Raw genomic sequence first — 72,089 nt, 5'->3', positions numbered from 1 at the left:
TTTCAACGTGCGAGAGAGAAACAAAAAACAATAAAATAAAATAAAATAAAATAAAATAAAATATTAACCACGCTAAATTCCTGCAGCAGCAACAATTCGTCAAAGCTCTCCCAGTCACACAGAAAAGCCCCCGAACTCCGCTCTCTCAAGCGGACATTGTGATGGAACAAAGTTCGCCCAGCAAAGTGTTCGGATCGATGAAAACAAAAGCGAGAAGTGAAAATTTACGCAGTCGACGGAGAGAGTAAAAAGAAAAGATGAAGATCCGGCTGAGTTTAAGTTGGAGGAAAAAGAAGAAAGAAAAAGGGGAAGGACGAAGTTTAGGTCGAGTTGCTTCACTTGCTGTCCCAGCCAGCAGCACATAAAGAGCGAGAGTAGGAAGGGAGCGGGGGGGAGACGGGTGTGCTTACAAATGACGTGCTTTGTACGAGAATCCCCCTTCCTTCTGGTGCAAGAGATGAATATATACACGGTATTAATGTTTACGGCGATATAAATCACTACAACGGGATGTAAAGAGCAAGAAAGTCTCTTAAGTTACACACAAGAAACTTAGAAATTCGTCAATTAAAATGTCTGCTTCCGCGTGAAGTTTGAACTTGTTAGCGGCTCGCGTTTTAATCGAGAGAGGGAGAAAAAAAAAGAAGAAAGAAAAACAGGACAGAGAGGAAAATGGGTGGAGAAGTGGAATGAACGATTTGATTGTGACAGTCACTCCCGCTCTCTGAGGAAACCCCGGACCTGTGAGGAAATCGTTGCGCACTCGGTGGATTTTCGGGAGAACACCTCCGCTCGACCCTCCACGGAAGGATCTCCCTGTGTTTACACCGTGGCTCTGACCGGGGCCCCTTTCGGGAGAACACCTCCGCTCCTCTTCGCCTGTTATCCTTTTTTTTATGTGTAATGCCGTCTGAATGCTTCAGATGGTTAAAGTACGAACCATGCTCTCTCTCTCAATAATATATATATATATATATATATATATATATATATATATATATATATATATATATATATATATATATATATATATATATATATATATACACACACACATATACACATATATTCCCGTCTGTACAATAAGAATGTACAGACGGGAAAGCGACGTCGAATAGATTAAAACAAAAGCTGACCTTTGACCTAAAGTGCAGGCCTCATTTTACTTTGCATTTGTCTCCTAAGTCGACAAAAAAAAAAGCCACCGTATTTGTAATAAAACGTGAAAATAACGGGGTGGAAAAGTGATTTATGGTAAAACAACAACAATAAAGGGGGTGAGGCGTGATTATGACTTTATGTTTTTTGCGTTTAGATGTCTTTGTGCTCGGCGCTCAGAGGCAGCGTCGTCCAGGTCGTGTCTCGGCTGAAGGTCACGGAGTTTCCTTCCTCTCCCCGTCGATGTGTCCTCCTGACTCCGCGAGGCCTCCGGTGAAACGTTCAGCACCACCAACACGACTGTCCCGTCTTTGTTTGTCTTACAGAAGAAGAAGAAAGAAAGAAAGAAAGAAAGAAAAGGCACGGCTCGTCACGGAAGCGAGGCGCCTCGAGTGGACTTTTACTGCTGAGCTCCGGACGGAGAGAAAAACGCGACTAGGCGGTTTGGAGGTTTGCACCGAGGACAGACTGGCTTAGAGAGACCCCACTTCACTCCCACTAAGGTAACTGGACGACTCTCTCTGTTCGGTTATGACGTAAAGCTCAAATGTTGAATTGGGTTTTGCGTAAGGCGCTTAAATTGCAGGTTGAGCGCGCGTGAGCCGGAAGAGGTGATGCTGGATTCCCCTCTGTGTGTTTTTGTGTCACTGGAATTCAAACACCAAGTTGAATCACCTGCAGAGGAACTTGTCTTAAAAGTAGTCTTTATGCTCAAAATCATGCATACAAGTTTTTATTTCACGCTCTGCTAAATTAGTACACCCATAAAGAGCTTCGGCTGTGACGTTGTCCTTGTTTAGCGTCTTCTCGTTTTCTTTTTAGTGTGTTAATTTGATCACTAACGTTGGAGCAGAAGCACATTGTTGTTGTTGTCGCTTTACAAGTCATCCGGTTTCTATCCGACTTGAATACTGGGTCACGTCAGGAAATTCAGCCTGTGCAGTTTCAGCATTGCACACTTTTCTGTACGTTTATAAAACGCTTCTTTGTTTTGAACCGCGTCTTTTGCGTAACTTTGGATTTCCTGGTTTCTAGTTTCTATGATTTACTGAGAAAATGAGGCAGCGTCCCTTCTAAATGTCTCCATATGGTGGGAAAAAATAAATATATATCCACAGCATGTAAGCATATCATTCCGCGTATTGTGTAAGTCAGCTGTGTGAGATTGTTCATAAAACTGGGCTGAGGCTCCGCTGCTGGGACAGGCAGCGGTTTGCATAAAATGTTCCAGGAGCGGCTCTTGGCTCTACCGAGGCCACGGGTGGGCCCCCGTTGTTTAAAGCCCCACCCCCACCCCGGGCCTCACAGTTTGTAATCAATGTAAGATGATTCAGAACATTCAATGAGGCGTTCACTTTAGATTAAAACGTTTGGATGTTCAGCAGGTTTGCATTCAGAAATACAAAAAAAAAAAGAAGAAAAAAATCTAGTATATCACACTTAAACTGGCCACACTTAAAAAAACATTGTGAAAGTTGCAGGTTTAAATGATTTATTAGCAACTTTTATAGCTTGTATCTCACTAAATAACATTTAATTAGTGGTGTAGAGTATATATTAAGAGCATTTTTTTTTATTTGAATACCTAAAGTGAAGACACAATAAATAATTATCTTGTGTTGCTAAATTGCACTCACAAAAAGGCACACAAAAAAAACAAAACACCCAGAATGTTCTCCATTGGGTGTGACATAATTTACATATCTGAGCTCCGATTTCTGAGAGAAACCAAATGCAACAAACTGACTGTGTTTCATTTCATATAGAGCTGAAATGAAACAGTGTTTTTATAGACGGACTAAAAGTTGCATAATGCAGTTGTAAAGAATAATCCAGTTCAACTTTGGCAAGTCTAAGTGTTTTATATTTACCCCTACAGATGACAAAGTAGTGTCTATATTATAAAACAAATAAATAAAAAACATTAACTTTTTCTACCAATTGGAAGCTTCATATATATATATATATATATATATATATATATATATATATATATATATATATATATATATATATATATATATATATATATGTTTTTTTTTTTTGTTTTTTTTTTTACCACCCCTGGTAGACTGATGCCCTGGGCAGTGAGCCGGAGTCTATTCCAAAATCCAGCTGTGGTTTTCACGAGCGCACACAGAGCAGATTGACGCATAGAGTACCTGTTGAAATGTTCAGCTGATAGTTATGAGAAAATGTAATATCCATCTGGCTCCAAGTTTTATTTTTCTTTTTAAGACTCATCATTACCATCACAGTGGATCCATCTCATTTCAACGTTCCCACAAACTCCCCACAGCCGACCTATTGACTTTTTTGACGTCGCTCTCTGACCCCCAAAAAAGTTTCAGCGTGGCGTTCCCTGAAACCGAGTGGCCCCGTGATGGGAGCGTCGCTCAGCTGGGCTTCAGGAGAACGACGCCAAAACAATCCGGTTGAAACGAGGCTCTGACAGATCCGGTCGGAGACGAGAGTCGGGCCAACCGAGTCACCAGATCCTCACGGGTTCTCGTCACTCGAGGAAAACGACGACTGACTGCTGTGCCTTTGGGAGCTGTTTGTCTGTTTTTCCTCTGAAAACAGTCTCTTCATCACGCACAATGTATGTGCTGCATGTCTGCTGCCTTCTGGAAACGGATCTCTCGCCGTGTGTTGTGTGTCGGAGCCAGAGACGTGGCGGGTTCTGCGCGGCGCTTGCGCTTGTGTGACCTGATCCCTGAGTGGTTTCTAAACTGCATGATCAGGATTTAAGTTTATTAGCAAAATGGTGGGGGATTACAGTTTCCTATCACTTTGTTCCATAAACCACATCTTGACCAAATACAAATACAAATACAGCTGTTTTCATTTTACAAACTTGTATTTTTTTTCGGCCTGTTTGTGGTTTTTCTAAAAGAACCGAAGTGTCCTGGTGCGTCCAGCTCTCCCTGAAGTAATAAATCACAGCATGTTCTTAGAAAAAAAAAAAAAAATCCGCTAACAATCGTTTGTCTCGTTTGATACCAGCCACCGGTGATGAAGCTATATTTAGGACGGTGACGTCACTGTAAAAACTGAAACCGAGGGGCTTTGAAGGCATGAGCAAGAAAAAGAGATGGAAGTCTTATCAACTCCCAGTCACACAACGACGACGACGACACAGTAAATTATTCATTATTGTTGTTATAAATAGATATATATCTTTATCCCGCCTGGGTGCTTGTTTAGAAGGATTATCCCCTGGACAGCCGTGACTTTCACATGTGAAGCTGCCATTGGTTTGACCAAATGTCATATGGTTGCTTTACTTTCTAGTTGTATTTAATTTTTTTTGTTGTCGTTGTTGTTTTAAAACAACAATCCGTATAGTTGACTTGTGTTGTGAATTATTGCGCCTTGCTTTTCTTCGTTTCGTAAAACATGCACTTTCATCCATGTTTTATAAGTCTAACCTTTTTTTATTTTTTTGTTTGTTGCTTTAGTGCCACCAACGTTTTACATGGTTTCTCCTGAGCCTCAGAACGTTTCGCTCACCCTGAACAGAGTGCAGTCAACGTAACGTCAGCACAGGACGAGCTTCCATCAGAGGAAAACAATGGTTCCCTCGTCTCTGCTGGTCCAAATTCAGTTGAAAATATTGATCCCAAATGTTGCTCTAACTCTTGTTAATTCACGATTCTTCGAAGCATTGTTGTAGACAGCGGTGGTAGCGGTCTGTGTCACGGCAAATTTGTGGAAGCCTCTGACTGAAGACACTCAGTTTTTCTAAGACAGTCTCATGAAGAGGATGGTCTGTAATTTTCTAGATTTTAAGTCAAATCCGTTTTTGCACCATCGTCTTGAGAAGTTCTACAGTCTTCACTACGAAAGCCTTAACGTTGAGATTAAAATAACTACGTTTTTCTTTTAACAAGCAGAAATATTTGAGAACTTGAGGAAGTTAACGTCTTTGCCAGCATGACACTGTAAGGGAGAACATTGATATCAGAACACCTGATTCAGTGGAATAAGACGTTCAAGCATTCATTCTCTGTTTTTGAGCTCCTAATTATACAGTAAAATCAGATATTTACGTACACTCAACAAACAGACACAAACGTATTCTTTTCCTTGTTGTCTGAAGGAAAAGAATGTTCCAAATTTTTTCCATTTGCTAAATGCCTGAAGCTTGGTGTGAACATTTTTTTCTCTATAGATTTTGTTTTGTGACTTTCGTTGAATTTGGTCAATGAAATCGTCGTATCAGGGATGATGCCGTTTTATCGGTGTGTGTCTTTATCTTGACTAGATTTCGACTGTGACACACACTGACCTGATCCAGACACTTTTCATAAACACACACACACACACACACACACACACACACACACGCACACACACACACACACACACACACACACACACACACACACACACACACACACACACACCATGTGTAAGTGAGGGTCCAAAATATCGGAGTGTCAAACAACACCAATGGAGACTCAAACAAAGACTCTGTGGAGCTCGTGTTAAAAGCTAAAGTTATTTGTGAACATAGAGACGAACAGAATCTGCACGTTTCAGATTTTAACTTCGTTGATGTTAACATAAGAGAGCGTTCCACTTTTTCCAAGTAGTGCTCACAAGAATTGTGACAATCAGCTGTATGAACAGTACAACGCCTTTCTACCTTTTCGCATTTTCTTAAGGTAAAAACCAGAAATTTCTTTGTGCCATATTGGGTTTTTATATGATCAAGATTTAGTCTTATGTGGCGGTGAAGTGGTTCTGGTGATGCTCTGCTCCTCTAATCTGGAACAAACTTCCAGAAAACTGCAAAATATGTTGAAACACTGAGTTCCTTTATGACAAGGCTTAAAGACTCATCTGCACAGAGTTCCCTTTGATGAATAAAAACTGGAACATCTTTAGTTGTTCTCCGTTTTCTGACCTTTCGCCGCTTTCCTTTACTTTGTTTCTGAGATGTAATGCTTCTCGCCGTTTCATGTTTTCATCATGTGAGGCACTTTGAATTTTCTCACTACTGAAATGTGCTACACAAATAAAACAGCCTTACCTTGACTTGACAAGTGATATTCAATGCATGCTTTCAGTCCATCATGTTTTAATAGGTCCACGTTAAAGAATGGGGGGAAAAAAAGCGTCCAAGTGTGTAAAAGAAGACCTTTTTTAACATGTTTTAGTAAGAACACGGGCACTGCTGGAAAGTTTTACAAGTTATCAGGCAAACAGCCGATTTTTTTCCCGATTTTGTTTGAAGTTAAATCAGACCAAACTTCTGTTGTTTTAGGTCAGTTAGAATTGCCAACATTATTTCTATTTCCTAAATGCCACAGGAATGAGAAAATTAATATGTCAGACATTGATTTATGAATGTCTTTACAGTCAGACGTTTACATGTAGAATGATTTCTACGTCTTTAAACGAGGGAAAGTCGATGAGATGTATGTAAACTTCTGACCCTGAAGACATTATTAAACAAAGCTCTGCCATATGTTTTTTCTCTCAGTGACTTTCAGCAAATAGAAACAATGTTGGTTGTTCTAACTAAGTGAAAACAAGAGAAGTTTGGAGTAATTTAAGTCCAGACGGTGAGGAAATAAAGGCGGTTGAGTCGTTTTATTTTATTCTACTTTATTCTTGAAAATTAAGGATAATAAATAACAAAATCCTATGTATGAAAAAGTTTGCACCTTGATAAGGTAGATATGGTTAGTCTTCATGCACGTACACATAAGAGTTTTACTCACCGTGTGAGTAAATTTCAGAGAGTAAATTTCAGAGGATTTAATGTGACATTTGTTCCACCAAGCTCAGGCCAAACTGACAGTTTTTTAAATGATAAAGTGCTAAAGCATAAACTCCACCGTAAGTTGCACACCACCTCAAAAGATGTGTGAAGAAAACGTGAGACCATCCGTAAAAGTTAAAGTCGAAGCAGAACCTGACGCTACAACACGACAATGAGGCAAAAGACACCAGTAAATTCACCACAGACTGTCCGAGTATTAAAGCTGGGCTGCTTTGCTGTACATGCGACAAGTTTGGCAAACTTTCTTCAGACTGATGCCAGAAACTGGTAGATGGTCATAATCATCTTATTTGAGTCAAAAAGGATGAAACTGGGGTTATGATGTTCTGTTTCTTCAGTTTGAATACACATTTTTCTTGAATACACTCTTCAAGTAACGATTTATCCTTTCCAAATAGGAAAACTTCTGCATTGTCTAACGGAGATGGAGATATTCTTTACTCCATCGAGGTGTCAAACTTCCTTTACGTAGTTTTGGTAAAGTTAGTTTGCATCTGCAGGGCATGGCAGCACTTTTGACCTGTGGATATCAGTGGTTCTTCCTTGTACAGCAGCTTGACCAGCAGCTGTTGCAGCGTTGCAGCGTTGCAGCAGATCTGAAGGATCGACAGCAGCTGCATTTCCACTACAAAGTTACACAAGTATTTGTCTATATCCTGCTAATGTCGAAAAAACACAATTTTGCAATTGTGGTGTTTCCATTAAATACAAAATTAAATTATAATCACAATCAAATGTATTTTTTGTAATTTCAATTTGCGCAATCCTACGGCTAATGGAAATGCTACTGGGTTTGTTTATGTCTGAGATCAGCAAACGATTGATTGGTGGTCAAAGGAGAGCCTGAAGAAGAAGGAGGCAGGCCTCAGTTCCCCCTTCTGTGTGTTGAGAGTTGTTGTTTTGCACTAACACTGTAGCGCAGTGATCGATGGAGTTGGACATGACGTAGCTGTGCAAGATTCAGACTCCCTGCTCCACATGATGGCAGCCTTTTGATGGGACACTGAAGTTACATTGCCAGTTTTCGAGGCTTTCTGTGTGGTTGGTGTTGCATTGTTCTTTAACTCTTGGATATGTTGATGTACCCTCTGGTTTCTCTATTGGACCACAGTTACTGTATTGGCGCATGCATCAAACTCAAGGCCCGGGACCCAAAACTGGCCCTGCCAAAGCTTTTGATGTGGCCATCTAGACTCCAGTCACCAAATCACATCCATCCATCCTTCCAGTTTTTCACAATTATGCAAAAAATTCACACAAAATCAACAGATCCCCCCCATTTTTTAATGCAAATGCATTTAAGTAAATGAGTTTAGTGCAAATTTTGTAGAAACATGGTCAAAAACATCGGGTTTAAGTGTCCACTAACTCCCACCTGCAGGTGCTGCCTCAGCCTTACTTGATGTCAAATTATGGCGCGTGATCGATGCGATCAGTAGCAAAAAGTCACATTAAACACCATAAATATAATAAACTAGCATCTCTAAATCAGTGACTTTGATAGCAAAAAAAGAAAAAGAAAGCAGCATGAAAAAGTTACTAACATCATGAGTCAATCCCTCCACATACGTAACCATTGCTGATCTGCATCAAATTACACCCAGATTCTTTTTGGGTTTCCACCTTAACTTGTCTTTCAGTTTTTATACCTTGATTTAAACTGTCCAACCCATTACAGAGTGTTTTAAAATGGTCTTTGTCAGCACTTCTCGATGCTTTTTACTGATACTTCAGAGTTTTTGTTTGACCTTTTGCTGCCGTTTCATTCAGTAGCTGGTTAGTCCTTGTAACCGTGACGACATATAGTTCATGCAGAGTCAAAACTCTTAAGATCAGCTCTGCTGTTTGCTCAGGAGTCTTCAACTGTTAGCAAGATCATAAAGAACCACCGACAATGTGCTTATATGTAGCATGTTATATAAAAATGTTTCATATAATTCTGAATTAAATTAATTTAACTTTGGATCAGATTCTATTACACCAGACCACTGACCTACAAAACATGGGCTGGGCGATATGGATTTAAAGTTTCATCATGATATTTTGTGGTACTGACAATAAGAACTATTTATTAGTTCTTTTTTAGGTAACTGTATTACTGTGACTGCATGGCTGAACATTCATAACCTCACAGACACAAACACTGCCCTTGAAAAACAGATCTGTTTTTAATCAGCGTCTTTAGGACACAGAACACATGAAGGAGTGTGATCCATATTCAGTAACCACACTGAATCATATTTTCAAGCTTATTGGAAATATTTATTGGTGCTTTCATTGGACAAACTGTGGAGAAAATACTAAATGTAACAATCTATGCAGTTTTTTTTAAACATAATTAATTGGAGTTTATTGTGACGGCAATGAATCAAAATTCCTATCATGATGAGAAATTTATCACAATAAATAATAAATGATGCGATAAATGCCCACCCAACAAAGCAGTTCAAAGGGCTTTACATCATAAAAACACAAAAATAAAAATTCATCAACAACTGAAGCGTTACATTTTTCCAGGTTCCATCATTTCACATGCAAATGTTGGTCAGTGTTTCATGTATTGTGGTTCAAAAGCAGCTCTGAACAGGCGGCTTTTTACGATAGATGCAGAGGAAATCATTATTTCGGCTGTTTTACAATTTTCCAAAAGTTTGTTCCAGATTTGTGGTGCAAAGAAGGTGAATGCTGCTAAAGATACTGTTGGAAAAAAACAAGCAAAAAAACAGAAATAATTTTTCTGGTTTTAACAAGCACATGTTGAGAGTGCTGTTAAAACCAGCACTATCATTTGTGAAGTTCGATTTGCTCCTGTTAAATTACAGAGCTTTAGAAAACTGAGTGGAGGATAAGCTCTGCAGTGTTTTCAGGCACATTTTTTCACGGGTCAGAGTTTGACATGTGACATTTCAGATGGTGGCCTGTCACACAAAGTAACACACACCGTTTTCTTTCTTCATTTATCGAGCCGAATGACTTAATCTGATTAATACTTCCCAGATGTTTTCAGACTGTGCCTCTTGTCACATATACAATGAAAGTCCCAAGCAGTTTACTCGTTTTAAATAAGATCATGGAACTGTAACGTTGTTGAACTTTGACCTGTAGCCTAATATCACAACCTGTATATGTTTACCATGCAGTTCTACAGAGCTTTTTTTTTTTTTAGAAACGTCCTGCGGTAAAGAGAACGTAAAAAGCAGGACGTTAAATAAAAATACAAATTCTGTTCATCCGCCTGCCAGTGGAGTGCTACAAGAATTACATTATCATCTATAAAATACATTAAAAAAACAAAATAAATGTACCATTTATATTAATTTGGAGAAACAAATTTACATACAAAGCAGAAATTATTAAATTATCATCATTATGGGACTTTTGCTGTCTTGTTTGTGTTTGCTGTCTTTTCTTTGTTCCCCTTTTCTCATCGTCTGGAAGTCATGATGTCATGTTGTTTATAGTCTTTCTCAGCATTTGAATGAAAAGGAGAAGGTGTGTGTGTGTGTTCGGTGTCTGTGTGCGCTCAGCAACGAGAATGTATCGTCACCACCACTGCTGGTCGTGACTCCCAGCCTCACAATGCTTTCCGCTCCCTTCTGGAGCCCCTTTATTTATTTTTAGCTGAGCAACGTTTTATTCACTTGAGCTGCGGCCCTGCAGACAGAGCGACACACACGTGTGGAGGGGAGTGTGTGTGTGTGTGTGTGTGTGTGAGAGAGAGATGGAGAACATGTACCAAAATGTCTTCATACTCTGGTTTTTGCCTGCTGTTTTCCGTGACTCCGTTTGTTTTGGCTTCGTGTTCGTGAAATGTATTTTCTCAGGTGATTGACAAACCCTGCTAATGCCAATTAAATAAATATAAAAAATGTGATTAAATATATAAACATGGCGGCTTGTAGAGAAAAAGCTGTAGTAAGAAATAAAATAATGACCAAAAAAAAAACCCTAAATCAAAATGTTGGTTCATTTTAAGATGAGATATTTGGTGACATCTCCCTTTAAATCAGTTAAAGGTAAATCTGAGTTTTAAGAGCAAATAAAAGAAATAAAAAAACAAACTGAAATTCTATTTCAGTTTGTTCCCAGTCAGTCAGATACTGACTGGGAAGTATCTGATACTTCCCAGTCAGTATCAGATAATATATAAAATTTATTGTGATAGTTTTTGTTCACTTTGAATTTTTCATTCTGTTACAACCACAAACTACAATACAATGGGATTTCATGCTACAGACCAAGACAAGCAGCCACATTTATTTACTCATTTTTATTTCATAAACCCAACAATGCACAGTAAAACTAATTTGGGTTTCTTTTATTTAGAGGACAACTAGTGCGTGATTGTAAAGAAAATAATGCATTCTCTCTCTTTTTTTTTACATTTTAATTTAAATTTGAATCAGCAGAAAGATGCTGAATGCAAATACACTTCAGACTTTTATATATATAAAAAAGTAATAATAAAAAAAGTGCATGATTTAAAATCCAGTGCAAGTGATTTGGCCCAGAAGTCAAATTAGTTAAGTAAAATTTATTTGTATGAAATATTTCAGCAGATCCAAGTTGTGTTATAAAAACATAACACAGTAACCAATTACGAAAAAAAGCAACAAACATATTTTTCATCAAAATCACCAAGCAAATACATATTGAATATATCGATCAATGTTCCAGTTTTTATTAATCAAAGGCAGCTTTAAACAGCTGGGTTTTAAGCCTTGATGTAAAGGAACTCAGCGTTTCAGCGTTTTTGCAGTTTTCTGGACGTTTGTTCCAGATTTGTGGTGCATAGAAGCTGAAAGCTGCATCTGGTTCAGAATACCTGAGAGGTCTGGATACAACTTTCACTGAATTCGTAAAAGTCTTCTTTGTGATCTGACGTTTAAACCGACGGCTCTGTGAAGAGAGAACAAACTATACTTATGCCACACATCTATAGAGGATCTTAGATATGAGCTTCTTATCTTAAAGGTAGCAATAAACACCATCCTGTTGTCGTCAGCTGAAATGACGAACACGATGGAGATTCTATAGTAAGAAAAAAGTAGAAAATGAAACGGTTAAAATGATAAATAAAACATAAAACTATACTGTTTCACTTCTACTTTATGTTTTGAGACATTTGAGGCCAGATCTTCAGGACTCTGCCTCAATAAACTGACTACATTACCAATTAAATGACCAAATAACCATATCACCTTTTAGAAGAGATTTTAAACAGACGTATATGTCAATCAAATCAAATGAATCTGTGGTTCAGCTACATGTTTACATACTGAGCTATTTGCAGTACAAAGTCCACCTGATGTTTGATAAATCTTCGTCTTCCTCTCTTCCTGTCTCTTACCCCTCTTTGACTCTTCGTTCATCAGTGGCCTGAGAGGAGACGGGAAACCCTGGCCAAATGAAACCTGGACGACGACGACGACGTCTCCTGGCTTCAGCTCCACGTTCCCACGTCTGTTCCTTCTGCTCGCTCTCGTTCTTCAAAAGCTGCTTCGTTCGTCTTCTCTACAACTCGTACGTCTCCATCCACTCGTGATCGTCCCCAGTCTTCCAGTAGAATCAAGGTAAATTCAAGCCTTAAATGTATGTTTTTGTTCCAGTCGCATTTGAATTCAACGACGCCTTAGAACAAATGTTACTGAAGCATTTACTTTATATTTTTAACTCGGTCAGGTAGTTTGGTAAATTTTCATAAGTCATCTATGACTTCTTGTTTCATTGGGAAAAAAAGCAATGTGACGCGACAGAGATGAGCTCAATGCTTAAAATATGAAAAGCTAAACATGTTTTCAGACGGACCCTTATTATTAAATTAAAAAAAAGGAAAATCTTGATATAGGTTAATTAATTTTCCATTTTATCTGTTTTTTGCCATGAACTCACCAAACACATATATGTCTAAATATATGCATCCTTACATCCATACCCACACACACTCAATTTACATACACACATTAACTCTCACCCATATTTCTTTATCTTGTGAAAATGACCTCCTTATATTATATTGTATTACATTTTTACTTAGTTTTAACTCATTTAACTTGTTCCATAATTTTACACCATGAAGTGAAATAAAATAGCTCTTTCTTGTTGTGTGTAAACTACGAATCCTTAAGTTTGAGTAACCCAAGTTATATCTCTTTCAAGAAACACGGTCTGTATGAGCTTAGGTCACAGTTTATTTGATACTTTAAACATAATTTGAGCAATTTTAAATTCCACCAGATCTTCAAATTTGAGACTTCTAGATTTCAAGAATAATGGGTTTCTGTGCTCATAATAACCGACATAATGGATGATTCTAGTGGCTCGTTTCTGTAGGATACTCAGTGGTTGTAATTAATTCCACACACTTCTGAACAATATGTTAAATACGGCAAAATCAGCGAGTTATCAAGAATATGAAGAATATTCAGCCAGGACTGATACGCTTCTACAGTTTGTTCTCTAAATGTTTCGTAAAACTGCCACGACAGCACTTTTTTTTCCCACGTCACACGAGTCAAGTGACCAACAGCCGGTTGTTAGTAATGGCGAAAAGGCAGAAGAAGGCGACAGGAAGTGGTAGGAGGATGACGGTTTGTTTTTGTCTTTTGGGGGATAATGTGCAGCTGGCTCCACTAGAGCTTTCACAGCTTCCCACAGTTCGTAAAAAGTTGTCATTCAAACGTGTTGAATCCATAACTCTTCGGTACAATTTCCCCCAAAACGCCGCCTACGTAGCCGCGCCCGGGCGTGAGCGGCTTGTCGCCCCAGCACCTGAATATAACACCGATAACGGAGGATGAGCGCTCGCGCCATCAACATACCTCATCTGTTTACATCCATCGCTGCCATTATTTTTAATTACTTATCGCGTGAGCTAGCTTGTAAACGCGAGATCTTAACTTGATTTCTTATTTACTGGAAACTTCCGCTGGAGATGGGCACCAGCATAGACGTAATATAAGAATAGACGCCTCATGGACCGCTCTCGCCTATTGTCGCTGACAAGATTTAGGGCGGCCATCTTGGAGCGGTACACCCCTCCACTCAGCGTTATGTGTTTAACAGGCACAATGACGTATCAGCGCATTCAATTGATCATAACACACTTTTTTTTTTTACTGGAAACCATATTCAAACATCTATCAAAACTACATTTATAAACAATTGTATTGTTTAAGAATGTTTTTAATACATAGTTCGGCATATTCAAATATGCTTAGTGACTATAACAATAGAATAGGAATGGAATATTCTGATATTGATGTATGATGAGCATATTACAAAGCACACAGCCGTTCATAATTTATTTAATAAGTTATTTAGTAATATCAATAGGCTACATATTTATATAACTATACAAACACAAATAAATAATGATTAATAATGACACAAATCAATAATTATTAATACTGAATAATATATATTGGATACATGTTTGTATATACATGCATATATATAGATATATGTATATGTTTTTCAGCCGACGAGTTGTAGCTTCAGAGTGATTCAGCAGCTGAGATTGAGTCCAAAATCCGATGCGAGATTCATCCGTGCTGAGCAGTGAATCCGTCTCTCTTTATAGATATCTCCCACTTCTTCCTCACATCGTGTCTTTAAGAAACCTTCAAAAGAAAAACGGAAGATTTGGGATGTATCTTACTAGAGAAAGAATTACACATAAATAATAGCCTTTACCACCTGTATAAACTTTGCTGGTAAATGTTTTAACACATTAGTTTTATAATATATGTTAATTGTTTCATTTCTAATGTAGGCTCTTGTGTCAGATAATCTAAGTCAATGTTAGAGAATAATTAATTTTTTTAGATTTACGGAATCTCAGTTAGCCTTCATAGCGGGGCTGAACCCGTATTACACCAAGCACTGTAGCTAATATTAGCTGGTATCTCACTGGTGGACATAAATACAGTAAAGTAATATTCAAATCACAATATATACACAATAATATCTCCATCTTACTTGTGAAATGTTGTCTGTGGAGCCCTCACATCAATAGTCCATCGATCCAAACAACAATATCCCTCAGTGCTGAGGCATCTTCTGCTGTTTTGATTGAGCAAAGTAGGAGGGTATACCGCTCCAAGATGGCCGCCGTATTTCCTGCGCCGGAGCAGCCAATGCAGGGTCTACTCTTATATTATGTCTATGGGCACCAGCACCCCTCGCCACAACTGCAAACGCCGCAACTGCAAAATTGTGGATCCTTTTTTTCGACATTAGCAGAATATTAACAAAGATTTGCGCACATTTGCAATGGAAACGCAGCTACTGTTTTCAACATGCAAGAGAGTTTTGATATTAATAAGTTAGTAAATGTCTTCAAGAAAATACCTACCTGAATAAATTCAACCATATCTTCAGTCAGTGCAACAGAAAGAAAAAACAAACAAACAAAAAAAACCTCAAACTGACTAACAAGGCTGGATGAGGATCCATGTTTACCTTGACAAGCTCACATTTTGATAGCTGTAGCATCTTGTCTGTCACCAAATGTCCATAGCAAACATTAGACCATATCCAGATGCTAACTGATTAAGACACAAGCCAGGCCTTTTCTGTCCTAACCGTCTCGGTTCCCGGACCCAAATACCAGAAAACCTGTGGTTTGAGCTGAAGAGACGAGAGGAGCCAGAACCAAACACATTCAGCTTCTATGCACCACTAATTTGGAACAAACTTTTAAAAAACTACAGAACTGCTGAAACACTGAGTTTCTTTGAATCGGAGTTTATTCATAATAACTGGAACGTTGATCAGGATATTTAATGTATATTTGCTTGATGGCATTTGACAAAAATGTCATGATTGTTGGTTGTTTCATAATTAGCTTCTGTATTATGTTTTTACAAGCACTTTATTGTTGAAATGTGCTTTACAAAGGGGAGGATCTAGAACTGTAAAATCTATATTTTATCAATCAATCAATTTTTTTTATAAAGCACCCTTCATACTAAAAGCAGCTCAAAGTGGTGTACTGATAAATAAAAACAAATAAAAATAAATGTTACATGAGCTTTTATTATTATTATTTTAAAAAAGACAACTTAGAAAGTTAGATCTAATTAATTTTAATTAATTTTATTTATATTTCTTAAGCAAAAAAAGTAGATATGTTTTCTTCTTTGGGAGGTTGACATTTGTGGAAAATGATATAAGATAACCCACATAGTTTTCTACTTACAAAATTATTCAATGAAAAAAAAACTCTTCTAAAACCCGCAGTTGTTAATATATCTATATTTAAAAACAGTAGCTCGTTCTTCATTTTTAATGAAAGACATTAGGAATCATTGTAAAAGATCCAGCTGAGAGGCAGTGAAGTTGCAGATTTCAAACCTCTTACTGAGACAGTTTGTGAGTAGAAAGCCATTACAAAACCTCTGTCACAGGCACTGATATGTGGCGCACACTTAAAAAGTAGAATTCTTAACGTGGAATTTCCCCTCCCCACTTACTAAAAATGTTTTCAAATTAAAGGTTTGCTTTTTTAAAAAAATATATTTTTTCAGCATCAGATTATGCTTCTCCAGTCAAAGTGGCACTTTATGCGTCTTTGGAGAACACTGAACAAATACACAACACAGGGGACAAATGATAACACAGATTGGTCGTCCTTTACTTTTCTTACTTTTAAAACGATTTCCTTTCAGTCAACGTTTGATGATCAAACCTACCTACGAAAATCCAGCATGGCCGTTTTGTCGTGTGAAAGGCGTCACAGAGCTGAAGAAAATATGAGCTCAGGACTCCGTCGTCACAGACGATGTTCTTTAAAAACGTGAAGGGATGAAAGTTGCTCTGTAATATAACAAAATACTTACTTTTTTAGAAAAGCCTAAATTGTTTTGGTTGTATGTCATCACAGGTGTGTGTGTGTGTGTGTGTGTGTGTGTGTGTGTGTGTGTGTGTGTGTGTGTGTGTGTGTGTGTGTGTGTGTGTGTGTACGTCTAGCCGTTTTATTGCTGATGTCATAGTTAGTGGTGGTGATGACTCAGCTAAATCGTACTCAGAGGTTTTTCTGACAGCTTTGCAGACGTGAGTCAGCTGGTGTCAGGAAGTGGATTTCACTATGATTTTCAAAGTGGAACAAGGTGAAGGTGTTTCAGTTTAGATGAAAGCTGAGATTTCTGGAGCAGATTTTTTTTTTTTATTGAATTTTTTTTATATCTTTTTTTTTTTTTTGTCTGTACACAGAATACAACTGCACAACCCCAAAGGAGTCCCGAGTATGTGACCCGGCTCAGATCGCGGTCCAACACAGGTATGTTAGCAAAGCTGAATAAAAACTGCAGTAAAAGGTTTAAGTAAAGAATGTTGATGTTTCAGTATTGAGCTTAAAGATCTCCACAGATCAGAAAGATCTGTGGAGATCTGTGTCAGAGTAAAAGGGGGTCGGAAATATATAGCACACACCAAAATTGGCTGATTTTCATTTGTAAAAAAAAAAAAAGTTATGAACTGCTATGTTTTTCTCTCACATGCAGTCCCAGCAAAACGCGACGACACAATGTGACTCACTCTTTGTTTTTGGATTTCTCCTCTCCATTCTTCTTCTGAAAGAAAACTAGCAACAGCAACAAAATAAAACATGTTTTAACCAGCTTACAAGTTTTCTTCAGCCTTTTAAACTACTGTAGCAGTTCAGTCTTGACACATTTTACACCACTTTTGTTTTTTTGTTTTATTTTATTTTGACAATCTCAAGGTTTAGTATTTGATACTTTGTAGAACATGTGTGAACAGAACCCGCATTGTTAGCTGCATTTATTGCCCCATTCGACACATTGAAGTATTTATTATTCTGAAAGATCTCGCTGCGTTTACATATTAACAGTAACTCTGTGATCATTTCATGGTGTGTTTTGGGTCTTTAACTCTTGTGAGAAGTGAAATAATTCACCGCTGGAGATGATGTTGACTTGAGCTGTTGGCATTTGAAGGTTTTCTATAATAAAATCTACAAATCTCCATCTTATTGATCCAAAGTTTTGTATGTTGGTGTAATTCAGTGAAGCCCAGAATCATTCATAACGTCAGACTTGAGTTACCGTTTGGATCTTGATTTGAATATTGAAAGTTTAGGTGATTGCAAAGAGGCCTGGAGCTCACCACCAAAAATAAACCATCAAATTATTAGCGGAAACCTGATAATTGATGAATGATACATTCATCAATGTACCATTAATGAATGTTTCATTCATTAATGGTACATTGTTTTATATAATATCCTCTTAAAGTAAAATATAAATAAATTAAAAAAAAGATGCATCTTCGTTTGCCAGTCCCACTTCCTGTCAGAAATCAATGTCTCGGTTGAGTAAATATCATTTTAATGTAAATCTGTCAACAGTATGAATATTTCTGGGTCTGCCTGTCGTTTATCAATAAGGATTTCTTCAGATGAGCAGAAATTTGAACTTGGTAGGAATTTAGGAGAAGCTGAGAACTGAAAACTGAAAGTTTCTCCATCTATTAAAATCGGCATCGCATTAATGAAAATAATGATGTTTTTGTTAGTTAAAAGTACCATTTCTTTCTTTTATATATATATTCTGTTGGCTGTGGTTAGATTTTTTTGTTTTTTTTTACATCAACAAGTGAAATATTTTCTTCATGTTGTCAATTTTTACAGAGAAATGGACGCCCTGTGGTGTGTTTAAGTGTGTGTGTTTCCAGAGATGACATATTGTGTATGTGTGTGTGTCTGTGAAGCTTATGTGATTTCATGGAAGTAGCCTTGTTATGTCTTACAGAGATCCTCATTTATGCGTAAATATTTCCTTTCTTTATTTTTTATACTTTTGCATCACAAAGTTTCATTTAATAAAACTTTTCATTTAATGCGCACGTCCTTACAAACACAGATACGTCCACTGATGCTTCTGTTTTCTGTCTCTTGCTGCCAGTTTTGAGGAGCCAAATTTAGTTTTTTGGTAAAATGCTCAGTTTATATTTAAAGCAGAGGAATAAATCATAAATTTGAGCCATTATTTTTTTGTTGTTTTGTAATGTAGTTCAGTGAAATGTGAATGCAGACTGGTTGTTTTGTTGCGCACACATCCTTCACATACGTCAGAAACCAACAAGTTCTCAAGTAAATTCTCACTCCTGCTCCGACACACTCACTGAGTCACACTCACACTCTTCTCTCCTCACACAAACACACACACACACACACACACACACACACGCACGCACACACACACACACACACACACACACACACACACACACGTTCATTGAAGAGTTAATTATGAACACAATCAGACAGATTCTTGAACATCTTTTCATTTTTCAAAATCTGTTTAATAAAAGCAGATGAACTCAAATAACAAGACTGAGTTCATGGCTTTGCAAAGTCAAAAGAAAAGAAGAGAAATATTAATAACTCCAAATAACACATTTGGAGTGTCATAGTGAGTTATGTTTGGCTCGCTGTTAAGATGTTGAAGTAATCACCTCCACCTTTCATGTTTATCCATTTTTTCAAACATCTAGAGCTGCAACATTGTAAATATTTTACTTTCAAATTCATTTTTTTTCTTTTTTTTATATCTTATTTTGTTTCAATGAGAGTCTGCAACATTTTACGCAAGAAACAAAAATACAACCTTCTAATGATTGTATCAACAGCAATGAAGGGCTTGTATGTTTAACTCTTAGGAATAATTAGAAAACTTTGTCTTCAGCCAAGTAAATTTGTTCAGATTTTTCTTTTAAAATTTCTCAGTGAATACAGAGTTTGAGCTCCTACATGATGAGACTGAATAATGAATCGACCCAAAAGGTCGACTACTGCGACAAGAAAACAGTTATTATCTTATAAAGTCACTAGACTTTCCTCTTGCGACTCGCGTTAAACTCCTGCTCAGAGTTGAGACTCAACCGACTCACTTCTGAAGATCATAAACATGGCAGCTGGAAAAGAAAGCAGACGTTCAGCTGGCAGGATCCCACATGCATCTGAATCTGCAACCTTGACATGCAAAAATACAGAAAATCACAACAAACCGAGTGATAATTGTGCTCAGATTGTAAAGTTTTCAGTTTTTTGTTGCAGCCTGTTAAACGGTGGAGCGTTCTGCAGACAAACTAATTCAGATAAATCAGAATATTACAGGAAAGTCACTTTATTCCAGGAAGATTCTCACTGAGTGAAACGCGTTACATCGACACCCAGACGGATGTTTGAAAGCTTCTATTTCTGTTAATTATCACAAATCTTCTGCTTACAGTTTATGAAAACATGGCGTTTAAAATTAGAATATAACATCAGACAAATAAAAAAAAAAATCTTTAAATACAGAACTGCAGCTTTATTGGGGTCACTGTTTTCTAACGTTCAGACCAAAGAGCTCCATCGAAATATTATTTATTGAACACGATTGTGCGGTGTAAATGAAATCACATTACTTTAATTGCTATTAAAGGTGAAGCTGTTCATACTCCTATGTTGAAATTTCAGAGTCTAAAATTCTTTGCTGATTTATTTATTTTTTTAACTGTATCATCAGCATGTCAGATTTCTCATTGAGACTCTGGACTTATAACATTCTCAACACTCCATGTGAAGTAACTGATCTTCAGCTTAGTGAGTTTTAGGAGGTTTATTTTTACCACTTGTACCATTTTTCTTTTTTTGGTTGTTTTTTCTGAATCCTTTCCGACAACGGCTCTGTGAACTCTGATGAACTTTATTGTGCTATAAATAAAGTTCATCTCGCTGTGGATTCTCCAGTTTATTAAAAAAAAAAAAAATCTCACTATGCGTGCAAACTTTGAAGCAAAGCACTAATACAACGCTGCGGTTTTCAGCTTCTCTAAAGTTTTCCTTAATCGTTTTTCTGAATCATTTCCAAGCACCTGCTTTACCGTCATGAAAACTTATGAAGACAGAACATGTTGTTGGATGATGTCACTTCCTCCTCCTCCTGCTCGTCTTCCTCCTCCTTCTTCTTCTTCTTCTACAAACAGAGGAGTTGATTATTTTTAGTGTAGAAACCAAGTGAAAGTTTGGACGCCTGCTTCTGTAACATAAATGAGGATTTGCAGCTTTAATCTTTTTATGTCATTCGTAATTATGCAGAGGTAAGTATGGGGATCCATATATGTAAAAAGTTTCCGTTTGGGTGAAGTTTTGCTTCTCCCTAACTCTAACCTTTTGCAAAAGCCTAAACAGCTTAGTGGATGTCGTCCCGCTTCCTGTTTCGGAGTTCACGACCTTTGACAGGAGGGCAGGGAAGTGTGGCTCACATGCACCGAGTACGCGCTTCGGGTTTTAGTTTAGAGTATTTCAATCTGATGGCAGAGACTGTAGACGGTGAGTATTTGAAGAAACTCATGAAAAGCAATTATACATTTTGCTGCTCGAAACAAATTTGGTTGAGTGCAGCTGCAGACATGAGGGCCGCTTTCAGGAGAAACTCTAGTAATTACATGTAGTTTTTTTCTTTTTCTTTTTTTTCTTTTACTCTGTTCGGCTCATGAGAGGTCACTGAGGACATCAAGAAACAAGCATCTTTTTCCAATAAAAATAATTTATAAAAAAACATATTGTGCACAGATTTATATTAATTTTCTTCCCTACTGAAAGCTTCAATTCCATCATCTAAGGTTATCAATATTTCTCTTTTACTTTTTAAGGTAATTTTAATTATATTGCACATTTTCAGCAACCGAGCAGTTCAAAGTGTTTTTATTGTTCTTTCTTTTTTGTTTAAGAAGAAAGTCGCCCTAATATTTGAGCTTGTTGAATGTTTTTAAATTGCAGCCAAATTGTTAATGTCACAGAAAAATGTAGGATGTAGCAAGAAACAAATACAAAAAAATAAATAAATAAATAAATAAAGGAAGAAAGAAAGAAAAAAAGAAAGAAAGAAACAAAGACTTGGTCTTTAAGTTCTGTTTTTTCGAGTGTTTCACTCCAAAATGCACAGTGTTGATGTTACGTCCACCAAGGGCACAACATATTTGAGGACATGAGACAAAAGATGAGGGTTCAAAAAAATATTTAATTCATAAATTCTCTTCACTTTTTTTCTTAGTTCAGCTTCTTCTGATTTTCTGTGAAGGAAATAAAGTTCAAGCCCTCAGATCCCGTGTCCCAAAAAAATAAAGAAAACAAATCCCCAAAAGTATTAACAGAAAGTTGGACCTGGTGAGCCGGTTAAACAGAACAAAACGGTACAGCAGGGGGCCAACCCTATACAGGGCTGTCGAAGCCCCTACTAGTACCGGACTAAAACAAAAAGAACCTAATGCAAAAGAAAGATCGAAAACAGGACAACCGGTCCCACCAGGCCAAACACACAACGAAAAAACAAACAAACAAAGGTTAACAGAGATACCACATGGCAGGCTGGAAAACTCAGCTGCGGCCCAAAGCTGCTGGTTTAGCGCACACCGCGCCTGGTGGTGGTGGAGCGAGCGGAAAGGCGGAGCCCAGGCGGGAATGGAGGGGAGGCTCCCTACATGCCGAAAGCCAGCCTATTTATAGGCGGAGCACCACAAATTAACGTAATTAAATGACCAAAAAGAAATTATCCAAACTCCAAAATATATTTACAAAAACTCATTTAATCAAGGTCTATAAGAAAACAAACAAAAAAAAAGAAATAGACAAAAATCATAATGTGCCCGAAGCACATAACAGTTGATAAAAGCTTTGTTCATTTTGCCATCGTCATATTTAGGTTTAAATTCCTATGACGCAGATTTGGGTTTAGAAGTTCATCTTGTCTTTTTCTTGCAGAATCATTCCTCAACGCTAACGACAGACCTGCTGGTAACAAAAATGAGCTGGAGTAACTTCATCTACATACTCTGTAAAATCACTCACAGGTTTGGAGCTTGTTTATGTTCCGCCTCCTAACAACCACAAAACCTTAAAGTATAGATGAAATGTCTTTTAAAAATATTTCTTCTTTTTAAAAGTCTGATAAAATAAAATCTCTAATTCTCTCAGATTGGATGGAGGTCACCTGTGAAAGTTTCCTCAGATTCTCAATCAGATTTAGGTCTGGACTTTGACTGGGCCATCCTGAAACATAGCTATCCTTCGATCTGACTGTCAGCTCCAGTCTTTTATCTCCCCAATGTCTTTCATCTACTTCCATCCATCTTCCCATATCCCCACAGCATGATGCTGCCCCCACCATGTTTCACCATGATGTGTTTAGGTGAGGTGTGGACTGCACTTTGGCACTTTGGCACTTTCTCCTCACTGAGGAAACAGAAGTCACTAAACCAAGCTTTTATTATAAAACCAACAAAGCATTTGGTTAGTTTAGATAAACGTCTTCTTTAGGTAGTTTAGTGATTTATTAACACAAAGGAGTTCAGAGAGCTCAGTAAAGAAATAAATTATTCAGTTAACATAAAAATCTGTTCACAGTTTCCTTTAGAGGTTTTCAAGAAAATTGATTCTGTTCTGGTTCCAATCTGGATCCCCAAATGTTGGACTTGACACGTGTTTGGGATTGTCAAAGTTTCGGATACCGCCGTGGACTAAAGGCAGGTTTTCTTGTTTTGGTTCAGGTTGTGGGATTCTGTACGGTGATATTAATCTTTGTTGGTGGTGTAAAAGATACCTTTGTAGATTGAACAACTTGACATGTTTTCGTCCATTTCTACAACAGTTAGTGAAGCTGTATAACGACTAGAGACGCACCGATCCACTTTTTTCACTCCTGATACCGATACCGATATCTGAGTTAACAGAGCTGAGTTAACTTCAAACATTTCTCTTTTTAAACACAGACATAAATGTACTGAATTATAAATATATCTGGTAACTCTGGACCTGCATAGCTCACTGAAATACAGCAACAGCTTCACAGGTTTGGTCAAACTTGTAAAAACAACTTTAATTTGTTCAGTTTAATTGGGAGTAAAACAGTTGATGTAGAATAAATAATAAAGATCATTTATTATAAACTGGAACTGACAAAAATAATGGCTTGACTGTCTTGTTCAAACGTAAAAATGAACTGCAACAAACCTTCTTTCAAATGGTTCAGAAAGAGCAACTAGGAATTATAAATATAATGTGAAATAAATAAAGCATGATGTCACTCAGAAGTAGACTGAATAGATCTGCTCTTATGGATCCGGCACATTGTCACCCAAACAATCTAGGGTTGTTTTCAATATCGGGTCCGATACAGATATTGATATCGCATCGGTGCATCTCTAATGACGACCGGTGTGAATTTGCAGTTAAAATCAAAGCTAAAAGCAGCCGAGGAAGATCATTTCCTTCTTGTTAGGACATGAATAAAGTTTTATTAAAGGTGTGTGGACGACTCTGTGATGGGAGAAAAGATCTGGATGCATTGAGATCCTTTCAGACCCAGAAGCTCCTAAACAATCAGACTCTTCTTTAAGAGTTTTCTCAGTGGCTCATTTAAAACATTTTGTAGCACAGATGAAGTACTCTGTTTAGCTTTTTTTAAAGACAAAGTCAAAATGTTACTTATCTGTGAACATTTACAATTCTAAAGAGTTTGAATTATTTCCTTTAGTTTTGTGAAAGTCTGTATCTTGGAGGTGGATTTCTGTCTTTGTGTGATATTTATTTATTAAAAACAGAGGAAGATGAGACAGGAAAAGAATATAAAACAATATGATGTGAAAAGAGGCGTTTAAATGTAATATTCCTTCATCTCCTCTTTTAAAAAAGAGGGACAAACCCCTAATGTACATTTAATTTATCTCCCTCTACAATGAGACATGCATGGTGTGTGAGTGTGTGAGTGTGTGTGTTTTGAATTAATACCACAGTCAGCCATTTTGTTGCCACTCCTCTGTTGTTAGCCACGTTAGCGCTGCTGCCAACAACAAACGGGAGGAATAAAAAAAGCTCTTTTTGGGGCGTTACTGTTCAGCTGTTTACCTTTTGTTTTACAAGTTTCATTGTTCTGTTTCTTCATGGACGATCCAGTCGAGAGTTTCAAGAAGCGCTGCAGTGAGGCAGAAAATGGCCGACTGTACAGCTGAAGGCTCAGAGCTCAAATCCTGGATCTGTTAGAGGAAACCTGACAGAAAACCCATCGTCTGAGAAAAACGACTGATTCTAAATCAAATCTGACGATTTTCTCTGATGAACTCGACCCTTATTTACATTTGAAGTTTATTGTTGAGGCTGCAGACAACAGAAATAAACTCAGTTTATGTGACATTGTTGCATCTGATAAATGAAATTATCAATTCAGGATAATTGAAAGAAACTCTTTAAACGTAAAGATGACTTGGAACAAAGGAAAAACACACACACACACACACACACGCACACACGCCTACACACACATGCACACACATATAAAATATTTTTTCTTCTGTTAAAAATGAGCATCATTTTGCCCTACAGATGTTTTATTACCAGAACTGAAGAGAATTAGAGTTTTATAAATATCTAAATTAAACCCACAGCGATATTTGTTGTGAAAAAGTTGTCTAAGGATCAGCAAAAAAAAAAGTTTGTTTTTTAACTGTGAGAGAAAAAAGAATCATAATAAAGAACTACAACAGAAAAACATGTTAACCTAAAATTGTATGAATTATGAAAACCATAAAAGCAGCATGTGGAGTTCAGGACATTCAAACACACACACACACACACACACACACACACACACACACGCACACACACACACACACACACACACACACACACACACAGATCATATGAATGTTCCTCAGAAATGTCACTGCAGTCATTTATTTTATTTGTTACAAAGAAGCAATAATGTATTTGAAGTGATTGTTGCTTTTTGTGTGAATTATATGTTAAAATTGACACATTGTGCTTGTGTGTGTTTTCACTTTATTTGAGTAGCTTTTGAGGAAAAATGTTTGCATTAAATTCTTGAGCGTGCACTCTCTCAATTTCTTAATTTTTGTTGTCTTTGTTTGTCATTGAACAGTGTGTGTGGGTTGGTGTGTGTGGGTGTTTATTTCACTGTAAATCCTGTGAGTTATAGGAACCCCACTGCCAAAAAGAAAACCTCACTGACACAGAGCGTTTTAAAGTTTAACACCAAGTCCCTCTCATTCCTGTTTTAAATATTTTACATCTGATATATATATAATATATTCTTTTGCAAAACAACATTTTACATTATTTTCCAGCGTTTTCTTTAGCATACATTTGTTTGTGTATCATTTTTAGGGAGTAAGGGGCGATGACTTCTAGCGGACGGAAACGACGAAGCGGAAGGCGAACCGGAAGAGAAGGGTCATAGGTCGTTTGGTGTGAGGAAGCCTCGGTATGGAGAGGTAAACATTCATGTCGTCTGAGTCTGACTGAGCTTAAATCCTGTTTCCAAACACATGCAGGTAGAAAAATAAATGACTTCATCTCACAAAAATCTTATTTGTTGGCAAAAACGAAACAAAGGAAAGAGAGAAGAGTGAAGGTGAGCGAGGAAATCCCGTTCAAGGTTCAGCAGATCGTTTCAGCTGTTAATCAAGTCTGCAGCTCACGTGAATGGAGCATGTTTTTGTTTTGTTTTTATTTAACACTTGTGTGGTAAACCCTCACCTCTACGTTATAATTCCTCTCTCTGATGAATCAGTCATACATCTGTCATTCTTGGATCAAAGCTCCTGTTTCCTTACAATAATACAAAAAAAAAATCCTCTTAAAGTGTTGAAATCATTATGTAAATTTAGAAAGTGTTGAGAAACGAACCAAAGAGGGCCAAAAAAAACGAAAAAAATAAAAACAGTTTTAGATTATTTGTTGGTTTATGCTTTAGTAAAGCCCGACTCCCCTGGTCCAGGCAGGTGATGCTCCTCTGACGGTCAGCGCCTTGCAGGACGACCCACAGCGGTCGTCCTGCAAGGACAACCGCAGTGTGCAGGTAAGTGGGACCACTTACCTGCACATTGAGTCACTTTGCAACAACCTCCATTTTCCTGTGTGTGTTTGTGGCAGACCAACATAAAGTGGAGCATAACTGTGGAAGGAAGAGAAATTCTGCAAATAAAACATGAATTTGTATTCAGCCTCCTTTTAACCTGAAATCCCTAAATAAAATAAAATAATGTCCTTTTTTTTGCCAAAAGATTAAAAAAAAATTTTTTGACAAAAACATTTATTTTAGGAAAGTGAGGAAATGCTCTCAGTGGCAGAAAACGAACAGCTCACATCGACCTGAGCGGACCGTTCCTGTTTTGGTGGTGGCAGCGTCATGCTACGGGATCCTTTTTCTTTGACAGAGCTCTGGATGTGACAGTTCAGCAGGACGATTCTTCTAAACTCAGAGCTGCAGCTTCAGCTTTAGTTCTCAGTTTCCAGTTTTATGGGGTTTTTTTTTTTACTTTTGTTTTTCCAGCTTTTTCTGGTTTTCATGCAACAAAATGGTGTAATCAAAGTCCAGATCTAAATCCGACCGAACGTTTGTGGCAAAATGAGGTTCACAGATGCTCCCCGGCTCGTCTCACTGAGCTTTGAGCTTCTTTGCAAGGAAGAATTTTTGAAAAAACTGGTCAATGTCTTATTGCTCAAAGCTGCCCTAAAAGAAAGCATTCACTCAGGGCCGAATATACATGCACGCCACACTTTTCAGATTTGTTTTTTAAAATCTTTTAATCCTTTTTTTGTATAGCTTTACAAGTCGGTCTGGCACGACACCTTAATGTTTATAGATGTAACTTGACAAGATGTGATAAAAGTGAAATATGCTGCTCATGCCACACACACTCTGTCTCTCTCTATGTGTGTGTGTGTGTGTGTGTGTGTGTGTGTGTGTGTGTGTGTGTGAGTGTGACGGTTAGAGTGTTTCATGTTGACCAAATGAATTTAGAGACTTCTCCAGAGTGAGGAGGAGACGCGACAAACTCTGTGCAGAACAACAACAAAAACAAATGATGTCGAAATAAATACATGAGGCGATAACTAAACCTCTACACAAAGGATCCAGCGTATAGAAGGGTTTGTCATTATTAATGACAATATATTAGGTTTTGCATGTTTGTTCTGAATAAAAGTGAGTTTGAGTATGTGTGTGGGTGTGTGTGAGCGTGTGTGTGTGTGTGTGTGTGTGTGTGTGAGAGAGAGAGACATTTGTGTTCTGTTCTGTATTTTAACCAGGAATGACAGAACGCAGCTGAGGACGTGTGTCACTTATTCTTAACTTAAAGTTTATTCTTTGTTTTCACTATGAGGTGTGAGGCAAATAGTTCCTGTTTTAAAGCTGCATGTGTGTGTGTGTGTGTGTGTGTTGTGTGTGTGTGTGTGTGTGTGTGTGGGTGGGTGTGTGTGCGTGTGTGTGTGTGTTGATTTAAAGAAACACTACACACAGGCAAAAATATTTCCCCCTTTTTTCTTAATTTGTAGAAAGCATTTATTGTCCGGTTGAGTGTGAAAACACACTCTGAAAAACTCAAAGCGTATCTAAAGATTCCCATACACACTCTTCATATCTGAGTGTGTGTGTGTTCTTACCAAAATCAGGAACTTTAAATAAATTTTTAAAAAATCCAAAGCAATATTGCATTCCCTTCATGTAAAAATAACACAAATTAAGATTAAGAACTGAAACATTTTTTCTCATTGCAGAATAAAAACCTTGTGGAGTTAAAATGAACATTTCACTTCCAGATGTGACTGAAATGTATTTAACCTGATTATTTATTAATGCCAGACAGAAAACTACGTTTATGCTGGGAATATTTTTTTGTCTGCTGGTTTAAAACAAACAAATTAAGAACAAAAACAAAATCCCAGTGAAGGAATCGCTTCTGTTTCCAACAAATCATCTGATTTTTATGTTTTTATTTTATGTCAGAAAACCGTTGCAGTTTGCATTTTCACAGAGATTTAATCCTGCAGGTAGTAAAGAATAAAAGAAATACCCCAGGTAGAGTCATGCTGTGTGTGTGTGTGTGTGTGTGTGTGTGTGTGTGTGTGTGCGCGCGTGCGTGCGTGCGTGCGTGCGTGCGTGTGTGCGTGCGTGCGTGCGTGCGTGCGTGCGTGCGTGCGTGTGTGTGTGTGTAACAAAAACACCCAGGAGTCAAAGTTCTGTTTCACATATAAAGTTGAATGAAGTAATGTGACATATATGTAAAATATCCTGGTATGATTTGAATGTTTTTTTAAATGTGAATGAATATGAAGCTTTACGTTTCCACAGTAATCGTTCAGCTTCACATCTGATGTTTGCTTTAACGTCCAGCTGCTCTTTGTCGGCTCTGATTATGAGTTTACTCTGTTTCCTGTTCATTTTATTTGAATTTTTTTTGTTTTGTTTTGCTTTAGCTGGACGTATCCAGGGCTTCAAGTAGATGGTTTGTGAAAATACAAATATGAACCATAAACTGTGACAGAATGAGGATGTGGGCTGAACCTGAGCAGGCTCTAAGATGAGTTTGTTCTCCTGAACTTTGTGACAATAAACTTACAGTGAGGAAAATCTGCTGACAGAGGATTTATCTTGAAATTCTCACCAGTTTTTTTCCCCCCTCTGATTTAAGTATTTTTTTGGCATTAGTGATAAGAATAGTGCAGAATTGATACTTCATTGCTTCATATCTTTTTTTTTTTTTGTTCTTGTGTTTGTTTTTTTTAACAAAACTATCAGTAATAAATTTTAAGCAGCGGTTGGTTTCTGACAGTAAAAGTCCTACTGCAGTAGAAACGTCTTCAGGCTAAAAGTCAGAAAAATGGGTTTACTTTAAAACCAGCAACAACTTTTGTTTGATCTCATTTTTGCATTTCATGTTTTGTTTCTAATCAAACATTTACAGCTGACTTTCTTTGATGTGCTCAAAAATGTCACGTCTTTTCCTGAATTTTCTTTTTCTTTTTTTGTCAGTAGAGTATCAGGTGACGGGAAGCGGAAGCTAATCGAGCCGAGGAAGCTAAAAGTAGGAGACGGAGGCGAGGAGAGACGGCTGCTGGGTGGAGGTGGAGGAAGAGCCGGCGCCTTGTCGCTCCGCCCAAAACCAGGAAGTCGAGTCTGAGCGGAGTCCGTCCGTCTGTCCGCCTCCACCTGCTTCTGGTCGCACAAAGCAAGAAGGTAAATGGAGGCGACTCCAGGTCTGAATGTGGAAATCAGCAAAAGAAATCAAGACGGAATCTACATCTTTTCCAAAACAGAATTTGTACACTGCAACATTTAATCTTATTCAGTAACTTTGGTCTAGTTTTTCAGTGCAAATGTGTTAGTTCACTTAAAATAAGACAAAATTATCACAAGTAACTTTTCAGCAAGATATAGGAGCTTGTTTTAAGCAAATATCTCCTTCATACTGATGAAATAAGCTCATTATTTCACTTATGGGAAAAATGTCTTGTTATAAAATAACCTGCTAGTGGAGCTGGTAGTTTAAATCAGTATGAAGGAATTATTGACTGGAAACAGGCTCCTCTATTTTGCTGAAAAGTTACTTTAGTTTCGTTTTATCTCAAGTGGACTAAGATATTTTTTTTCTTGCTTTTTGTCTGGGTCCTCATAAGCTGCGTTTCCCAGTATGTGCTCTTCCTGGGTTTCACACATTCAACATAAACAAGTGAAGATGCAGAACAAACGGAAATGACATCACAAATTCAAAATAAGACCAACTACAAAAACAAAAACAAACAAATGCAAATGCAACGGAGAGGCAACCCCCCCCCCCCCAAAAAAAAACCAAAAAAACAATCAAAACAAATGAACAAGGCTATAATAAAAAACATCCACATTCGCTTCATTATATACATATATGGAAGAAACAAACACAATCAATATAACTGTACGGTACGGTAGAGAGCGTGTGGTGCTGCGGGTTTCTCTAAATGATGTCATGGACTGTCTGAAATATTAAAAGAAAACTTTAATAAAAGTCTGATGAGGCAGCAGGGAGTCCTCCAACACGATCAATCAGATGCATTTTGGGTATTTTGAATGCAGTTACCTTAAAAAACAAAAAAACAAAAAGAAAAGACAAGACGACCGTTTTGATGAAATGCTTTGAACGTCTCTGCATGTTTAAAATCCAGATGATCAGGTTGCAACTTGAAGAGAGCAGAAAAATAATGAGATGAACGGAAGCACAATTTTTATTTTAATTGTTTCAGATTCCAGTTTTGGTCAGTTTGGATTATTTTTTTATTTATTTATTTTTTTTTTTCACAGTTTTTTAAAAAGTCTCCTGCACAACAGAGACGTGTAGATTTGTGTCAATAAGCCTGGATCTGGAGGGGGTGGAGACGGGGGGTGGAGGTATTTCCAAACCTCGTTCAGTCCAACACAATCCAGAGAGACTGTTTAGGATCTGAGGAACGTTTCAAAAATCTTTAAATAGAAGAAAACAAATGTAGGTACAAATGTCACTAATGTAGGTACCTGGTAAGAAAAATAATCAGCTTGTCTTTTCAGAGTTTCAGCATAAAAGTTGCAGGGTGTTTTGTTTTTTTGTTCTGTTTTAATATTTTGAATATGCATTTTGCACAGCAGGACAGACTGTCTGATGGGAAACGCTTCCAAGACTCGTTTCCTGTCAGAACAATGCTGGAAACATCTCAGGAATCCCTCTTTAGTTTTGTTTCTGCTGCCCTTCACATTTACAAACTAGTTTTACAAATTTTTATATATATATATATATATATATATATATATATATATATATATATATATATATATATATATATAGCTATATATATATTGTTCCTGCCGATTCCGATCACCCATGAGGGCCAATCACAGATACCATCACATAATTATTATTTTTTTAATCACAAGGACTACTGGTTACATTATGTGGAAAAAGGAACCATGAATTCACCTTAATTTAGACAAAAACTTGCTTTAAATAACTTTTTCCAAGAAAAAACAAAACAGGCATTGTGCAAATTGTACTGCTATTGATAATACTACCTTTAACAGACTGATAACATATGAAGGCTCTGAAGAGGCTAAATAATGCAAAGAGTCAAAATAAAACCTCTCAACATTGCCAAAAAATTAAAGTATAAAACTTAACATTCAAAGGCAAAAACAGGTTCCATTACAATAAACAATCCAGAGTTACTGAATGAAAACTTCCTGATAGCATGGCGGCTAGCTGATTACTGCTAGTTCTGATTGGCTGTTTCTGACTGAGCGGAGTGATTATGCAGATCAGGGAGGAGATCGATTATTTTTTCAGAGATTATCTGTCTCATGTTAGGACAGCGAAAGTTTTAATACGTATGTAAAATTTATTTTTTTAGGTTAGATGCTGCAGCTTTAAGCAGAGGTTCGGTGTGAGAGTCACTACCAGGTGGAGCAGAAGCGAAGCTCCGTCTGTCAGATATTACTACCTGTAGCGTAGCAGCGGTTCAACAGGAGAGCAGAACCAGCGTCTTACATCGCAGCTCGAAGACTTAAATAATTTTGCGGGTTATTTGTTTAGCTTTCTGACCGTCATGCTAATCCGGGTGAGTGTTTGTAGCTGTGCGCTGCTTTACCTGCTATCTGATCCTCCGTATGTCTTTTTTACTGCAGTGAGCCTCGATGTAGCCAATCTCCGTCAAGTATGGCATTGTTTTTATGTCGTATTAGCTTCGTTGTGTTGATGCATTTTGACGTGCTTCAATTTTCCGCCGCAACACGCAAACTTCCCCATTCACTCAGTGCGTTATAGTTACACATCGCTTAGGATTTGTTGCTGCGCGTTTGCACAGTGAAGGAAAGAGGAGACCAGCTGCACAGGCAGGTTGGAAATGAGATGCAGGTGATGATCGGTTTGTGTGATCGGCAACAAGAGACCGATCATACACTTTTTCACGGAAATCGGCCGATTATGATCGGTGGCCGATCGATCGGCACACCTCTAATATATATATATATATATATATATATATATATATATATATATATATATATATATATATATATATATATATATATATATAAAGAAAGTAATTAAATAAAAAAATACAGCCTGACATGATGAAGTTCATATCGTTGACAAGCTGCAAAAAGAAAAAAAATACACATCAGCTTATTGATTTAATGTACATTTCATAAGGAATATCCAAACCTGTTCATGGATCAATAAATGTTCTGTTTTAATGTTCAGACGGGTTTACAGACGTGTGTGTGAGAGACGTTTCCATAGAGTCAGGAGGATTCATGTTGGTTTGTTTCCAGCTGCTTTAGTAGGAATTTACAGACATGAAGGAGTGTAACATGTGACAGTGTGAGAAGGGTGTCCAGCGCGTGTGTGCGTGTGTGCGTGTGTGTGTGTGTGTGTGTGTGTGTGTGTGAGAGAGAGGAACAGTTACTGTACGTCTGAAGATCAGCATAGAGGCATATTAGGAGTGTTTTCTCCTCAGTGTGTTTATCACTCTGTGTTTCTTCCAGAACGAGCAACATGGCCTCCGTCTTCCTGGTGCTGAGCTGCCACACACTCAGGCTGGACTGGACACACACACACAGACAGAACAGGTGTGTATCCGCTGCTTTTGACGGTCTGGTCACGTTAAACACAACAAACAGGAACTCCTGGCTGAGTGTGTGAATTTTAAACACCTTACAGTGAAACAAGAGAAGTAAGAGAGTTGGCTTTTACTGGAGTCCTGATTTCAGACAGGAACACAGAAGTCGGTGATATGTTAACATTAATAAATACAGTTAAATGTCTTCTTTGTGGTTTTACTCGTGAATTTCTGTAATGTTTTTAATTGTTAAAATCTAAGAACTAGAAGCGCACAAACATTCAGAACTGAACCTCATTTCAGAAATATATTAGACGATCAGAGGTAAACATGAACCGACAGCCGTTTATTTTTTTACCTCTAACAAAAAAGAAATCAAAACTAAAACAAAGACTGAGCTCTGCTGCGGCTGTGTGTGTGTGTGTGTGTGTGTGTGTGTGTGTGTGTGTGTGTGTGTGTGTGTGTGTGTGTGTGTGTGTGTGTGTGTGTGTGTGTGTGTGTGTATCGCAGTTCTCTGTCGTTGAATTGATCGGACGTAAAATCAGAACACGTGATATTTGAGTTTCCAGCAGTTCGTTGTGTTTTTCCCTCTGGTTGTTCAGACCGCATCCAGCTGTCCAGGGTTCAGAAAGTAAAGTTCAGACTCCTGTCCGCTCCCGGTGGAACCGCCTGTGTGTCGTGTTGTTGTAGATTTAATCCGAATGTATCGAGGTGTGTGATGCGTGTTAAATCTCGAGTTTGTCGTGCGCATATCACGCAGCGGGAGCTCCGTGCCGCTGCGTGTGCGCTTCCCGGAGAGTTTTTGAAACTTCTGTCCAGGTTAGAAAAGAAAAAAAAAGAAAATCTTGTCATGCGGGTTTTAACGGGAGCTCTGCTCGTGTTTAAACGTCTCGGATCAGATCTATAATTTATCTGTAATATATGTCTGCAGGATTGTAAACGAGAGAAACGGGCGACGAGGGAAGGAGGGCGGGAGGGTTTCTGTCGACTTTTCACGAGACAAATTCAACTTTTAAAATCTGTCGGTCATCGTGTGCTTTACCGCGCAGCGACAGCGTAAAAGTGCAAAAGAAATGGCGCACGACAGACACACCGTCTGCGCTGAAAAAGGAGGCTTCGTGGTTGCGCTGTCCGTCCGCGAAGCGCGTTTCAGCACCACGGAGCTGGACAGCAACACACGGAGCCGGAGAGGCAGCGATGAAAATATCAAGTTTGAATCTTTAATGCAAATCTGTTTGCAAAAAATGCCTCGTTTATTTGTGGCAATTTTTTAAAAGAAGAAGAAAAAGAATCGGCTGAAAAATGTTTTATCTGCGTGTAGAAACGATAGAATAAGGAGCGTTAGAGTGGAGAACTGATCTAATTTAATCTAAACTACATGACACGCAGTTACTACGGGACATAAGAGACTCTGAAGTGAGAATGTGAGAAGATCCAAGACCCGAGAGGCTCCGGGTGTGCGCTGACAGCCCGGACAGGGCGATTAGGTGTGTGTTTGTGTGTGTGTGTGTGGGTGTTCTTGCTGCAATCGATGCCAGAGGAGGAGTGGGCTTTATGTGAATGAAGGGCGATGAAAGCGTTGCTTCATGAAGTTGTGCAAGTTGTCATTTTGTTGGTAGTTTTAAATTCCTCTTAGTGGTTGGTGTTTTAAGCGTGAAAAGTGGCTGAGCTGCCTGTGAAAGTGCAGCATCAGGTTCCTGTGTGTTTGCAGCCGGTACACATTCCTGCCAAAGAGACGTAGAGAGGAACAAAGTTTGAAGATTGCTCCGTCTTTTATTGCAGCAATACATTTATTTGAAGGGGAGGAGATGGAGGATAAACCATGTTAGGAAATGATTGTTTTTATTAAAAAAAAAAAAAATCACCACCAGCTGTTTTTTTGCTTTTGTTTTTTTGTTTTTTACCCCTGTTGTTGTCCTCATCCAGAATCCCAGTTCTCACCCAACTGGTTTTTCTCCAGCCTCCAGTTCTGGGGGCTCACACTACAGTGACAGGAAGTTCCTTTTCCTGTTGTGTAGATTTAAGCTTACAGTTTTGTATCATTTCCCTGCTTGAACAAAAGGCTAGTGATGAGCCGCTTTAGTTTTCTGACAGATTCTTTATTTGACACGTCTTGGTATGTTTTGAGGCACTCTACATTCATCCACTGCTTTCAGCCGCTGAAATTGTCAAAGTTCTTCTCGTCCCATCAGCTCCAGCTGGAGTGAAACGAACAGAAAGCTTCATGTTTTTGTGTTTGTGTTGGTAGGACAGAAAAAATGGCTAACCACCAGTTAGCATGTTTGTTGACGCTTTCCACTGGTTGCTATAGAGACTTGTTGGGTGCAGGGTGCCATGCTGGCTGTAGTTCTCCAACAATAACTGTGAACTTTAGGTGTGTGTTTGTTGTTTTGTCAGTATTCTTCACCCTCCTGCTCCGGTTCGTCACAGCTGCGATTTGTTTTAAGCATCTTCATTTAGGCTGTTGACGCACATCTTGTCACGTTTAATCGAACGCGTCTTATGGCCGTTTGCCGACTTACATTGTTCACACGATTTTTAATGCAGAGGAGACAAATGATTTCTTGTCTTTCCCATTTTGAGGAGCTACCGGGAGAAACTCTGCTGCTGATGAACAGTTTGAATCTGCTTGAACACATTTAGAGAGAAAAACAAAAGGAAATCAGAAGTTATATTTATATTGAAGGTATTTAATGCAGCAGTAATTGTGCCATGAATGATTCTGCTAAAAAAAAACAACAACAAAAAAACACTATTATTAATGTAGGATTTTTTTGCACATTAAGTGAATTTTTCATAAAACAAAAAAATATATATATATATATTTTAAGTCTTTTTTTTGGGTGCATAAGTCTGTATATGTATCATTAGAGCATCATGAAAAGCTAAACATGTTCTTGTCTCTTTGCAGCTGTGTGGATCATAACTGTGATGTGAAGGTGGACTCCCCTCCAGTCTAACAGGAGTGTGTGTGTGTGTGTAAATATTAAAGTGTAAAATTAAAGATGATGATGGGATGTATTTAAAATCAACTTGATGCCATTTTATTTTTGCTTGTGCAACAATAATCACACTGTATATTTGTGCATCGTGTTAAATTGATGATGTGATGCGAACATTTTCTCATCTTTCTATAAACTTGTATGTTTTAAAAAAAATTACAACTGTGTCCCATGAATTATGTATTTTAAAGATGACATTTGTGCAAATGTGTATTTTTATGTTGTTTTTTGTTGCAATGACATAGAGACATTTTGTTCCTACTGCGTTTGACTGAACGTGTTATGAAACTGTTACACAACTTGCATCTCCTTCCTCTCGGATCCCAGAGCTTTGTGTCCAATTTTGCGAACAGCAGCGCGATTCATTTTCAGATTCAGACCCATTTTCATACTCTCGCCCCTGTGCAGAGTACACGGCAGGCTTTGCCTTCAGCCCCGGAGCCTCGGTCTGCCTGCATTTCATGTTCGGTTTGCAGCGTGTGGATGGACGGATGGATGGGGGAGAAAGAGGGGTGATGGGGGGGGGGAAGCATGGCGGCTTGCTGGCAGAGAGAGAGAGAGTTGGAGACAGAGGGGTTATTCCTCCACATTCTTCTCCTGAAAAATAAAAACGACAGCAAAAAAAATGGTGGCAGCTGTTGTTGAAACATGCATTCTCTGTAAACAAGCGTGTGTGGAAATTTTAAAAACACTGTGAAATAAAAGCGATGGAAATTTACAAGCATGTCTGAATGTTTATGTAACTCCCGCACACACACACCTCAATGTTTTGGATGGGAGAGCGAAATACTAGTGGGTAATCTCGCGAGAGTTTTCGGGTGGACGTTCCAGCTGGGGTTTGTAGTTTTTAGTTGTTTTTATTTATTTGTTTTTATCTGCTGTTACATCTCATAGTTACATCTCATAGTTGCAGCTCGGCAGGATCTGATCGGTGAATCCGGGATGTTCACCTGCACCTGTTTGTTTCTTTTCTTTTTCGGTGATTATCAGCAGCACGATGCAGATTGAATACCTAAAATAGTGGAGTGAGTCATGCTTAGCTGACCTCACAGACTGGCGTCACTGCAGCCAATGGAGAGCCTTCAAACCGTCTCCGTCGGGCGGGAGGCACGCGCACATTCCTCACCAATGAGAGCACCGTTTCATTCATAAAGTGGTATGGGCAGTTTTTCCTTTTTTTATATATATGGAAAGCGTGGGTTCGGAGGGTTTCATAATTCTCACTGAAACCGTCCAACCTGTTCGCGTCGTCAGCCAATCACCAGCTCGGAATGGGATGCTGCCGGAATGTTCCTCCAATCACAGCGCCGCTCCGGGTTACGAATCGAACCCACCCTCGTTTTTTTTGTTTTTTTTTCTCCCCCATACAGAAAAACCTAATGAATGAAGGAAAGCTCCGGGGATGATTGAGGTGGAGAATCAGCCAATGAGGTGAGGCGGTCTGGAAGAGGGACGCCTGCCGCAGCCGGTGAGGAGCGGAGGTGGGCGTGGCAACCTCAAATCAGGCTAGACAAGTGTTGGGGGAGGAGGGGGAGGAGGGAGAAGTGTGTGTGTGTATGTGTGTGTGATGCTACAACCTCCTTATAAAGGGACTCTCTCTCACGTTGTGGCTTGGAAATTAGAGCACATTGCCTAAAAATTGAGGTCTCCAGTATTACGCACACACTCACATACACACACGCCGGAGTCACCGAGAAGCCGCTGCCATGAACCGGGATAGCGTGGATGAGATGATGAGCCGGGCCGAGACGCCTCTCTTCTGGGTCGGCGCGTTCACCGTGGCCACACTGGCGCTGTGGCTGCTCTACAGGCTGCTCACCGGCTTTAGGATATGGATCCTGGGGAACGGGCAGCTTCTCACCCCGAAGTTGGGAAAATGGGCAGGTGAGTCGGATTCCAGCAATTATCACTTCTTCCTTCTCTCCACTTGCAGTTACATGGCGGACCCACGAAACCCCCCACCCCCATCCGCCCCACACCAAAAAAAAAAGTGGAAGGTACAAACTTCACTTTGCCCTCTGTGAAAAGCTGCATCCTCATGTCGGAGGGGTGAGAAGGGGAAGGTTATGTGAGGTTTGGGTGACTGACTTCAAGGATAGGGTTTGTGTTGCGTAACAGGCGCAGGTGAGCTGTTAATTGACTGACAGAATTTTGGGGCTTTATTTGCTCCACTTTGTTAAAAGAAACAAACATCTGGCTTCAACTGGCTCCCAATCAACCCACAAATGGAGCCGTGTGAAGGAGGAAAGTGGGTAATGGTGTGTCTGTGTGTTGGGAGGGGGGAGAACGGGTGCCCCATATTGGTGAGCCAAAATTGCGCAGGCTATGCGCACTTTTCAATGTGGGGGTCAGCTCTCAGCCTTTTTAAATGGACACTCAGCCACAGACTGCGATGCAGATTGAATAACTACAAGGCACAAATCCAGGTGCCTTGTAGTTAAAATCGCGAACCACGTTTGGAGAGTTTCCGACGCTTGTGATTGACACGTGTCACATTAAAGTTGTGACGGTCCATTGTTTTTTGTCGCGTGCGTCTTCAATCCCCCATCATCTTGGAGGCGGTTCACCCTTTAATGCTGTTTGGATGTCGCTGATTTAAGGTTTGAACTCCGTCTGGATTCTCTCGGTGGAGTTTCTGTTTTGTGGGGAGCAATGGTGTCGCCCGTCTTTGGGTTTGACCCACTTCTCCAGTCTCTGGTGAAGACTGCTACGCAATTTTTAATTTTATTTTAATCTTTTTTTGTTTTGTTTTCTTTCTTTCCCTCTCGCGTTTTGGTATTCTGGTTTCATCCAAGGAGAACCTGGTGATTTGGGATGACTGTCCATTCTGACGCAATTATTCTCCGAACTCCTCCAAAAATATTGTCTCTATGATTTTAATTGGTTCTATAAGAGGGGAGATAAATTCTTGGCCCTTCAGGAGTGACTAATGCAACCCCCACCTCCCTCTCCCACCCCTCTGGTGGCTCTGACGGAGTATGCGGAGGAATGCCGCTGCACTGATGAATCATGCTTGTTCATCGTCATCAATTGGGTCTTATAGATTCTGATCACCCCCCCCCCTCCTCCACCCGCTTCTCTTCTCCACCCAGAGAACGAAGCCATTTATATTCAGATATGGCACTAACTTCTTCCAAAAAAAGGTTTCTGTCCTGCGTAACAAGAAGTGACTCATTATGCGTATTAATTGTGATCCTCCTGCAGAGTTCTCCCCCCTCTTCTTCTTCTTTTATTATTTTTATTTTTTTTTTTTTTGTGAATCGAGCATGACTCAGGGGATTGGCCCCTTCAGCCGCAGTGGAGATTTACCTTCATCCTAACTTTTCCACACGTTGTTTTGCGTAACATGTGAAGTTTGCATGCCACTCCCTGAAACCAATGGCCGCCACCAGTCTGACGACTCTGACGTTCGTCGCCGATCACAACGGCTAAAAGGATGGCTCTCTTGGGGTGAACTGGTGTGTGTGTGTGTGCGCGCGTGTGTGTAAGCTGTGCGTCATGGATGAGCTGTTCTCGTCAGCAGGTTGGACCTGATGCGCCTGTGCAGCCAGTTCAGCCGGCGGTGGCGATTTTTGTATTTGTTTTTCCTAAACACAACTGGGGGGAGTGTGACTCGACAACTTGAAGTTTCAATCTGAGTCACTTTTATTGCTCTTTATACATATCGCATTGCCTCTAAAAAGTCTTAATTTGGGGGCCTACTTAAAGTAAATTCCTCATTGATCTGGTTACAAAATGATGAAACTGGAACAAAACCAGCAGTGCTTATTAAACTGTCGACTTTATCTTGGATCACACAGAAGGTGTGTGTGTGTGTGTGTGTGTGTGTGTGTGTGTGTGTGTGTGTGTGTGTGTGTGTGTGTGTGTGTGTGTGTGTGTGTGTGTCCTGTTGTGTAATGGCAGTGTCTTGTTGCCAGAGGCTACCCAAGAAATGATGAGGCCCTAAGCGGAGTGAGTTAGGGGGGCCAACTTCTTTATACTTTTTACCCCATTAATATTTTTCACAGATGCATATCAAACTTGAGGCCCGTTTGATATGCATTACCATTTATGTGGTCCTTCAAGAAAACAAATTGTGCTTAAATGTTTATCAGTCAAATCAGTTTTTATTTATATAATACCAAGTTGTGTCAATGTGAAAGAATGCTAAATAATTATTTTAATTCTTTGAATCCAGACAGCTGTATTTCAACAGTATAATGGCTGGTTTTATTAATGCACTCCGACGCCCAAAATGAGTTTGACCTGCCTGCTTTAAGGTACGACTCCGTCAACAACCTTCAAGGAATGGAGGGTCTTTTTAATCACTGTGGCCCAAATCACTGTCCAAATTTGTGCCCCAAAAACACAGTTTGTGCTAGAAGCAGTTTGTAGCCCAAAGTCTGTACAGCAAACGAGCAACTATGGTACCGACTCCTGCAGCCACGCGAGAAATCCTCCTGTACTTCGAGAACATTTGCTGATGAGGTTGTAAATTGTGATTAAAAATCAAGTATCAGCAACAAATTTTTTCATTTCTTCGAGGCGAAGGGGGGGGGGGGTTAGTTGCTTGTTTTCATTTCAAGCTGCAAAAAAAAAACCTGACTTGGCTGATTATCTGGTAGTTATGGTAACTGGCATTTCCTGGTTGGACAGGTTTGAGTCCAATGAGGAATGCTTTCTGAGAAAGGTGTTTTGTTTTTTCTTTTTTTAACAGATGGGTTTTTGTGTTTGAGAAACGGAGTGGTGAAATAACTCCGTAGCTGCTGTGCCGTCTGTGTGTTTGGATGAACCTCTGCAGCTCTTACACACAGCTCAGGGATTCCACAGGAGTTTCTATTCAGATGACTGGGACTCCTAGTGGCAGAATAGGAGCATTGTAGCATGAGTTAACAGTTTCCTCTCCTCTTATGTTAGCAGGACGGGCTGTAGCTTAAGCTTAACGCTCTCAATCCCCCCCCACCCCCTTTTTTTTCCACTTGATTACAAAAACAAAATAGACTGTATCTTCTTGATAAGGTTAAGCTGTTTATTTCAAAAATAAAAACGATACAAATGTAAATTATAGACAAAAACCACTACAATAATTATACAAATGAGGTCAAAAACCGCTTCAGTAACTCCTCCACTAACCAAAAACCTTATATGTAATTCAGTATTGAATTACATATTGAAATAAGTAATTTAATCTGCAAATTTACAAGAGGAACTTGATCTCTAATATTACATGAGTTTTTAACCTGTAATTTATCGTTGTATACTTTTTTGTACACTTTTTAAAAAATCATTGTAAACTTAAATCATAAGAAAGATGAACTGAATTTATTCTGAAGATCTGAAAAATTTAAACTGAATTTAGGCATCCACACAAGTATTCCCCCCCTTTTTTTTCTTTTTTTCCCCCAATGCTCAGGTCAGATTCACTTTGCAAAAATGAAAATGTTAGTGTAGAATTCTTAGCTATTAAAACGTTTTTGTTTTTTAATCATTTTTGCATCTTTCTAGTGCTGCACTCCTTGGGCTTTCCTCGCTTCCTCTCCCTCCCTCCCTCCCTCCTTCCCTCCTCCAGTGTCAGACTCCAGCTTGCCATATTATGTAATCGAGCAGTGGTGTCTGCGCCGCTGCCTGCTTGTAAAAGTTCATTACAGGGGAAATAAATTTAGACCGAGGGGAGCTTTTTATTTTTTTCTGTGTGTGAGGATGGGAGTCTGATGGGATGCTGCTCCGCTTCCACTCCTCCCTTCGGACATCAGTTTATTCAGAAAATGTCTCCATTATGTAAGGAGGATGCAGCCATTCATCAGCACAACACACGACTGACGAAGGCAATAACGGGAACATTATTGTTTCTAATGCCAGTTTGGAAATGACACCTCTGCGAACATGAACATATGTTTTTAACTGAAGGAAATATTTTATGAATTGGGTTTTCATGTGCACACATGTGAATGAAATTCATCCTCGTGCGCGTCTCAATGGATGCGGGGTCTCTCCTTTTATCCTTGTGAATGTGCTTCCCTCCCTCTCGTGCTCTGGATGTGTGGGCAGCGGGAGCGCGCACGGCTGTTCACGTGAACACGCTCCGTCGCACGTGTCGCCGGGATGGAAGGAACGCCGTAGAGGAAACTCGACTGTCGGTTCGAGTCCTCCTCTGACCTTTTGCACACATTCTCCGTCCTCAAGTGATCTCTCTGCATCACCGTCCCTTTTTTTAGCTCCATTTTTGCCCATCTGAAATCTTTGTTTTCCTGTTAGCAGCCTCTCACAACTCGTAATAATGAAAGTAGGTTTTTAGCATTTCTTTATACCACTCCAGTTTCAATCTTTTTAAAAAGATTGACTTTTCCACTTATAATGGTTGCTTTGACATTCCTGAATGCCAGCATCAATAGTGTGCCACTTAAAGCAATTCTTTACATGCTTAGGTTTTACTTTTTTTAAGTGGTTGTTTTTGAAATGAAACTATAGCTTGCTGTAGAGACGTACTATCGATATCATAAATACAGAGCCCATTTTGCCGATACTAATACTTTTTATTATTATTGAGTTTGACATATCATTAAACTTCTGATATTTAGCCATTTTTTTGTTTTAATTTTTTTTTTTAATTCAAATCCAGGACAGAATTTGAAAAAAGGTCTAAAAATACTTAAGCATATTAACATGACAAATGGTAATGATACAAAAAAGTACAAAATATTATCGTTTGAGAGTCAATTGAAAACGGTCTTTGAAGGGGAGTTGAGGGAAAAAAAATTATACTAAAATAAAATTTAAAAAGAATCTGAAACTGAGTATATGAAATTTTATAATTAAATTTTAATTTATGCTGCAAACAGAGTAGAGCTAGTCAATACTAAATATCGATACCAAGTCAATCTGATACCTATGGAGACTTGGTTTTAATATCTATCTTGAGTCGTCTGGCTCTATTCTTTGTTTGCAGCATAAATTTAACTTGGTCTGAAGGAAAACATCTGGACAATGGATGAGAAATGTTTGCATGTGTTGGAGAACTTTAGAAGAGAACCTGAAAACAATTTGTTCCTGTTGTTTTCAAGGTTTGTAAAAGTTGCTGAAACTCTGTAGAAACTTAATTAAAACATGTCCCCACTTCCCCTCTTGTGCTACTATTTCCTTACCATATTGATGTGTTTATCTCACCTCTCAAAAGATAAGTGCATCAGTGCAACCCCCTCGGTCATACAGTTTAAGTTTGAACCACCAGCATGACTTGACACTGCTTGTCTGAAGAAAATGTGGTCCGTTCAGTTTCAGATATCGTCTGGCAAAACGTCAGTTCTTCTAGGACATTCTCGTAGGAATGTTCTGTATGAAGTTATGCCGTTATCGCATTACATCACTTAGGCTGTGTCCAAATATTTGCAAAAACTCACTAGATAAACATGAAGGCTGTTGTTGGGTTCAAATAGCTGAACTTTCAACTAGGCTTTTAAATATTTCTGGCTGCAGGATTAAATTATTTTTTTCTCTCTCCTTATAATGGCTGTTGGGAGTCATATTTCACAATGAAGTTTTTAAAACAAAGAAAAATAAGTAGGCGGGGATAAATGGAGATGCTGCTTTAAGAAAAGAAGAAAAAAAAACCCTGAATTATTTATTGTTCTCTTCCCCCAAAAATAGATGCAGGTTTTATCTTGAACAGCTCTGAAGTACATGTTCTGTTATTTCCCTCCTTTCCCTCTCTTCACTTGGCCTGATCAAGATTTATTTTAGTCTTGGTTTGCATCACCCATGTGACTTCCCTCCTCCTCCTTCCCCTCATCTGTGTTTTGAATGTGAAAGGTGGGGAAGACGAGAAGAGGTGGGCGATATGGACTTAAAGTTTTATCAACTTATTTTGTGGCGCTATTGTTACAATAAGAACTGTTACTTTTGTGTTTCCGTTGACTGCGTGGCACAGCAATCATGGCTTCACAAACACAAATGTTGCTCTTGAGAAATATCCCCATTTGTCAAGAAGTGTGATTTGTACACAGGAACTAGATATTTTACCATATTTTTCAAATGTGTTGAAGCTCTCATTGAAGGAAAAATGGTAAAAGAACCTTGACGATACGTCAGTTTCGGGACTTCTTAAAACGTCATTAATTGGAATTTATCGTCACCGTGATGAATCAAAATTCTAAGTAATTTTTGACGATAAATAATACGATAAATGTCCACCCCTAAGGTTGTATTATATTATTATTATTTATGGGGATGGGTACCGACCGATTATGTAACGCTGAGCAACATGACTGCAGCCTATTTGCAGTCGGCTTCACTAACGCCAGTGTTGTCCCTGTCCTCTGTGCTTGCAGCGGTAATGCAGGGTTGGGTGGAAGTCTCTGGACCGAGCATCCTCCTCCTCCTTGGCGTGGCGGCCACGGTGACAGGTGTGATGAGGAGGTTGGGGGGGGGGGGGGTCTGATTCTGATTGGTATTCAGGTGTTGCGGCAAGCAGCTCCCAGACGAGCCAGCGCAGGCGCTGCTATTTTTACTCCCCTCGCTGCTTTTTTTAGACTCTCAGAACAGTGAGCAGGCTGCAGGCAGGGGCTGCTCCGCTGCGGAGGGAGGGGAGGGAGACGGAGAAGGCTGGCTAGGGGATGTCTACACCTCCTGAATGTGTTGAGCTGCGGTACAAACGCGCCCCCTTCAGGTCACGCCGGAACACTGCAACGTTTGGAGCTCTTCCTTCAGAAGGTGCTGGGTATGGGTGGCAGAACATGGACAGCGAGGCAACAGCCAGCCCCCCTCATTACACACACACACACACACACACACACACACACACACACACACACACACACACACACACACACACACACACACACACTGCTGTCGTCAGTGCTGCTGTCACTAAACATGCCGGCTTGCGTACACCGCCTTTGTTACGTTGGCGCTTCATGTCACTGATGTCATGCGATGGTCACGTGAGGTTTGGGAGGAGGGAGAGGGGGGATATTAACTCCCACTGGGATGAAAAAAAGGCATAATGAGCTTGTGATATTATTTATTTTATCTCTACAACTATGAATTTCTTAGGACATGAATGCAGCAGAGTCAAACTCGGCTGCTGGGCAAAATTTATTGAGAAAATGGTTCCATTATATAATGGAAGTGAGGCTCGCCATTCAGAAACTGGTTGCGTGAATAAAAATAAGAGGCATGTATGTATCGTTGCCTGACTTGTCCGGGCAAATCGCCTCCGCATCGCCTTCGCTGTAATTCCCTCCTGCTAGTAAAGCAGCTAATTATCTGTAATCTGGGTTTAAAAGATGACAAATCAAGATGTTTATCTGAAATCTGGGGATGTGCATTTGACACGGTGCAGATTTTCAATGTACCGCGACTGTCCGTCTGTTAGATAAAAACCCATATCAGTGTTGTCCTGCTTTTAACCCTTTAAAAAATGTTTGGGAAATATTTACTTCATGCAGATGACATCTAATTTACATGTAACGAGAAAAGAAAACAAACAGTTACACAGTGCAGGTTCTTTATTAGAAGCGCAAACTTGGAAAATTACAAACCGCATTCCTAAAATGCACGACGTGTCTGACAGGAACGTCAATCTGAAACGAACCGGTCAGCAGGACTGGTTTGAGGTCGGAGAGCATTCCTGCATTACTGTTTATCTACGTGTGTGTGTGTCGTGGTTCAAGCTGTTTTTGCTGTACGTGCATTTTGGTGCATTCTTGCTCTCCATTCCCAAAATGGGGTAAACGAGTTTCTGATGCATTGAGACTTTATTTAAAAATGTGAATTTCTTTTACTTGTCTCCTTGAAGGAGTTTCTTGCCGTTTGTCAGCAGGTCTTCCTCCAGTTGGACAGATTCTCTTTCCTATAAAAGTATCTCCAGCGCTTTTTTGGGGGAGGGGGGAATGCCGCAAACCCCCAGTTCCCTTCATGTCGGCAGGGGTACCACCCTCTTCCTCCTCAGCCATTTTTCTTTGCAGCATCTGTAGCCTCCTCCCTGCCTCCTTCGCCACCCCCCACCCCCCTTCACCTGCAGCTGCAGCCTCAACCAGATTTGGTTCAACCCGTGCCCATTGAGGCTTTTCTGCCTGGGAGCGTTTCATTCTTAACATTGCGGGGTAGAAGAGGAGGGGGAGGGGGTGGAGGTTTAAAAATAACCAGGGATTCTTGCTCTCTCTTTCCAGCTCCTCTCATTCACTCTCTTCTCCCTCTCTTCTTCTTCTTCTTCTTCTTCTCCTCCGCTCTGATCTCCATTCTGTAGATCTCCTCCACTCTTTTGTTCTCTTGCTTTGCTCCAGTTCTATTTTTAGCCACCCCTAGGATCCCTCCCTACCCCCACTTCACCCTCCTTCCTCCCTCTCCATGTTCGTCATCACTCCCCTCCCCTCCTCTCTGCATCTCCCCCCACCCTGTCATCTTCCTTTTTTTTAGCCCTTTGCAAGAGAATGTCCTCTACCTGCATAAATTTTTCATCAACCTTTTTATATATACATGTACAGAGATGCTTTTACAACATATCGTGTGTATGCTTTTGTACTCTTGTAAGCAGCACTAAACTCCTTGACTGCGCTCTCTGATCAATCAGTTTGGTTGGGGTTGATGGGCAGCACAAGTTTAAAAAAAATAGCTTCTTTTTTTTTTTCTTTCCTTGACAAGGTGAAGCTCTTGCTGCCTCCGACTCCTCAGCCCTTCCTGCTGTCGTCTTCTACGAGAATTGGCTGCTTTCACCAAATCCTTTCTTCTCCACACTTGACTTGCCGCCGGTACCTCCTGTCCTCCGCTCGTTTTCTGAACTAGGGAGCATCGACGAGTACGTCACAAAAAGCAAAGCGTCTGGGGTTAATTTGAATTTTTAAAAAAAATTACTTTATTGATGCCAAAGACGAGCTAAATGTTGTACTTCATGTTAATTCAAGGTTCTTCTGAGCTGTTGAAGGCTGTGGACAGGAAGGATTCTTCGCCCTCTGATCTTGACTTTGAGCTGATTCGATATGCTCCTCAGTAACTCCATGTCTCACTCCCTAAATGCTCTATTTTTGTGTCGGTCTCTTTAAATCACTGTTGTGATGGTGATCGTTCACACGCTCAGTTATGGTATAGATGTCGTCTTCGTGAGGCTGGCAAAGAGCAATCCGATCTGTAACTTCAAACCAACCCTCTAGGCCAGGGCTTCTCTTAGTTTCTCACCGTCTCCATCCTTTTTGCTCAGATCGTCTCTGAGGTTTTATTCCATGGTTGTCATCTGATTTTTTTAAATTATTTTTTTAATGTAAGATGTTCTCATTTATTTTTATATAACCACCACCCCTCTCTATATTGCATGTCGGCTCTAAATATGCTGTTGTACGGCCTCTGTCTTCCTGAGCAGCAGCAGATTTTTTTAAATGTTTTTTTTTTTTAACCTAATTCTTGAAGTCAGCAATATGTTTACAATTTAAAAAGCAGAAATATTATCTGATTACATGCTGTCTTGTTTTTCTTATTTATTTGAAGAAAGTATGAACCAACTGAGAAGAGAATTGGGGGAAGGAATGGCAAGAAAAAAAATATCTGTGCGTACCAGTGTATAAATCTGTTTTATTCAGGACATGACGGGAGTGTAAGTGAGGGAAAAACAAACCTGACACACACAAAAAAGCTCAAATTGGCTCATTTAATGAAACACCTCTGTAAAATCTGGACACACTGGGTCCAGATCTGGGTTAGAGACTTTACATATCTAACCCATTTTCCCCGGCAGATGAATGTTATTGCAGGGTGTGTTCAACTGAATTTGCGTCGACTGTCTTTGTGCACAGTAAGATTTTCTGGCTTGACTCCATATCGGGGCGTTGACTGATGCAAGTGGCCAAACCTGCTGCTGCTGCTGCTGCTGGGTCGTAACTTTTTTTTTGAACAAAGATCTGATTTGTGACTGCCTCACCGAGAGGAAATTCAGTCATTAGGGATCATTGTTTAGTTTTTTTCCCCCTGCACTGAAGCGTGACCGAGTCATTGTAACAGTTGGATTATATTTGTCACACTTGGAAGTTGTGATTTCAGTTGAAATATTTTAAGTCCCAACTTTGAGACTCTTAATATTAACTTTGTTATTCGTACTGTGAGCTTGTCAACATTGACCTCCACTGACCTCTCACTTCTTTCCCTCTCGTTTCTCCCCAGTTGTGACGGGAGCAACGGACGGCATCGGGAAATCCTACGCGGAGGAGGTGAGGCTGCCTGCTACTTGTTTTTTTTTTTTTTTTTTTCTTCTTTCTTTCTTTCTTGGAAAATCTGACTCATGCTGTTCACTCATAGGTCACAGTAGGGAGAGTGTGTGCAGGCGTATCTAGGTGCACACAGACTTGTTGCACAAAAATATGATGATAACAATATTAATAATAATAATAATAAATCCTACATCCAAAAGCTGCACCAATTTGATCTTTTTCTAGCTAATGCTGGTTTTTGTGGTTTAGGACTGACCGGTTGTTTCTGATATTTTTAATTCTAAGGACGATGCTATGATGTATGCAGGAAGAAAATATGTGGCAGGTTTCTTGATTAATTTAGCTTCATTACATACAATAAAAATAATTAAAAAAAACATTTGGAGCTATCGCCACAGATGCATCCAAGCGTATGTCCCTTACCTTTATTTGATTTAATAGATGGCTTTACTGGCAAATCCAAAGTGCAGGACTTATTGACTTTGATAAAAGTCTAAGTTTTGGGCGTTTCGATCAGAGCCAGTCAAGTCTAATATGATTTTGATAAAAAAAAAAATTATTAGTGCACCTTTGGCTGTTTGCACCTCAGATGAGTTTTGCACTTTTTTTTTACATTTTTTTTATAGCATTCATGTATAAAAAGGCAGCTGCTCACCTCTTTAACCTTTCAGCTATTCTACAATAAAAGCATGTTGATCATTTGACCTCCTCTGTACTCACCATCAGTAATAAAACTACCTGTTCTTCATCATCATGATGATCAGGCTGTGTGACATGATTCAGGTTTCTCTCCTCTCTGATTTGCAGTTGGCTCGTCGAGGGTTTGCCATGATGTTGATCAGTCGCTCCCAGGAGAAGCTGGATGACGTCGCCAGGTCACTTGGTGAGCTTTGGCCTGAATGAAGCTGATTGTTTGGCTGCTGGTTTCTGTTTGGGCCTGGGAGCTGGACATGTGAGCGAAGGGAGCAAGGCGAGGCGTTAGACGCCCGCACTGCTTCCCCAGTTCGTTTGATGTTGAAAATAGATTTCTAACATTTGTTCTGTTAAAAAATTTAAATGTATTTTTAACAGAATAGATTATTAGGTTCCAAACAGAGAGGGTTGAGATTGCTCAGAATGTTCTGGCTGATTTCAATCTTTTTTAAGCTACTTGCTTAACTATTTTAGAGATTTATTCATGGAATGGAAATTAAATGTTGTTGCAACTCCGATAATCCAAGTATCTTTAGGGAGCCGTTGTGGATGGTGACGAAGTGGGCTCACCTGTATAGACAGTCTGGTTGGTTTGGGGAGATGTGAACGTGTCATTAAACTCTGATGCAGACCTAAAGAACAAACCTATAAACCTTGGTCTCAGTACGGTTGAAGTGAACTCTGGTGCGGTTTGAATGCATATGTGAACTCCAAGCGGACCAGAGACCGCAGCGCAGGGCATTCTGGGTAAATGCAACCAAAGCAAACACACGAGTCTCGCTCTGGTGGTCTTTCACCAGAGACGAGAGAAATCCCACAACCGCTAAAATCTGACACAACTCCTTTTTGCGAAGAAGTTGCGTTCAGCGTCTTCTTCAGAGTTTTGTTTTTGTGTGTCATTTCCCTGAGTAGCTTTTGGTGCAGCGCCGCCACAGGTGAGGGAGAGAACAGTGTGCCCTGCCAAATTAACCAAAACCTTTGAACGGTGTGAAAGCAAGCTGCAAATGTTAGACTTTTGATCCCAGATCGAACCAACGCTACCAGACTATCGGGTGTGAAGACGCCCTTATTCCTCTGAACACCCAAATGATGCTGAAAACGGTTCTGGGCCTCCACAAGTCACAGGAAGATTATCTAGCAACCGTTAGCCTGGTACTGATGGGAAGGGGAAGGAAGCTATAGTTTTTTTTTTTAAGAGTACCTCGCCTTTCATGCAATTAAATTACACAAGTTCTTTGCATTGCACAACTCGAGTGATGCAATGCAACCTGCTGTTTTACTTCCTCTTTGTTCAGAGGGAAGAAGGGATTAATATCCGCCCTGCTTCGAGAAACTGCACCAACTTGTTTCTGTGTTCACATTTCCTCCTGCCTGCGGTGGAGATCCGTCCACCTCTCTGCTCTCTGTCCAGATTTCGGCTGCATGACGAGCGTGCCCCGTTCCTCCGTAAACGTTGCCCTCTCCCGGAGACTCGCCGTCTCATTCCCATCTGTTTCTGACAGTTTCCCACAGCGCGGTTTCCCCCTGTCGTGCCTCCAGTCGACAGAGGGGGCTGATGGGTAGTCACGAGCGAGGAGCGGCGTGCCAATCTCTGGCACGCCTCCCTCACGATTAGCCTGACAAACCCAACCTGCCCTACGTGTAACCTGGCAACCCTCCTTATCCCACCTGTGATTTAGTTTTTTTTACTGCCATGTTCCACTCAGACTTATTTCAATCTGTTTGTTTTTGTCCCTGAACTTTGTCTTCAACATGCAACATTACTACTTTTGTCAAAGTGTTTCAGACTTTATACATTGCAGTCCATCCTTTAGTTGTTGTTTGTAGTTGAAATCTCTCCCACTTTTTATCCTTTCTTTTGTTAAATTAAATTTTTTTTTTTTTTTTTCTGGGCCCAGATCTGTAGAGCGTAAGCCGACTCAGTTGACTGAGTTCATGTTTCAGGTTCATCCCAGCAGTTCTTCCTCTGCTAAACAAGTATTTGGACAATGGGTTGTAATTGCAGCAGAAACGTCAAACATGAAGCAGAGGGGGTCGAAGAAGACCACCACTCTAGTTTGTTGGTGCACAGCGCCCTCTTCAGTTCATGTCCAACACCGACTGGGAACAAATTTTACAACAGGAACATCCAGTTGGGTCTAATTTAGGAAATTTGGGAATTGATAGTGAAAGACCTTTTAAACATGCACTGTTTTAACCGTCCTTTTTTTTTTCCTCTTGAGAACAAAGACTTTCTCACCTTTCTGTGTAATTGTTACCGAGAAATGAATGAAGTCTTGTTTTCCTCTTACAGAGGAGCAGTTTAAGGTGGAGACCAGGACGATCGCTGTCGACTTTGGCAAGCTGGATATTTACTCCAAAATTGAGGAAGGACTGGCTGATCTGGAGATTGGTGTTCTTGGTAAGAGCGGACTTGTTCTTTTTTTTTTTTGTTTCCTCATTTATTTCTCCGTGTCAGTTTACTCTGTGTCGTATCGGTCGATATTTATCCTGCTTTGTGTGACTTTCCTTAGCTCTCCTTTTTAATTACTATTTTTTATATAAGTGATTATACCCTGGATCCTAAATGGATGATTTTGAAAATCTGTTTTTAATATTGCATAATGGTCAAACTTTCATTCACAGCTTCAGAGGTGAAATCCAGAAAAATCTGAACTTTTAATGTTTTCCCTTCAAGTCCATCAAAACAAACTCCCTCTATTAATGCACCAACCATGTTATTTGATCTGTGTTTTCTGTTTTTATACAAATCCGATGAAGGTTGAGGATCCATTCTTTGATGCATAAATGGGAGAAAATCCCTCAAGTCCTTTTGTTTGTTTGTTTTTTTTTAAACAATTTCAAATCCAGAAGCAAATCCTCTTCTTTTAGCCTGCATGTTATGATTCTTTAGAAATATTCTTTTTAATCCAAAGTCTCTAAGCTGATGTAACAAAAACTCAAAATCGAGACGATTGAATCTGGAAAAGTGTCAAATCTTGTCATTATAACTTGCAGGAATCCCAGAGATGCCAAAGATTAAAACGTCTCCTGTAAAACCAAAAAATACAATTCAAAAAGTTGACAATGTCTTGCTATGTCTTCTTTTAGACATAGCACATTAAATCTTCATAAAATGTTGAAGACTGACATGTTCCACAGAGAGAAGCTTAGCTTTGCTATTGTAAACTTTGGGCTTTATGCTGTTGCTGAATGAGAGGCTGGAATTGTCTTGAAATTGAGGAACATCTTATAGTTTGACTTTGGATCGGTTCATTTGTGTCTTGGCACCATGTTTTCTTCCATCCATCCCTTTCAATCGGGTATTATGACCGTTTGGCATAAAATCTCCCACCTACTTTTTTGCATGTTTTTTTTTTTTTTTTTTTTTTTTAGGGGAAGAAAAAAACCTGCTCTACCTCTTGAAATCATTCAGAAACATTTCAACAAACCTTTTATTTTTCCGTCGTTTCTTCAACGTCCCCGGGGTCAGCAGTGTGTGTGTGTTTGTGTGTGTGCCAAGCGGTGACGTTGGCCGTACATCTACAGAGTTCACGCTGTACTTTTCAGCTGAACATTTAAGGAACTCTTTGTTCTTTTTATGATACCAGTTGTGCTCCACTGGTTGCAAGGTGTGGCTGTGTCTGCCGTTTTGTGAATCCCTTCCCTGTGCTTGCTGGCTTTTGCTGCCACCTTATGGTTGATGAAGATGTTTTTTTTTTTTTTGTAAAACTCTGAAGCTCTTATATGTTTTATGAACACATAAAAACATATTTTTCTTTCTATCAACAGTTAATAATGTAGGTGTTTCCTACCCGTACCCTGAGTATTACCTCCACATTCCTGACCTGGAAAATGTGAGTAAATCTGGTTTACTGATTGGGGGGAAATCTCCTGAAATCAAGTCTCTTTTTTTTTTTTTCTTTTTTTTTTTCTTTTCTTTTCTTTTTAAACAAATGCCTCTTGAATAATTTTTTTTATTGAACTCCTAACTTGAACGTACTTTCCCTGTGTTTCAGTTCATCACAAACACCATCAACGTCAACATGACCTCGGTGTGCCAGGTGAGGATTCTGCTCTGTTTTTCCTAAAAACTGTAAATTGTCCATCAGTGCCGCGACCCAAAGCCAGCCTGTTGCTTTTACCTTCCATACTTTCCTTTATTTCCTCTACTTTCCCCCCCTCCTCCTCTTCTTGCTCTTCCCACCCTGGTACCTGCAGTGTCTCGGTTGTTCCCAAAGCAACGGTGGACTACACCAACGCTGTCTGTGCTCGCCACCCACGCAACGCTTTCTCTCTGCTGCTTTTTTTTTTTTCTGTCCATCTCTCACCCTGCTACTTTTAGTCATTTTTTTCTTTTCTTGTCATCTTTCTTCTCCTGCTATTGTTTGCAGTTATTAATACCGACTGAACTCATTGTGTTTTGTTTTTGTTGTTTTGTAGATGACTCGCCTGGTGCTGCCCAAAATGGTAGCGAGGTGAGTTGTTGGGGCTTCCATGTTTTGCGACATGACTGCAGTCAAACAGCAGAGTGATGGAGTGAGGCACACACACCTCAACTAGGATCTCCACAAACAATTATCATTTTTTGAGAGGAATGCTGTTTTCTTTATATATATATATTTATATATAAACCAGATAGTTTTCATTCGGAAGTGGGAGGAGAAATTAGTTTTGTTTCTTCTTCTTCTTTTTTCCCCATCACTGCATCTCTTTCCTTCTCCTCCTTTGTTCGCAATGCTGACAAGCTTTCAATTCACACAAAGTGCTCTTCCCACCCGATTGGCTGCTCCGTTCCCATGTGATTCCCGCCGGCCAATGGAAACGGAGGCACATTTGGTGCCGTGTGAGGCTGTAGCGTCTTCACTACATCACTGCAGCAACAGGCTGCCATGGCAACGCACACAGGACACTACCATGCCCTGACTGTGTGTGTGTGTGTGTGTGTGTGTGTGTGTGTGTGTGTGTGTGTGTGTGTGTGTGTGTGTGTGTGTGTGTGTGTGTGTGTGTGTGTGTGCATGCAGGATTAACTTTCTATGGAATTTGCCATAATTGTCTAAATGTATTAATAAAGAAGTTTGCTTCTGAGGAAGAAATGTGACGTACAGAACGATTTTTGTTTTTATCTTTGCTCTGGATTCCTACAGTCTGGAAAATATCTAGAATTTAGGTGTAATTATTATTATTTTTTTTATTTAAATCTAGAGAAACATCGACAAAGAAATGGTGGGGAAATATTTGCATTTCCAGACTTTATTCTCCTCTCCATCTTCGAAAAGTTCTGCTCATTCTGAGTATTTAGATTTTTTTGTTCTGCTCTTCCTGAATTTACTGACTGAACTTTTGTTGCTCTCTCAGATCCAAAGGTGTCATCCTGAACATCTCCTCTGCCAGCGGCATGTATCCTGTCCCTCTGCTCACAGTCTACTCTGCAACCAAGGTATGCGCTTTATCCGTTTTTGTTGTTTCAAATCCTGTGGTAAGGATTTGAAATCATTAAAATCACACAATGCAGCAGCAACATTACGTCACATTAAAACAATAACATAATGTCCAGACTTCATGTGCATTCATTTAGTGGAGCGAAAATATCACAAGTCGGATGATCAATAACCGGATGTTGCCACAAACCACGACAGGAAGTAGTTTGGGGATCATGTTGGGTTTTTAGTGACTTATCACATGAATAAACTTATTAAAGTGTGATTTTAACTGCCTTTCTTATTTAATAGACATGGTGCAATTGCTTTTTTTTTTTTTTTTTTTTTTTTTCTCGACATTAGTGGAATGGCTTATTGATATCCCTTTAGCAGTTAAGTCTGATCAGCCTGAACTTATTCAGTGAGATTCTTTGGTTAAAAAACATTTATTTTAGGACTTTTTGCACATTTTTCCACCATGGATACCAACAGATTCTGTGTAAATATTGGTACGTCACTTAAAACAGTAACTGCTTCTTCAAACTGATGTAGAGTCTTTGTTGCAGTGAAACATGTTGCAACTAACTTTAGGTTAAATTCTCCAGATAAAAACAATATCTGACTTAAAAAACAACCATAAAGAATGACTTTTTTTGCCTAACCCTTGATAAAAGTTAACTTAAAACTACACTAAATTACAGACATAAAAACAGGCGAGGTCAAACTGACCACTCGGCACCATTCATGATGTCTCGCAGGTGTTTTTAGTGCCGGACGTTCAAATTGGCCCCTTCTTCTTCTTCTGTGACTTTTTACTGCTGATGAAAAGCTTGACTGTATTTTACACCTCTGTTCGCAGGCGTTTGTGGACTTCTTTTCCCGCGGCCTTCATGAGGAGTACAGACGGCAGGGCATCATCATTCAGGTTGGTTTGGGCCTCGTCTGCTGAGGCCGAGTCGCTACTTCATCTTTTTTTTATGAGTACGCCATGCCCAGGGAGTTCTGATGTAAAATCTTGATGTATGGAGCTCAGGAACCAGTAGACATTACAACAGTAAAGAATTTTGAATCCTTCTTGGATTTTGATCCACAACTTTTTTATTTTTTAAACCCCTTATGTGATAAGATTGAAGGAGACTTGAAACATACAGCTTTTTAAATTCCTGCCTCTTAAATGAAGTGTAGCTATTTTTTTGTTTGACTAAAAATGATACTAAATGTCGTCATTTTTGCTGGACAATAAATGGTCCCTCAAGTTATTGCAACAAACTTTTTTCTGATCACCATTTTCAGGTAATGATAATAATAATGCAAGAACAATTTCTCAAAGATCAATAAATTTAAATTCTTTTGTACATTTAACTCTGAAACTGGAAGACATTTTAGCTATAAAAAACAAGTAAAGAAAACAAACGATAAATAAAATGAATCTGTGAACAAAATTGTCCCTAAAAAAAATAATCTGTTTGTGACCAAATCACCAGACTGAAAACTTTTGTCATCCTGTGTTCAGTAGAAAGAGATGGAGAGAAAAGAGCAATGATAAATCATGCAAATGGAAATTATTGGGGTACTTTTTAATTTATCATGCGATTGATTTATTGTGACAGGCCTAAATTTGGCTCTGGGGAACCGAGAGCCAAATTTAGCTTAAAACATTGTTGGTGATGGAAACATGCTTCACATAAGACGGGGCTTTTCTGTTCAACACTGCGGTGCACTTATGCCACCTTGTGGCCAAAGTGTTCATAAGTGTGAGAGAGATTTGAAGTTGAACTGCATTTTCTCTGTACTGTACCACTACTTGTCATATAGTAAAATTCTGTCTTTTCTCTTTTTATTTTTTTAGAGTGTGCTTCCCTTTTTTGTGGCAACCAAAATGACCCGCATCAGGAAGCCCACCCTGGATAAGCCGACCCCGGAGCGCTACGTAGCAGCTGAGCTCAACACTGTGGGTCTGCAGAACCAGACCAACGGCTACTTCCCCCACGCCGTCATGGTATGGAAAACAAAAATATATATATACAGTTATCGAAAGAGAATACCTAAGTTAAAATTTCTGTTATTCAGGTTAAAGTTTGAAAATACTTTTACTTTTTGGTGCACAGTTTTCCTCTACTTGGTTTTTGGCATTTAAGTTTTGGACCTTTTGAGGATGAATTAAAAATATTTGCCCAGGATGAACACAAGCCACTAAAATGATTTTTAAAAAATCTAAATTCAAGTGTAAAAGTTCAAATTTCTTCATGTTCAAGGTTTGTTTAAAAGTCCTTTATATTTGGGAAACTTTTTGTTGCTATCAACAAGCTTCTGACTCAGTCATAGCTGGACATTTGACCATGATGTTTATCAAAAATGGTGGTTTAAGTTGGTTTCCTCACCAACAGCCCTTGTATTTAGCAGAGTTTATTAATTTCCTTTGATGTTGAGGTGGGGGCTTGTCTGGGATCCTAATATTGGCCGGATTTATCCATTACAAAATAAGTTTGGGTGTGGCTTTTGAAATCCTTTTCTTGTAGACGTGGTTGAAGGTGAAGCTGAAAAATTTGAAGATGGTTGTTTTCTTTGTGTATCGGCAAAGTGCGTTTGGATTTATAGTTTCAACTCATGCACTGTGGTGCTTCCTGCACAAATTGTACAATTACTTTGCTTTTGAGTCTGACGGTTTGAGTGAAATGTTTCAGTTTTGGACACAGATGGGTGTTCCAACAGCACATTGAAAGAAATCAAAACGGTCTATCAAGCTTCTGGAATGATCCAGATTTTACCCCTATTGAAATGTCTGTCATAATTAAAGGTACAACTTGTGCAACAAAACCAGTCAAATTAAATTAACCACCAACTTTGTCAGAATCTTGATGCACTTTTAAGAGGACTGTCAAAGTTAATGCATACAGTTGATCTGGACATTTTAATGCGTTATTACATAACTCAAATTAATGGAACTACCTATTTTGGCCATAGTTCACTGCAGCGTATTATAGGCTCAACACATGGGGTGCAACAAACGGCGAAAGTCGAAAGATTTGTGCAGCAACAAAAGTTAAACATTTTTTGTTGCCAACGCACGTTTGCACATCTACATGTACAAGCCTGAAATTTCACATGCGCAAATTACATTTGGCTGGATGAGGACGAGCGACTGTTGCCTCATCACAGAGGTTCCCATGGAGAAGCACGTTTCTATGTCAACACTTAAAACAAAATGACTTCCTGGAGACAAAGACCTGGAAAACTGAGAATCTTCAGACATGCTTAGATTGAGAAAATAAAGATTTTCTTAAACATTTTTGTGGAAAACAGTGCATACAGTGGTGGCTTTGATATGAGCTGTATGGGCACTTGCTCAGGGCGGCATCATAAAGGAGTGGGGCACCCAAGAACTAGAAAATGAAATCTTGTCAGTTGTCCTGTGAATAAGTTTGCTACTAATAGCATGCATATGTGGTGGAGTAAGTTTCCCTTAGTTGTTGAGTCCTGGGAGACTACGTCATCTGCTTTCTGGTACAAAAAAAAAAAACACCAGATAATTACTTGCATTTAATTAGTTGGAAAGTGTCAGAAGGAGGGGGTTGCTCAGGGCACCATTCCTGCAAGAACCATAACTCCATATGCATTTATATTTCAAGCGTCCATTGTTGAGTGTAGTAATAAATCACAAAGCTAGAGTGTGATTAATCTGATTTAATTTTTTTAATCTATATGAAACCAACTCCAAAGGTTAATGTTGCACGTTTGTCTCCTGCTTGCAGGGTTGGGTGACCACCCGGCTGGTGCCGAGCAGCATCGTAATCTTCCTGGGGGCCAGAATGAACCGCCTCCAGCGCACAGGATACCTGCACAGGAGGAGGCTGAGGGAGCAAAGGAACGGAGCCAGTCTGAAAACTGAATAACGGCGAGGCCGCAGGCGACGCAGGCAGCAGCTCCCTTTTCGACCGAGACTGTGCCTAAGGAAGTACGTCGGTGTGCTTCCATCCTCCGGAGCTGCCTTGAAATGTAACCCGTTTTATGCCTTGAGTAAATGTGCACAGCAGACTTAAATCTGCGATAATCTGCCTCTGATGTCTGTCTGGGTAGATGTGGCCAAAGAATTCAGGAAGTTGTGTGGTATAAAGCGCTAGTTTGTTTTTTCTTTTTTTTTTTTTTTTTTTTCCATCGACACCAACGGTGGAAATAATAAAACAAATTGAAAACCAAACCCTCCTGTAGTAGGCAGTGAAAAATGGTGATGGGCATATTTTTTATATATAATTATTTATTGTATATTTGTAAGATGCACAATGTAAAACACAAAATCTGCAGCACCAGCATTGAACCTAGTTCTCTTTACCAATGTGAGATATTTAAAAAAAAAAAAGGCAGTTTATGCTTTTATTATTCCTGTTTATTTGTCTTACTTGACTTACATTCCTCTTTTTTTGTTTGCTGATCTTGTGTCTTGCAGATTATTTAAAGTGTCACTGTGGTGGGTTGTTTGTATTGACATGTCGCCTCTTCCGTGCTAGTCTATTCAAATTCTTAGTTTCTTTTCTTGTAATATTGCTAGAAACGGTTGGATTCAATGACGGGGTGGTTGTTTTGATTTATCATGGCAGGATCTTAAATGGGAAGAGTGAACCATTATTATTATTATTATTATTTTCCAATCACTTGACTGTTATTTTTGGTAGTTTTCCTTAATGTATCTGAATGGCTCCAATATTGACAGATCCCTCTGTTAAATGCTGAGCGAATATTTCATTGGAGTTTTTTAATATCAAACTAGGGTTGTCGCATCATCAGCTTTTCATCTGCGTTTTTTATGGGTGATTAGTTCAGATGCCACCAAGTGTTAAATTTTCAAAATCGAACAATGCAAGTGTTTTTGTTTTTTATATACATATATACTTTATGCCTGCTCCAATACCCCATATGATGTGGTCTGACCTGGACCTCTTGTGGTTTTCTTGTGAATTTTTTTTTTTCTAGTCTTTTATATGCCTTACAAATTGAGCTCCAAATGTAAAATGCATTAATTCTGCTTATCTTTTCTACTGTTTGTTAATAAAAAGCTTTGGCAGAACAAGCTCTGTTTTGTGTGTATGAGCATGTTTAAATTGGAAATGTTTTGTACTACTTGTTAAAGCTTTTAACCAGAATAGTTTTTATACATATTTGTTAAAACTGTTCCCATGGAGTGAAAGTGTGTTGAGACGGGTGATCCATGAAAAGGTCGATCTCCTCCTGACCTACTGTTGCTGTGGGATGAAATGCACAGCTGCTGGTCAAAAACAACCAATCAGGACCAGGAGGAGGGTCTTACTGCTGTCAATCATTCTCATGCACTTGGGATAAACGTATTAATAACGAGAAACAACTTGCCTTTATAGGAAAATGTTTATTGGCACTCATCTGTGGCTATGCTAACTAGCATTAGCATTCACTGCTGGGGGAAAAGCTTCAGCAGAGGGCAAGTAAAGAGGGTGAGGGCATCAGGAGAGATCAACAGCGCTAAGACCCGCCTCCTGGCTCTGATTGGTTGTTTTTAGTTGGTACTGGGACAAGGCAGAGAAGCTGTTTTATTTTTCTTTCAAATAATCTCACATACCATACAGAGCTTAAGGATTGGAGATGAGTGAATGTTATGCTGAACAATCTGGGGCCCATGTTACATTTAGATTTTAAATGTTTAAATACTATGAGATTTGATCTAAGCCAGAACAGATACATGAAGGTGATCACAAGAAGTCAGATTTGACAGTATTAGTATCTCTTGTGTTTTATTGGTTAACATTTATTCTCAGATTTTATTCACAAAATTGTGCCAGTACAGAAATACTTTATTTATCCCAAAGGTGGGATAAATATGTGGGAGTGACGATCTCTGGTCCTGCAACAAATCTGATAAGGACTCTGAAGACTAGGCAGCAGTGTCATGACTGCCATGACATGCTAACTGCTCAATATCTGGGCAGCAGAGACAACATTTCCCAAAACTAACGAAATAGAGATTTTCCAGCATGCTGACATAAGATGCAATCCTTGCATCTTATGTCAGCGTCCTGATCCATTTAGTGTGTCAAAGGAATTTTTATATTTTTATATTTTTAAGAGACTTGAAAGTGTGACACCCCTGTAAAAAATAAAAATAAAAATTTCTAAATATTGAAATTTATTCTGTACAGTTCAATTGAAGTACAGTGGCTTAGTTATGTAAATGTCCAGATCTTTAAACTGCTTCGATTTGGTCTTAAATAGTTTAGATTTTTATCTTTAACAGTGACCATGAAGTAAAACAGATATGACGTATATACTTAAAAGTACTTCAATTATTGCTTAATAATATGTTCAGGTGGAAATATGGTGTTACTTTTAGGTACAGTGCACGCATTAAGAACTGGGTATATATATTACATGATTGAGACCACAGACATGAACATTGCATAGGAACCTTGATGAGGCTTGATAGTTTGAAGTAGGATCTATTTTTCTGTAACACGGTAGCAATGGCTGACAGACATCAGTATTATTGTAAGTCTCTCTTGACTTGAGCTGCTATTTAGGTGAGTATTTGAAGGTTTTTATTTTGATGTTTTTCATAAATCTGTCAGCTTCTAATAATATTTACGTAACTTTTAACAGACTGGCTGTTTTCTCTCTTTTTGGTTACATTTGTTCGGACAGTCTGACTAAAAGCTTCAGAAGAGCCACTTTATTGAGGGCATCTTATCTTTCGACGTATTTTATTAATTTGAGAATACTTTTGCGTTATTAATAGCGAGTGCATTGATGTTGCAGACGTAAGGCTACTAGCTAGAATGCTCTGTAACTTTACTGTGTTTCTAATTTCATCTACAGGTCATGCTCGGTTTTTCTATTTGCTCTCATGTGTTGTTGTAAATCGGTTTTTAACCGAGATAAAACTCTACCTTCCTGAAAAAACAAACATAAAAATGCTTCCACGTTCACCTAAGGCAGCTTTCTTTTTCTTTTCTTTCTTTCTTTCTTTCTTTCTTTCTTTCTTCAATTTTTACATCACATAATCGCATCTTTACCTCAGAAGTGTTTAGTTGTGGACAAAGACACTCCGCCTCTATCTTACAACTAAGCAAATCAATGGAAGGATTCTCAAAGGAAGACATTGACTTTGCTCAATAAAATAAAAAATAAAAACACTCATATCCAACAGCATTGATGTGTTATTTAGTTTAATTTGAGAAGAAATGATCTTAAATGTGAATGATAGGCCATATTTATTCATCTCTCTGTCTGACTTCAGATTGGATGGGATGTCAGATAAGCGCCAGCGTGCAAGAGTCCAGGGTTCCTGGGCCAAACAGCTGCCAAAACCCTCAAACAGTCAAACTGGTAATTTTAAGGTCTCCTTTTCAGTTGTGAAAATGGGCATTTCTGATAATTAACGTGGCAGTATTATGTAATTCCCAGCCACATAGTGTCATTTTATAGCACGACCAAGTTGCTAAGTTACCTTGGGTTGTCATAAAAATGCTGTACATATCAAATATGACTTCAAAAGTGAAGTCATATTAAGAGAAGTGCCTCCAGAGAAAGTAATAGAGTAAGTTAAACTCTGGTTCAGTTTTTAAGACTTATTTGCATTGAAAGCACATATTTGACCCTTTGTTACAGGGAATAGTTTTAAGATTTCAGTTCTTTTAAACAGAGAAATTGGTCCTCTGTCTCTTTAAAAACTCCTGCTCTTCCTGAAGTCATCACAACATGGCTCCTCTATTAACCTTTTAACATCTTTTTTTTTTTTTTGCTTTTGCACTGAGAAGTAGCTCCTATAATGAGCTACTTCTTCCAGTTCTTCCAAGTGCTGCTGGCTAATCTGAAGGAGCTGAGGAGAGAAGTAGCAGGGGAGGGCTGCTCTGTGAGGCGGAAACTCTGAAGGAAAGGTGTAGTATTATGTAAAATTGTCTTTTTTGAGTTTTACATCGTGCTGTAATTGTACACCCTCCTGAAGGACACAGCTTCCAGCCCTCTCCTGTGACTCCCCCACTCAGCTCCTTCAGACTAGCCTTCATCAGTTAGCAAACACCTGATGGAAATGTGTATCTACTGAGCTCATTATAGGAGCTACTTCTCAGAGCATCACTGGTAAAAATGTTGTTAAAGGGTTAATAGAGAAGCTGTATTGTGATGACTTTCTGAAAGAAGAGTTTCAGAGAGAACAGGAGTTTATTAAAGAGACAGAGACCTAATTTCAAAGCATTAAGTTACAAAATCAACACTTTTTAAAGTCATATTATACACGTTTTGTAACAACTGAAGGTAACATAGTCACTTATGCTACAAGATGGCACCAGGTGCCCAGAAAATACATAATATTGCCCCTTTTAATATTTTATTTTCTTGGAGACTCGCAATTCTGCTTTCTATAGTAATTGAACTATTCAAAATCAAAGGAAAGGCACATTTTACCACTTTCTAAAAACAAAGGATAATAGACAGAAAATCTGAGCCTTTTTTTATTTTTTTATTTTTTATTTTTTTCTTTCTCCCCCTTTACAGCGAGCGGCCTAAACAATCAACCCAAAAATGTTAACGCCGCCTCTGGTACATGGGGATTTGGCAACCAGAAAACATCTAAAGCATTTGAGTTTCACAAACCCTCCAAGGTGAACTATAAAACTGATCCATGTCAGCTGTGTTTGAGTTTAAAATACACTTAAACTTCCTGTCATTTCAATCCCTGCAGCCAATAAGAGAAGTGCCTCCAGAGAAAGTAATAGAGTAAGTTAAACTCTGGTTCAGTTTTTAAGACTTATTGGGATTGAAAGCACATATTTGACCCTTTGTTACAGGGAATATTTTTAAGATTTCAGTTCTTTTAAACAGAGATGAACAAAGAATAACAAAATAAATTCTTTCAACAGACATTTGGGTGATTATGAAATAAGTCTCGGGCCTTCTGGGGTGTCTTGGTGAGTACGATGCTAGTGAGGAAGGAAACGTGTTTAAGCACCAGACATTTAAACAAACAATCCACCATACTTGTTGAAGCTAAAACCAATCTGCAGTGGCTGTTTGAGTCCACTAGGTGGCAGCAGTCACTCAAACAATCGGTCACGGATTACCTTTTGAATTTCGACAAATAAAAACGTCATCATGTCTTAGTTCGTGTCTTATGTGTACATGTAACAGAAAGAGGCTGCAATCAAATTTATCTTCATCAAATGTAAATTAATTAAAACGCACTGATTGTTACTTACATCCCGTGTACCTCATCACTAACCCTAACCCTTAAAAAAAGATTTTATCAATGTGTGTGTGTGTGTGTGTCTATATATATATATATATATATATATATATATATATATATATATATATATATATATATATATATGTATGTATGTATGTATGTGTATATATATATATATATATATATGTATGTATGTATGTGTATATATATATATATATATATATATGTATGTATGTATGTGTATATATATATATATATATATATATATATATATATGTATGTATGTATGTATGTATGTATGTTGTATTTGTTTTGAATGCGTTCAGGCTGCGGCTGCGGCCCGGGTTCCTCACACCAGAGGAGGCTGACCGGATGTTCAGTAAGCTGCTAGCGGAGCTGCCATGGTCCCAGAAGACGAACTACAGACTGGGTGGGTACCAGCAGAACCAACTCCAGACCAACAGGGCACAATGTGGGGGGGAACAGAATCACATAGTTTATAATCTAGAATAGCTTTAGCAGTTCAGCTTTTTGTTTTGGGTTCGCATTGAAACGTTTGTTTACTTCAGGTTTCGCAGATGTTTGTCTAACAGAGTTATTAATCAGAGTTGCCTTCTGACCCATAGTAGCTGGAACGTCGACCAACATGTCTGATGTGTGTTGATGATTTTGATGACACTTGACAAAATGTTACTCACAATTTACGGCTGTAAAAAAAAAAGCTTTCAAGATGTAAAACACTTTCAACTTTGTTGTTGAAATGTGCAAATGAAATTGGTTTATTGATTAAACTGGATAAAAACACAACATTCACTCTGTATGAAGGCATCATGTTGAGCTGAAGCCACACTTTTCCCTCCAGTCTCCTTTTCCTCCCTGCTGGCTCTCGTCCATCTGATGAGCAGCTCCGCGACAGCGCCGCTTCAGACATGACAGCAGGATGATGTAAACCTAGTGGGGGGGTGAGAGGTCAGGGTCAGGTTTTATAAGGTCTTCATTCTTTGTCAACAACATACGATTGGTGTTGGTTGAAGGATCTGCTGAGAGAAGATGTGCTTTGTTTCTGCCATTTTGTTTGTGTTATTCTTTCTTTTTGAAGCATTGAGGTTACAAAATCTTTATATGGCCTCAGGGTCACAGTTCCAGGCTGTCTTCCTCCACTTTAGCATTTCCTTTTTTAATAAAGTATTTTCATCTTTAGTCTGTGGGGAGGGAAGGAACAAACACCAGAAAACAACAACAAACAAAAGAGAGAACAAGTCTGAACAGACGTTGTTTCTGCGTGATTAAACTCAAGGAAGAACAGAGACTTCCTGTAAAATGAACCAACTCTTCACTACAGTTTTCTATTAATCATTCCAATATTCTTGCACATTATGCTTTGTCAACACGGGCTGCCCATTTGGACCACAGGATTGTAAACTAGTTCATCTGTAGATGGACTTAGATTGTTACTTTCCATCTGACTTCATTAACACAGCCTGCGTTTCCATTACAAATGGGCACAAACCATCGTCGCTATTACGCTAATGTAAAAAAAAAAAAAACAACACACAATTTCGGAATCGTGGTTGACCAGAAAACGTAATTAAAATCAAACGTGAGGTATTTTCACAAAGGTATTTTTATCTTTAAAATACTTATTGCTAATATTTTTGTCTATTTTTTTACTGAGCCACTTTAATGCTCTGACTCAGTTTTTCCATCCACTTGGCGTCTAAATTAAGCCACATACAAACTTCTAACTTCTTTCCCTCTGATCCTGTCTTTTTATGGAAGAAGTGTTTAAATTTCTTCTCATACTTATAAACGCTCGTTCCCCGGGTCCTGTCATAATTCAGTCCCAGTACAAGTGATGGCCTGTCATGCAGTTTGTTTTGGTTCGACCGTGTTTCTGTACCAGAGGATCGGCCAAAATAAGCAGAGAGCCAGAGAATCGTTTCTCGGGAGAGGCCCAAAGGCAACAAGAGAACGAGAGTCAAGTTAGATTCAGTCGTCCGCCGCCGGCTGGAAACACACTTTGGTGGCAAAATGGTTTACCAGAAGCAAAAAAAACAAAAACGATTTAGGACCAGTTCTCTTCCTGCTCTGTTCAACTTGAAAAGGTTCAATTTATTTACTGATGTTGTTTAAAGACATTAGGGATGCTTTTATTTTGAAATTGCTGCTGTTTTCTGTGAAGAAAAGTAAATTCAGAAAGGATTTTAAGGCTTGCCACAGTTTTGATGTTTGTGTTAAAGAAGTGCATTGAATTTCTAAAAAAAAATAAGTAATTAAATGCTTTCGCTCTAATAAACATTATTGTGACTTTCTCATTCTTATTATAAACATGAACATTTTTGTGACGCTCTGATTGTTTCTATTTGTCCAGGTGAGGCGTATGAAGAGCCCAGGCTCACCTGCTGGTTCGGAGAGTTACCGTACACATACTCTCACTCCACTATGGCTGCCAACACACAGGTACCTGAAACAATTAATCAGGCTGATCTGATTAATCGTGATCAATCGATTATTGAAACCAGTAATCAATTAATTGTTAACTGGAGTTTACAGACTCTAAAAAAAGGCCATTTGCTGAAAGAACAGTATAGTCAGAACAGTAAGTGAGCCAAAACTGAACAGAAATATATACACGATTTATTATTTCCTCAACTCATCTCATAGTTTTAACTTCAAATTCTGTTTAAGAAAACTCTCCTGTTATCGCCTTCGCTGTCTAGCTGTTAATCGGTGAATCCAAAACGTAATCAACAGTTCAGCTCCACACTGTATTGATAAGTGGAGCATGAAGGCCTGAGCTTTTCACATGTTGATGTTGGAGGTATTTTTATGGATTATTTGCTACAAATGATCAAGCGTCCACTAAAGGAATGCTAACTTATTCCCTTTTAGGCAATGAAATGTTTATGCTCCTATCTTAAAATTGGAATAATAATTATTTTTTGCATCTTTTAGGGTATTTCTTTCAACATGAAGCGGTTTCTGCTGCTTTGTGATGATCTGTGATGTAATATCACTTTACATTTAACTGAAGTTTAGGGGTGAAGTCTAAGAACACCCGAATTTATTTCACACAGCTGTGTTTTTATCTTATTTTCTTGTCGCATATTTCTTTATTTCTTTATTTTGACAGATTTACAATTATGGCCATGCAAAGAAAAAGTAAACGACTGAAAACACGAGAATACAGTCATAATTCTATGAGAATAAAGCCATAATACTATTAAAATAAAGTCAAAATAATACGAGATTGAAGTCAAAGTACGAGAACTGTAATTTACCAGAATAAAGTTGTAGTGTTACGACCGTATTCTCGTTTTATTTCAACATTTTTTTTTCTTGTATGATATATTATTATTGTAATAACTTTATGCTCACAATTATTTTTTGTTTTAGTTCCCGACACTCCACCGTAGATTAACAGCTCTGTGACGATGTTCTCAATATTCCCATCTTGAATCATTTCATCGTCGTCTCCTCCTCCTCCTCTCCACGCAGTGGCATCCGCTGCTGGTCGCCCTCAGAGAGGCGGTGGAGCAGGCCAGCGGCTGCACCTTCAACTCGCTGCTGTGTAACTTGTATCGAGACGGACACGACAGCATCGGCTGGCACAGCGACGACGAGGCCTCTTTGGGCCCCAAGCCCACCATCGCGTCTCTGAGTCTGGGCGACACCAGAGCGTTCAGCCTTCGCAAGCAGCCTTCCGCGGTGAGATCAGGGCGACGACAGCTGCTTTCCCCGACCTCAAATATTTACTATTTGCTTCATTTTTACGCATGGTTATTAAGCGGCGTGCCCGCACGTCCTTAAAACAGTTTTAAATTCACGCATCCACATTTAAAGCCTTAAAAATGTCTTGAATTAACTAAAAAAGACTAAGTTGGCCTTAAATACGTCAATCACAGGTCTTAAATTTTGGATTGTTTGATCTTATATATTCTATGTTTTTCTTTTTCTTGTGGGATTTTTCTGTCTCAGTTTGGTTTGGGCATCAGGGCCAAAATTTGGCTCACATTTAGGGAAAATGTAGTTTTAATTACAGCTGAAGTCGGGTGAAAAAGCTGTTTATTTCTCTGAATGCAAGTTTCAGCAGGTAAGATGCTTTAGATGTAAATCAGGAATCTGCAACCTTTGCAATCCAAAGAGCCATTTTCACTCTCATTCCAGTGAAATGAAACTCTCTTAGAGCCGCAAAGATTACATGACCCGTTGAGGAAAAAAGATAAATATCTACTATAGGAATTTTGTCATTTTTACAGAACCACTGTTTTTGTTTTTATTTTTAGGGTTTGAAATAAATTTATAAAACTTTGTAAAAAAAAAAAAAAAAAAAAAAGAGAGAGAGAAATAGGATAGATACAGTGAGTGTTTCCAATCTATAAGACAAAAAACAAAGAGATCCATAAATCACCTTCTGTTTTGGAAATTCTGATAAAAAAGAGGACTTAATACTAAAAACCTGCATTTTGTATTATATGTGTATTTGAAATCAGTTGTTGGTTCTCGCTCAGTTTAAGTCAAAGGGATTTACACACTCTGATTTAAAGGTCTGAGTTTATAACTCTCGGTCCGTGTTTTGCATCGATCTGCTTCCATGTCAGGAGGACAACGGCGACTACACGTATGTGGAGCGAATCCGGATTCCTCTGAGCCACGGGACTCTGCTGCTGATGGAGGGAGCCACGCAGGACGACTGGCAGGCAGGTTTTAACTCACTTTTAATCAAGAGTTCAAGACTTTCACAACCAAGCCTCAATGTTTACAGTAAATAGTCTTGTGCTTTGACTGAGTTCCTTCCACCACTGACAGGCGGCCAGGACAGATCTGCTTCTCCCGGGGAGTTTAGAGCCTCACCTTTCAAGAAGAGACGTTTATTTTAGGCTCAGGCAGCTTCTTGGTTTAAATTAGTGGAGGAAACTTAAAGTGTGCAATAGAGTGAGGGTATGATATGGTTTGCAGGATAATTTCACATGGGTAAAATCATAACTTTGTGACAAAAACAAAGGTTAAACACATTGTGTCATTAAGGGTTGATTTATTTCACTTTGTTTAGAGAAAACAAATCACAGAAAGCTTAAAACTGCCAAACTACATGAGAGTTTTGTGTTTTTTTAAGCAAAAATAAAGCATTCAGCAGTTGTTTTAAAGTAAACTATAAGGCGCTGTTAGCATCATCATTTAATTATTTCTACAATCGGTGCCATACAGTTACTTAGAAAAAAGATGACATAAAATTCAAAATGGGAAAAAAAAATACTGAAAATATGTTTGTATGTTAAAATCTGAATTTTGTAATCTTTTGTGATTTTTGTTTATGTTAAAAGTGGTGGAGTTTAATCATGAAAGCAACATTTCTGGGTCTCAATAGCAGAGGCTCATAAACGGTGCCATGAGGAACGCCACAGAGAATCAGAATTAGAATGGATTCATTGTTATTGTGCACGAAAGCTCTTAACATTGTTAGCACACGTTCACATCAAAAATTGTATGAACGCTGTTTGTACTCCCTCATGAGGTTTCTTTTTTTTTTTCAAAGCTTTCCATTGTTTCCCTCTCATTAAACAGAATTAGTGGAGTCGTAAAGTGACAAACTAAAGAGCAAGAGAATAAAACACGTGGAAAGTAAAGAGCCAGGATAAAAGCTGCGAGCGCTAACAGAACATAAGATAAGGTCAGGCCTGTTTTATGTTGACGTCTCTCCAGCTGACCCAACAAAGGCATCGGTGGAGCTTTAGATTGAGTTCAGGGAGAGGAGATCACTCAGGTCATTAATCAGCAGTGAGTCTGAATGTCTGCCCTGCCTGAAGGGCTCCGTTTTAAAAACAGAGTAAGTTGTTTTTTACGCAAGTGTGAGTGTGTGTAGAAGATTTAAAGAATCAACAAGCGTACTGGATCACCGATGCAAAAGGTCCACATACTGTTAATAAGCTGATCTAAAGGTGACTGACATTTACTTAGGCTGAGAGGTGAATAAGTAAGTCTTGTTGGTGGATGCCATTTATTTCACGCCACTGTTTCCTGTTTTCTACTTTTGCTTCCCCCCCCCCCCTCTTTTTTAATAGACTCGGATGTTTCATCAAAATGGCGGCGTGGTGTTGACTTTAATAGAGACCAGGAAGAGCTGAGGCTCAGGTGGTTTTACTGTATGACACTGAATTTTATGGAACAGTGTTGAATTTGAGAATCTTTGCATTTTAGAAAACTTAGAGGTAACGTAATGGTCTTAACTGTGGAGTTGAAGACAAAGAGGGACGTTTATGTTGGGACAGATTATTCCTCAGATTAAATGAATTGAACCCATCACTGATTTAAAATCCAGTTTAACTCCAAATAGTTTTTTTTTTCTTTGTTTCAATATGGTAAACGATTTGTAATACAAACACCCAGTAGGATTTTCCTCTTCTGAATAATGTGAATTATTAATAAATCTCTAACCAGAGATTTGTCATTGGTTGTCATTACGCCAGTTTGATGTCTCTTCTTTCCTGTTATTGCTTTAAAATAAGGAAAAAATTTTCATACTATTCTCACATTTATCATTAAAAGTAATAGAATCTGAACGGTGAATAGGTTAAAAGACTGCAGTATGTAACTTTTATAAAAAATATATTTTTTAGATTGAAACTGTCACCAGGTTGTGACGGTTGGGAATGAGACGGGTAATCAAGCTCCTCTGCCTTCTCCCTGTACTAATCAGAAGCAACCAATCAGAGGCAGGAAGAGGGTCTTAGTGCTGTCAATCAGGCTCTTGTACGTACTGCTGATCCCACAGCTTCTGTTTTGAATGCTAAGGCTTGTTAGCATAGCCACCAATGACGGCAGTAACGGTTTTCCTGGAATGGTAAGTTGTTTCTCCATCATTAGCACATTTAGCAGCGGGAACATGAGTTGATTGACAGCACTAAGATCCTCCCCCTGGCTCTGATTGGTTGTTTTTCATCAGAAGCGGTTCATTTCTTCAGACGGCAATAAGCCACCTTTACAGAGATTATCTGTCTCAACATATCACAACATAATGACAGTTTTAACAAATGTGTAAAATGAATATATATATTTTTATAAAAGTTACGTTCCGCATCTGTAAGTGTTGCACATTAGCAGACACTTGCCCACGTTCCCGATACTTTATCAGACTCTTCCTGGAGCATTGCAGACGCTTTCCTCATCAGTCCTTTTCTCTTCATCAGCATCAAGTGGCAAAGGAATACCACGACCGGGGCCCGCGCATCAACCTGACCTTCAGGACCGTCCACCCGGAGCCGGAGGGCCACAGGCCCGGCACAAAGATGAGGTTCACAGCAAAGAACCCGTAGGTTCCTCTCTGAGTCAGGTACTAACGGCTGGTGAAGGAAAACTTCATCACTTAAATGAAGATATGTTTTTGAAGAAGGAGGTATGAGTTGCAGTGTAAATTATCACACAGTCCTGCTTAGTTTATATAATCAGAGAAAACTAGTTGAGAAAATAGTATTCAACATTTCTGAGGCTGCTGCTGCTTTTTCAAAAACTTGAAATATTTTTTTGAGTGGTAGCTTTGCCAACTTGAAGCGCAGCTCCATCCACTGACTCCTGCAGAGTTAAATATGTTAAATAATATACTTTTTCTGATTTCCACCCTAATGAATGAATTTCATCAGTTCGATGTAATATTTTTGGACAACTGTTTTTGGATGACTGTCAAATGTTTGTGTTGGTTCGCAGTGTAAGAAGGATCTGGAGTGACTAATGTGTAAAGAAACTGTTCAGGATGTTCATTTTAAGGTTTTTTTTTTAGCCACACGGGTCAGCTAGCGACAGGAAGTGGGTTTATTAGTGGGGATAAACGTTCTTGGAAAAGTTGATCAAACAAAACTATTTTGTTTTTTGTTTGTTTAATTTTCTTGACAAATGTTCAAATCTTAAAATAATAAAAACACGAAAGCTTTTGGAAATTGAAGTCTGTAGTTTTCTGTATCCGAGAAATGAAAGGGAGACTTAATGTGAGAAACTGCAAAATAATTTCAACCACTTCATTTTCTGAAGTTTGTGTCATGTGACAATATAAACTGAATCCATCAGCTGAGCTGTAGAGTTTTAGTCTTAAACATTGTGATGTAAATGGAGGATTGACTCTCTCTAAATCTTTTCTGTAAAGTGAAAGTGTTGCTACTTGGCAGGGAACTGAAGACAAACCTGAAGCTGATTTATTTTCATTTTTATTTTTTATCAGACAATGAGGAAATTTGATTTAGTGTGACTTAATG

The 72,089-nt window shown here is 38.9% G+C and overlaps 2 protein-coding genes across 2 annotated transcripts; both read left to right on the top strand.

Moving 5' to 3' along the window:
* The first annotated feature begins 37,925 nt into the window (after positions 1 to 37,925).
* Positions 37,926 to 59,706, top strand: hsd17b12a (hydroxysteroid (17-beta) dehydrogenase 12a). Its single transcript, XM_014968785.2, has 11 exons — positions 37,926 to 38,263; positions 48,503 to 48,549; positions 49,357 to 49,432; positions 51,536 to 51,643; positions 53,014 to 53,078; positions 53,241 to 53,285; positions 53,665 to 53,699; positions 54,580 to 54,661; positions 55,501 to 55,566; positions 56,491 to 56,640; positions 58,394 to 59,706. The coding sequence occupies exons 1-11, from the start codon at positions 38,086 to 38,088 to the stop codon at positions 58,532 to 58,534; spliced, it is 993 nt and encodes a 330-aa protein (XP_014824271.1). The 5' UTR covers positions 37,926 to 38,085; the 3' UTR covers positions 58,535 to 59,706.
* Positions 59,707 to 61,075: 1,369 nt separating this feature from the next.
* Positions 61,076 to 71,777, top strand: alkbh3 (alkB homolog 3, alpha-ketoglutarate dependent dioxygenase). Its single transcript, XM_014968786.2, has 10 exons — positions 61,076 to 61,183; positions 61,900 to 61,988; positions 63,156 to 63,262; positions 63,343 to 63,377; positions 63,521 to 63,568; positions 64,173 to 64,276; positions 66,218 to 66,306; positions 67,345 to 67,554; positions 68,448 to 68,546; positions 71,034 to 71,777. The coding sequence occupies exons 2-10, from the start codon at positions 61,910 to 61,912 to the stop codon at positions 71,157 to 71,159; spliced, it is 897 nt and encodes a 298-aa protein (XP_014824272.2). The 5' UTR covers positions 61,076 to 61,183; positions 61,900 to 61,909; the 3' UTR covers positions 71,160 to 71,777.
* Positions 71,778 to 72,089: the final 312 nt, after the last annotated feature.

This window comes from Poecilia mexicana, unplaced genomic scaffold (genome assembly GCF_051168715.1).
Source record: "Poecilia mexicana isolate PSO_F unplaced genomic scaffold, ASM5116871v1 scaffold_6, whole genome shotgun sequence".
In the NCBI taxonomy this organism is placed as follows: Eukaryota; Metazoa; Chordata; class Actinopteri; order Cyprinodontiformes; family Poeciliidae; genus Poecilia; species Poecilia mexicana.
The sequence above is the reverse complement of the archived record's forward strand: the minus strand, read 5'-3'. Positions and strand labels throughout refer to the sequence as shown.

Coding starts and splice junctions, on each gene's coding strand:
- hsd17b12a (XM_014968785.2), top strand. CDS start 38,086: ATGAACCGGGATAGCGTGGATGAGATGATGAGCCGGGCCGAGACGCCT. Junction 49,433..51,535: donor TGACGTCGCCAGGTCACTTG/GTGAGCTTTGGC, acceptor TTCCTCTTACAG/AGGAGCAGTTTAAGGTGGAG. Junction 53,079..53,240: donor ACATTCCTGACCTGGAAAAT/GTGAGTAAATCT, acceptor CCTGTGTTTCAG/TTCATCACAAACACCATCAA.
- alkbh3 (XM_014968786.2), top strand. CDS start 61,910: ATGTCAGATAAGCGCCAGCGTGCAAGAGTCCAGGGTTCCTGGGCCAAA. Junction 63,263..63,342: donor AGTTTCACAAACCCTCCAAG/GTGAACTATAAA, acceptor CAATCCCTGCAG/CCAATAAGAGAAGTGCCTCC. Junction 63,569..64,172: donor GGGCCTTCTGGGGTGTCTTG/GTGAGTACGATG, acceptor GAATGCGTTCAG/GCTGCGGCTGCGGCCCGGGT.